This window comes from Mustela putorius, unplaced genomic scaffold, assembly GCF_011764305.1.
Source record: "Mustela putorius furo isolate JIRA1106 unplaced genomic scaffold, ASM1176430v1.1 tig00003845_pilon_pilon_pilon, whole genome shotgun sequence".
Lineage (NCBI taxonomy): Eukaryota > Metazoa > Chordata > Mammalia > Carnivora > Mustelidae > Mustela > Mustela putorius.
The window spans coordinates 68,084,039-68,156,127 of NW_025421998.1; positions in this window are offsets into that span (position 1 = coordinate 68,084,039).

Below are 72,089 nucleotides of genomic sequence, written 5' to 3' on the forward strand. Positions count from 1 at the left end.
ATTGCATAAACACCCAGTGCTACCTCAAGTGTCCTCCTTAATGCCCGTCACCCAGTTACCCCATCCCCACACACCTCCCCTACAGCAATTCTCAGTTTGTTCACTATAGTTAAGAGTCTCTTATGGTTTGTCTCTGTCTCTGATTTCCTCTTATTTTATTTTCCTTCCCTTCCCTAAATTCACCTGTTTTGCTTCTTAAATTCCACATATGTGTGAAATCATATGGTATTTGTCTTTCTATGACTGATTTATTTCACTTAGCATAATACCCTCTTGTTTCATCCATGTTGTTGGAAATTGCAAGAGCTCATTCTTTTTGAAGGCTGAATAATATCCCATTATATATTATATAATAAATATATAATATTATAATTATAATATTCCATTATATATAATATATAATATTTCATTATATATTCCATTATATATATCCATATATAGATTCCATTATATATATAATATGTCCATATATACATATATATGGATGGATATGTGTATATATATATATATATATACACACATTAACAGATGAATGGATAAAGATGATGTGGGATATATATCCTACATATATATATATGTATTTCTATTCATTAATAATGCAGCAGAAGGTGAGATCAAGGAATCGATCCATTTACAATTGGACCAAACCCCATAAGATACCTAGGAATAAACCTAAGCAAAGAGGTGAAGGATCTATACTCTGAAAACAATAGAACTATTATGAAATAAATTGAGGAAGACATAAATAAATAGAAAAACATTCCATGCTCATGGATTAAAGGAACAAATATTAAAATGTCTATGCTACCCAAAGCAATCTACACATTCAATGTAATCCCTCTTAAAATACCATCAACATTTTTCACAGAACAGAAACAAACTGTCCTAAAATTTGTATGGAACCGGGAAAGACCTGGAATAACCAAAGAAATGTCAAAAAAGAAAACCAAGGCTGGAGGCCTCACAATTCCAGACTTCAAGCTGTATTACAAAGCTGTAGCCATCAAGACAGTATGGTACTGGCACAAAAACAGACACAAATATCAAGGGAATGGAATAGAGAACCCAGAAATGGACCCTCAACTCTTTGAAAAAGCAGGAAAGAATATCCAATGGGGGAAAAAAGAGTGTCTTCAAGATATGGTGTTGGGAATAATGAATGGCCACATACAGAAGAATGAAACTGGGCCACTCTCTTAGAGCATACACAAAAAGAAACTAAAAAATGAGTGAAATACCTAAATGTGAGATGGGAATCCATCAAAATCTTGGAAGAGAAGATAGGCAGGAGCGTCTGTGACCTTGGCTGCAGCAAATTCTTGCTAGACATCTTCCTTCCTTCCTTCCTTTCTTTCTTCTTTCTTTCTTTTTTTTTTTTTAATTTATTTGACAGAGATCACAAGGAGGCAGAGAGGCAGGCAGAGAGAGAGAGTGTGAGCAGAGAGCCTGATGGGGGGGCCCGATCCCAAGACTCTGGGATCATGACCTGAGCCGAAGGCAGAGGCTTAACCCACGGAGCCACCCAGATGCCCCTTGCTAGACATGTTTCTAAAGGCAAGGGAAATAAAAGCAAAAATGAACTATTGGGACTTCATCAAGATAAAAAGCAACAAAGAAAACAGTCAACAAAATGAAAAGGCAACATACAGAATGGGAAGGGATATTTGCAAATGTTTTGCCAGATAAAGGGCCAGTATCCAAAATCTATAAAGAATTTATCAAACTCAACACTCAAAGTACAAAGAATTAAATCCAGAAATGGGCAGAAGACATGAACAGACATTTCTGCAAAGAAGACATCCAAATGGCCAACAGACACATGAAAAAGCACTCAACATTACGTGCCATCAGGGAAATACAAATCAAAACCGCAATGAGACACCACCTCACACCAATGAGAATGGCTAAAATTAACAAGTCAGGAAATGACAGATGTTGGCAAGGATGCAGAGAAAGGGGAACCCTCCTACACTGTTGGTGGGAATGCACTCTGGAAAATAGTGTAGAGGTTCCTAAAAAAGTTAAAAATAGAGCTACCCTATGACCCAGAAATTGCACTAGTAGATATTTATTCAAAAGTTACAAACATAGTGGTTTCATGGGGCACATGCACCTCAATGTTTATAGCAGCAATGTCCACAATTGCCTTTTTAAAAAAAAAATATTACCTTTAAAGGTTCAACATCCATTCTTGCCTTGGTAAAATGCAAAGTAGGTTATCATCCCTAATCTCCTCTAGAATAATATTAATACATTAGAATTCTTAAGTGTAACCTTTATCTAGCCACTTATTATATAGCATTTTAGGTTCATTAGCTTTAAAAATCAACTTCTGGGCTGTAATTTACATGAAATAAAATATACACAAGCATACCATTGGGTGAATTGAGTTTTGACAATGAATACACCTCCCTATTTGGTTTTTAACACCCTCAAAGTTAGTCACCATTGTTAGGTTGGATTATATGTAATCACCAATAGGATTCAATTTAAATTTTTTATAGCTGAATGTAGAATTATTTGTAATGCTTTCAATTCCTTTGTTCCTCATTGCTTCTTTCATTCTGTTCTCTGATTCTGTGTTCAATTTTATTTTTCCAGAACTACAATCTTCAGTCTACTGCATACAGAATGTTAGTTTTGAGTGACTTCTCTTGCAGGACATTAAAGGTACTTCTTATCTGCTCTCCTTTTCCATTGTTGTTAAGACAGCTGTCCATCTAATTGTTACTACTTTTAAGTAATTTATTCTCTTTAGCTGCCTTTAGATCTCCTGAGCTTTCACTTACAATTATTCTGTTGTGAATTTATTTTTATTTACTGTGTGGCATCTATTGAGCTTCCTGAGTTGGAGAAATTTTTCATCAATTTTTGATCAGATTCTTGTTAACTGTGGATTCAAGTGATGTCCTCCATGTTCTCTGTTCTTTCCCCTCTCTGTATTCTATTCAGCTAGCCATTAGGCTTTATTATCTTATCATTTGTGTCCTTTAGTCTTCAAATAACAATCTCTTCATTTCTCTGTGCTGCATTCTGAGTATCCTCAGTTATATATTTTTATTTATTTGTTTGTGTCTGACATGTTAACCTGCTCATGGAAATTTTAATTGGTAATACATGTATGTGTTCCTTTTAGAACATCTGTTTGTTTGTTTTTTCTCCATGATGTTTTATTACTATGCAGTCTTTACTTTCTTATATCTCTTTAGTTATTTTGAGCATTTTGATACCTCTGTATTAGTTTCCTAGGGCTTTTATACCGAAGTACCAGAAACTGGGTGGCTTAAACATGGAAATGTTTTGTCTGGCAGTTCTGTAGGCTAGAAATTCGAAATCAAGTTATTAGCAGTGTTGGTTCTTCCTTAGAGCTGTGACTGGAGGTTTTGCCACAGGCCTCTCCTTGCTGCTTATGGTTTGCTGACAATTTTTGGCATTTCTTGATCTTTGTGTTATTTTTACATGGGATTCTCCTTTGCACTTTGTCTCTGTCCAAAGTTCCCCTTTCATAAGGAAACGAGTCATAAAGGATTAAGAGTCCACTCTATTCCATAAGGACTATTAACTGGTTACTTTTGCAATAACTATTACCAAATAAGATCATATTCTCAGGTACTGGGAGTTAGGACTTTAATGTATGAATACTAAGGGCTTGGTGAAGGGGACACAATTCTAACCATAACAGTCGATAAAAATTATGGATCTAAAATTTGAGAACTTGTAGTGTTAATTGGTTTCATGTCTGCTCAGTAGATTACTTCCTTCCTTTGGGTTTCAAAAATTTTGAATGTGTATTGACTTTTCCTTATGGGGATAATAGAAGGTCTGGGTGGGTAGAAGAGTCTGTCACAGCAGTTTTGCTTACACTTCTGCTACAAGCATGGGAAAGCAGAACCCCAGGGATATTTTTGTTGTCACCATTATTAATTTCTGGCCTTGGGGTTTTCTGCACCACATGTCTAGTGTCCATCTGTACTCCAAACTCGTAAGAAAAACAAAACTAGATATGAAAATTCTAAATGCTATTTTCTATTAAAAACCAAGTTAGAGCACCACTTCCTTGACTTCTCCCTAGCTTTAGACCTGAGGTTATTTCAATCCTTCCTTAACTAAGATGCAGCCCTCAGAGGGACTAGGATTTAGATAAGATTTCCATGCCCACTGCCCTTCCTCGAGTGTCTGAGGTCTCAGAATGTGTCCCATGGAGAGTAATATTCAACCTACAGCCATTCCAAAGACTCCAGATGCTACTCCGGCTCTCAGCGCTCTTTTTTTCCTGCCATCTGGAGATTTTTTTTTCTCATTCTTTCATAAATCTCAGGCATAATTAGTGAGTTGCATTTTACCTTGCACTCATACATACTAGTAGGAGGAGAGTTTTGTCAGTGGCCTTTACTTATTTGCTAGAACCAGAACTTCTAATTCCCTTTTATCGAAGAGTTGAAAATAAATGTTCGAAGGGTTTAAAGTACCTTAGCTAAGATCACATCATTTTTCAGAATTCTAGTCTTTTGACTATCTGGTTGGTGACTTTTTACCTTCTCTCTCTGATTATTTTCTTTTTTATCTACCATTTTCACTTCACTTGATAAAATAACTCAGAGACCTTTTGATTTTATGTCCTTTTCCTCCAGATTCTAGGCTACCTCCGAAGTCTATTCATTGCAGACAATGAATAATTTTAATACCATTAGTGATTATTGTAGAGAAGAATTTTCCTTTCCTTTTCCTTTTCTCTGATCAAATGGTGATCAACACAATGATCTTGACATTGTCTAATTCTGCATGGGGTCCTAAACTTCCTCTTATGGTTGAGTTCTAGCTTCAGAGAATTGTGGTCTGAAAATATGCAGGGAATGATCCCAATCTTTTGATACCGGCTGAGTCCTGATTTAGGACTGAGGATGTGATCTATTCTGGAGAATGTTCCATGTGCACTAGAGAAGAATGTGTATTCTGTTGCTTTGGGATGAAATGTTCTGAATATATCTGTGATGTCCATCTGGTCCAGTGTGTCGTTTAAGGCCTTTATTTCCTTGTTGATCTTTTGCTTGGATGATCTGTCCATTTCTGTGAGGGGAGTGTTAAAGTCCCCTACTATTATGGTATTATTGTTGATGTGTTTCTTTGATTTTGTTATTAATTGGTTTATATAGTTGGCTGCTCCCATGTTGGGGGCATAGATATTTAAAATTGTTAGATCTTCTTATTGGACAGACCCTTTGAGTATGATATAGTGTCCTTCCTCATCTCTTATTATAGTCTTTGGCTTAAAATTTAATTGATCTGATATAAGGATTGCCACTCCTGCTTTCTTCTGATGTCCATTAGCGTGGTAAATTCTTTTCCACCCCCTCACTTTAAATCTGGAGGTGTCTTCGGGCTTAAAATGAGTTTCTTGGAGGCAACATATAGATGGGTTTTGTTTTTTTTATCCATTCTGATACTGTGTGTCTTTTGATTGGGGCATTTAGCCCATTAACATTCAGGGTAACTATTGAGAGATATGAATTTAGTGCCATTGTATTGCCTGTAAGGTGACTGTGACTGTATATGGTCTCTGTTCCTTTCTGATCTACCACCTGTAGGCTCTCTCTTTGCTTAGAGGACCCCTTTCAATATTTCCTGTAGAGCTTGTTTGGTGTTTGCAAATTCTTTCAGTTTTTGTTTGTCCTGGAAGCTTTTAATCTCTCCTTCTATTTTCAATGATCGCCTAGCTGGATATAGTATTCTTGGCTGCATGTTTTTCTCATTTAGTGCTCTGAAAATATCATGCCAGCTCTTTCTGGCCTGCCAGGTCTCTGTGGATAAGTCAGCTGCCAATCTAATATTTTTACCATTGTATGTTACAGACTTCTTTTTCTGGGCTGCTTTCTTCTAAAGAATGAATGGGTCAACCGGGAAATTAAAGAAGAATTGAAAAAAATCATGGAAACAAATGATAATGAAAATACAACGGTTTAAAATCTGTGGGACACAACAAAGGCAGTCCTGAGAGGAAAATATATAGCGGTACAAGCCTTTCTCAAGAAACCAGAAAGGTCTCAGGTACACAACCTAACCCTACACCTAAAGGAGCTGGAGAAAGAACAAGAAAGAAATCCTAAGCCCAGCAGGAGAAGAGAAATCATAAAGATCAGAGCAGAAATCAATGAAATAGAAACCAAAAAACCAATAGAACAAATCAACGAAACTAGGATCTGGTTCTTTGAAAGAATTAATAAAATTGATAAACCCCTGGCCAGACTTATCAAAAAGAAAAGAGAAAGGACCCAAATAAATAAAATCATGAATGAAAGAGGAGAGATCACAACTAACACCAAAGAAATACAAACTATTATAAGAACATACTATGAGCAACTCTACGCCAACAAATTTGACAATCTGGAAGAAATGGATGCATTCCTAGAAACATATAAACTACCACAACTGAACCAGGAAGAAATAGAAAGCCTGAACAGACCCATAACCAGTAAGGAGATTGAAACAGTCATTAAAAATCTCCAAACAAACAAAAGCCCAGGGCCAGATGGCTTCCCAGGGGAATTCTACCAAACATTTAAAGAAGAACTAATTCCTATTCTCCTGAATCTGTTCCAAAAAATAGAAATGGAAGGAAAACTTCCAAATTCTGCATGGGGTCCTTCTAGACCTTTAATGTTAAATAATCTCATTATTTTAAAATGTGAATTGGACATTTCTTCAACTTTGTGTGTTACTTGAGCGCAAGGCAGATTTAGGGAATTCCTTAAGTGGAGTCTCATTTAATTGTTCTTGAAGACATCCGCATAGATTCAGCCACAAGCTGACTTCTGTCATGAGACTAGCAGGAATGGGATTTTTGTACAGAAAACACTTTGGAGACAAGTATAGTTGAGAACCGGGTTTATTGGGGGTTTTGTCTTAAACTTCATTTAAAATAATCTATATTAGTTTAAATTCTATTTCCCATAAGGTCAGACTGACTCTTGTTATATATAAAGACTCCTGTCAATCTCTCAGATACACTTCACACTTGAGACTCTTGGTCAAAGTTCATGAGTCCCACATAGCAATCAATCAAGGATTTGAATTGGTGTGTGAAATTAATATCCAGACACTTTATTCTAGATTCATCCTCAAGATTTTAGTGGCCTTTAGGATAAGCCCAAACATAATTCTGCTCTGTAAACAAATAGGGATTTGAAGAAAGGAAGATACAAAAAGACAGGAGGCTGGACCTTTCCTTAGATGAACTAGGAGAGTACTAAAACATGAAATCTTGCCAAATTTTACAATGATGAGTTAGGAATCAAACAGTACCTGGAAGTTTCCCTTGGTTATTTTTTTTGACTGTCAAGATCTGGAGAGCAAGCGATGTGCACACAAATTCACTCTCCCATGCAAACATGTGCCACAAAACTACAATTTGTCTAATTGGCAATCACTTTACATTGCTTTTATTTATTTTTTTAAGATTTTTATAATTTATTTTTAAATTATTTTTTATAAACATATAATATATTTTTATCCCCAGGAATATAGGTCTGTGAATCGCCAGGTTTACACACTTCACAGCACTCACCATAGCACATACCCTTCCCAATGTCCATAACCCCACACCCCTTCTCCCAACCCCTCTCCTCCCAGCAACCCTCAGTTTGTTTGTGAGATTAAGAGTCACTTATGGTTTGTCTCCCTCCCAATCCCATCTTGTTTCATTTATTCTTCTCTTACCCCCTTAACCCTCCCATGTTGCATCTCCACTTCCTCATATCAGGGAGATCATATGATGGTTGTCTTTCTCTGATTGACTTATTTCGCTAAGCATGATACCCTCTAGTTCCATCCACGTGGTCACAAACAGCAAGCTTTCATTTCTTTTGATTGCTGCATAGTATTCCATTGTGTATATATACCACATCTTCTTGATCCATTCATCTGTTGATGGACATCTAGGTTCTTTTCATAGTTTGGCTATTGTAGACATTGCTGCTATAAACATTCGGGTGCATGTGCCCCTTCGAATCACTACGTTTGTATCTTTAGGGTAAATATCCCGTAGTGCAATTGCTGGGTCATAGAATAGTTCTATTTTCAACACTTTGAGAAACCTCCAAGCTGTTTTCCATAGTGGTTGCACCAGCTTGCATTCCCACCAACAGTGTAGGAGGGTTCCCCTTTTTCCACATCCTCGCCAGCATCTGTCATTTGCTTTTAGATGTAAAAATAATCTTGAAATGACATCTACCATACCAAAGAAGGCTAGCATTGATCCAGATGATCTGGATCATGTAAACCATGTCCCCCAAGTTTTATCCTTGTTTGAAAATGAATGTTTGCCTTGCAAAAGTAACACTAATCATTTTACTTCCTTGCTACATTTGCTATATTTTACAAACCTAGCAGAAAACTGGAAGTAACTTTCATTAGGATAAACTACTTTCCATTAAGCAGTGAGGCAATGGAAACCTTAGGGAAAAATTTGTTCTTACATCCCAGTCCAATGCATAAAACACCATTACTTTATTAATAAATACTGTAAGTATAAAGTTGTATCATTGCTTACATTTCTGTTTTCTACCACTTTGAAAAGAAAATAGACTGATAAAAGATCCTATGGAAAAACCATACCGTAGTTAACTAGAGCGATATCCTAAAAGCCCTCTTAGATCTTCAAGAAAGTTTCCTTCATGAAGGTTTCAAGAGAAGGCTAGTGATGAAAGAGAATCAACAAATTGATGTGTGCATGATTGTATGATTGCGAATGAGACTCTCAATAAATGTTCTTAGTAGAGACCTAATTGTTGTGAAGGTATTCATTCTACTTACAGTATTTTAAAACTTCAGGCACCTGAAAAGATCCCAAGAAATATTCTTACCACTAGGCTCTACATTACATTCAGAGTTCTGTATTTTAATGGATATTTTCCTATTATTCAGCTTTTTTTTTCATTATTGGATATTTGGCATTTTGCCTTTCCTAAATTAAGGAAATGCAAAGGAAATTAAAAAAAAAAAAGGCTTGATCATCAGAACAGGGAAAGAGAATCACTGTTAACTCATTTTTTATTATAGTTCCTATTTTTTCCATCATATTACCTTGTCTTTCCAAATAGGGTATCTAAAAGATACTTTGTAAGATGTATGTTTCTTTTATACCGGTATTGTTCTCCTGTATAAGCTAAGTGTGATGGGGATACTTTAAGTTATTAACAATATTTTAGTTCCTCCTTCGATATTTGACCCATGATATAGCCAAACTGATACTCTGGCAATAAACTGTATCACATCAGGAGACTATGGTCTTCCATAGTTCATTTAGGGAAGTGTGCAGAAAATATCCTGTCTTGGGAGTTGAGAAACTGATGGACCTCAGCTCATTCATACTGAAATGAATGTGATTTTTTTTTCCATATCCTTCTTTCCTTCTTTCGTGTGTAAACCAATTCAACCTAGATTTATCATACTCTTGGCTAGAAACAGAACAACAACAGCAGTACCCCTGACACCTGCTTTCAAAGGGCATGTAACTTAGGGATACAGAGGAGTAGACATGCAGATATCTGTAATAGGTGTAATGCATAGGGGGCTACTGATGCCCAAAGGGACAGCCAAGACATGCTAGTGGGATCAGCAAAATCTTGATGAAGGAGAAAGGCCCTGAAGTGACTTTTAAAAGCAAACAGAGTTAATGAGGAGTGATGAAAGAGCATTCTAGGTTGAGGGGAGGGAAGTATGAAGTCACAGAGGCATGAGACAGTGTGATGTGTTTGGACAAATCCGAGTAACTGTATAGTTTAAACAATGCAATTGGGTGGGGAAGAGAGCGCCAAGAGATTATATACCGTTAATCCTGTTTACTAGTGGAAGCTGACAAGCAAATTATGAAAGGGTTAGTGTGTACTTTAGAAAGATTTCTCTGGTAACAGCATGGAGAGGTTCTTAAGAGGAATTAGAAATGCAGAGGAGGCACACTGACAACATGAACTAATACCACAGCAATAAAACAAGGAAATAGATTATTTAAGGGATATTGAGGAGGTAGATTGGGCAGGTTCATGTGACTGGCAGGATTGATATTGGAGTGAGATAGTGGATTCAGATTTGGTGCCTTAAATTCCAGCTGGGCCAGTTGAGAGAATAATGGAGCCATTCACAAAAAGATTCCAGGTATAGGTGTGGGTTTTATGAAAGTATTACAGTGGAATTGGTCTTTAACTTGTAGAGTTTGTGCCTATAGCACAATGAGTAGATATGCTCTGCAACTAACTTTAGCATTCAGAGGTCTGGAGTTTAGCATTCTGGACTACACATACGGTTCAGCATATTTTATCTGCCCCATGTATCTGACAGATGTGTTTTGAGAAACCAGCAATGAGATTTTGGGAAAAATACACTGCTTCACACAGTTGTATAGAAGCTACAATTTATTATTATGTACTGGGCTAAATATTGTTCACAAAACCTTGCTACAGTCCTATGATCTGGGTATTTCCTAAGGCTTAAAGTCATTAAGCAACTTGTCTAATGTCATGCTGCTTATAAATGATGGAGAATTTGAACCTGGATCTGACTAAAAACCTGTGCTGTGACCACCATATCTTGTGACTTTTGATTTATCTCTCCAGTTAATAGAAGTTACTTCTGCTAGGCGTCTTGACATCTACATTTAATGGAATTGGTTCTTAGATTTTTAAAAGATGTTTAAGATAACATCTTGACATTTACATTTAATGGAATTGGTTCTTAGATTTTTTAAAAGATGTTTAAGATAACAGTAAATATTAGGCAAAGTTCTATGAAAGTATGTACTGATTTCTGTTCAGATGAAAAAAATAGGTAAATATCTCTGAAAATAGCAATTAAAAAACAAAAGCTAATGCCTTTAAGTCTAAATATAATGAGCTTCTAACTGTACAGAACAGTTGACAAAGAGAGTGGAATTAATATTTTTATAGAACTCTCTATATTACAAAATATTCTGATACCTCTTTCACCATGCTTGAAACAGATAAGTGAAACAGATATTTTCCTCATTTCAAGTTAGAGAGATTAAAACACTTAAGCACATCAAATAGTTGCTACCCCTTTTTTCATATTAATGAAATCCTGGCACTGAAAAATATATGCCCTTATATTGATATGTTGGAACAGCTTATCAAAGATATAATACCCAGTCAAATTGTGGCATAAGTTTTAATCTCTTAAAATCTCCCAAGTGATCAATATTTTTTCCTTTTAAGAACGATGATTTTCCCTTCACAGAGACTGAAACTTAATTAAAGTTTAGTTGCTGTTTAGCCAAACTACAACACAATTTCATTGATTAGAAATGATGAATCATATTCATAAATTCAACAGCATTAGGAAATGAAAATATATAATGTAATACTTTAGGAAAAGTCACTTTTATGAAAGGAAAGTCATCTTCCCAAGGATATTACAAAAGGAAAAATTGTAACATTCGTTTGACCATCTTTTTTTTTAACTTACTTACAAAGAAGTCAATATCATCCTAGCAACCCATTTACTAGCGGATGTTAGTAATAAGAATGCTTGGGCAAATGTGTCATCAGTCCTTACAAACAGCTGTAGCCTGAGAGAGTGCTAATGATTTGAACACCGTGTGAATTTACTGTATTAGGTTTGCGTAAAAATGGAATGGTATGTATGTTTGTTGCTTACACAAGAACCAGGTCACCTAAAGAGTATCCGTTAGAAGTGACCTTAAATTCCTCACTTCTATTCAAGGAAAGCACTGTTTTAGTAAAAGATGTGTGGCACTGTTTTTGAAAAACATTTTAATGTTATATAAGAGATAGAAAAAAGGGATATGTTAATATATTTCAGATACTTAATTCAGAATTATAGAAATTATAAATGATCTTAAATTGTAAAAAGCTATTGAATAGAACTCAGTGGGGACACTGGCTTACAACAGAACATACCTATTAAAAAATCATGGCATCCTTTTTCATCAGAGTGAGAACAACCTAAAAAATAAGCACTTTAAAAATGGTTTCCCTTTAAGTGGAGATGCAACATGGGGGGTTAATGGGGTAGGAGAAGAATAAATGAAACAAGATGGGATTGGGAGGGAGACAAACCATAAGTGACTCTTAATCTCACAAAACAAACTGAGGGTTGCTGGGGGGAGGGGGGTTGAGAGAAGGGGGGTGGGGTTATGGACATTGGGGAGGGTATGTGCTATGGTGAGTGCTGTGAAGTGTGTAAACCTGGCGATACACAGACCTGTACCCCTGGGGATAAAAATATATAGTCATAAAAAATAAAATTAAAAAAAAAAAGCTTTCCCTTTGATTTACTGATAGAATGGGAAATGAGCATGACATGCAATGGCAGAATGAGAGTTCATGTTATTATGGCTTTATGTAAAGAGACATCAGTACATTGGAATAAAAATGCTGGTCCTTTACTCTGTTGGAGTAACGGTAACTGTTTATTGAGGAAAGGTCTTCTTAGGATAAAACAAATGCTAAAAAATAGTAGAATCATAATTGAGATGTAAAGAGGTTAGAGAATTGTTTTAAGGACAAAGGTTAAAACAAAATCAAGAACCAGGTCCACTGCCCATTTGCTTCAAAATTCTCAAGTCCTTAGTTCACATTCAATTGAATAGAAATTTCATTGATTGTCTAGTGTATAGTTGTAGGAGGCTCTGATCCAAGTATTATGGGCAGCGCCCAGATGGGTCAGTGTCAGTCCATGATATCAAGAATTTTACACTTAAATGAAGGATAAGAGAAAGGCAGACATAAAACCATACAAAACACAAAATGAGAAATTTGTCAAGTGTTGCGAACCTAATATTGCACAGAGTCAGAGGACAGAGAGATTGAACTCAGAGAACCAGGAAGTGTTTTCTGCAGGAGGGGGCTTCTGAGATTGGCCTTAAAAGAAGGGTAGAATTGGGACGCCTGGGTGGCTCAGTTGGTTGGACGACTGCCTTCGGCTCAGGTCATGATCCCGGAGTCCCTGGATCGAGTCCCACATCAGGCTCCCAGCTCCATGGGGAGTCTGCTTCGCTCTCTGACCTTCTCCTCACTCATGCTCTCTCTCACTGTCTCTCTCTCAAATAAATAAATAAAATCTTAAAAAAAAAAAAAAAGGGTAGAATCTGGGGCACCTGGGTGGCTCGGTGTGTTAGGCCTCTGCCTTCGGCTCAGGTGGTGATCTCAGGGTCCTGGGATCGAGGCTCTCTGCTTCAGAGCCGGGCTCTCTGAGTCAGTCTCTCTGCTCAGCGGGGAGCCTGCTTCCCCTTCTCTCTCTGCCTGCTGCTCTGCCTACTTCTGATCTCTCTCTGTCAAATAAATAAGATCTTTAAAAAAAAAAAAAAGAAGGGTGGAATCTGAATAGGAGAGTTCTCTTGCAGAGAATATAAATAGAGCTTATAGGCTGTAATGACCTAGGAGTGCTAGACATGCTGAGTGTGGAATTTGATTGAATTAGAAGCTATTTGGAGGAGAATAGTAAGTAACAAGGCTGGGAAGGTGTGCTGAGGCTTCGCTGATGGGGGTCATGGAATGCCAGGTGATGAAAGTAGGCAAAGGAGTTCTTGATGGCAGGCAGATGATTCGAAGCATGGGTATGGGTACCTGCTAGACCCTGGAGTAAATCCATTGTTTGTTCTTTATGCTGTGCATATCCTTTACTAAGACTAAATTTCTTAGAAGAACATTGCTCTCCCTTTTCACAATGAAAATGAGGATTTTTTTTTTTTTTTAGTGCCTACTTTTAGAAGTTATGGGAATCTGATAAGATAATAGTGTTGCTTATGGTACAAAGTAGGTGATCATTAAATGTTTATGATTGACATTGTTATTGGTTCTGTGACAAAGGAAAATTTGTCCAATAGTGGTGTGCACAGTAGATTTGGATAGGGAGATGCTGATGGTAGAAAAACTCATAAGGAATCTAGGCAGAGAGAAACAATGAGAAAATAGAATTTATAGGACTTAGGAAATTTATACATAATGAAAAGAGAGTCAAAGGTGACTACCTCCAAAATTTGGACCTAGTTTAGTGAGAAAAAATAGAAAGCCATGTAGGTTTAAGTTTTTCTTACAGAGTAAATGTGTTGGATTTATAACATGTTGGTTTTGTGGTTTGGATAAGTCATTTAGGTATGTTCTAAAGACAGTTAGAAATGCAGACCTAATGCTTAGGATGGAGGATGAAGTTAGTGATGTGAGCATGGGAATCATTTGCTGAGATAATTACAGGACCTGGTAGGGAATGAAGTCAGCTAGGGTTACTATACAGACAAGAAGATAGAGGATGTAATCCTAAAGATCATTTACATTTTGGGTCCAGGAAAAGGATGGGCCATCCTTAAGGAAGAAGGAGATCAGAGCAGTATAATGCTGATAATGCAGTCTCAGGAGAACCAATAAATGAAATGGGAAGTTCTGAAAAGGAGATGGCCACAAAAGATGGGGAATTCAAAGAGAATGAGGATTCTAAAACATTTCCCCTATATTTGCTAAAAAGGAGGACTTGGAAACAATAGTGAGAAAAAAGTATTGTGAGTAGTAAAATTAAATCATAAAAGATTTAGGAGTAAATAGGAAAGCAAGTATAGACTATTAAGAAGGTGACTACCAAGGATTTAAAAAGCGGGGGAGGGGAGGCTCGAGTATGAGAAGTTGTGAGGGAAGTGGTGCTTGTGTAAGATCTGTGTGCATCTGTGGGCAGAGAGATGAAAGACAACATAGCTAAAGGAGAAAGAAGAGAAAACAAACTTCCTCGCAGGGGTTGTGGGATTGGAATGAAGACCCTAAGTAGAACTGTGAAGTCTCCTAGCTGGGCTTGAATGACCTCTTGGGTCTTTAACTGAGAACATTTGCTCAGTCTCATGCTACTTAAAAGACCCAGTGATAATCTGGCTGAGTAATTGAGTGACTCCATGGTTGTGTTAAGCATTTCAAGGATAGAGACCATGGAGCAAACAGCAGCATATGTTCAAATGGCAACAAGATGAGGATTGAGACAAGCACAAGTTGAAGTGCTGTCTCTACCACTTACAGCTATGTGATCTTAAGCAAGCTTCATGATCTTTGGAAGCTTCAGTTTCCTTAACCATTAAAAAAAAAAAGAAAGAAAAAAGCATTTATAGAGTCCCTTCTGTTTTCTGCCAATAGGCACATAGCAGTTGCTAAATTTAATAAGAGTTACTCATAAATAAGGTACTATTTATATTTTCATTAATGTTATAATTGTCCTGTTAATACACTTACTCTCTTTTTCCTGGTTATAAAGTTACTCCATCATCCACTGAAGTAATAATTTAATAAATGCTTTCCACGTGAACTGAGAAAAATCACTGCATGTTTCCCAAGGTAATTGTCTTCCTTACCTAATCAGGAATTAATCTAAAATATTGATTTAGCATTTTCTAATATGTATATTCAATAAAATGCAACATTAATTCAAAGTGAAAAAACTCTCTTCTCATTATAGAGGTCACATATATAGTTATTACCTTTTAATGTCTGTTCTGTCACCTTAATTTTACATATATGTGGTAGCAATAGCCTCATTTGAGCCCAAGCATCCCTCATAGGAGCATGGTGGAGAGCAGTTTCCTCCTCTCCTGAATCCGACTTGTTTTCAGGGTTCCAGGAAACTTTAGAGCTAGCCAGCCAGTTAGTGTTTATATGTAATATTCAGGGTTATATTTTTATATATTTTTATCTCAAATAAGAAAAGAACATTCAATAGCCTGTTATGAATATTCACATCATGCTGATTGTTAAATGCCTCTCCTTTCCACTCTTTCCAGTTGCACTGTCAAGCCGAGCCCCTGGATAGCAGAGTGGGTCATAATTTTATTAGAAGGATCTGAGGTAGGCACAGTCTACAAGCAATAGATTCCTAAGACCGAGGGCATCTGACATGCTCTAGACAGGGCCACTTGAAAGCTACAGTGGGATGATGAAAAGGGATTTTATTTTCTGATATCTCTAAGTTTCTATATTGCTCTTCTCTCTGACTCATTCACAGAGATGGCATTTTATCCTATGGTTGATACTAACAAGCTCTTTAATGTCCACTTTAGATAAAATGGATTTAGTGTAAATTAAGCAGGATTTTCATGAGACATAATGAAGATCTAATATAAAGCAGTCATTCTCTCTCTCTCTCTCTCTCTCTCTTTTAAGACTGTATTTATTTATTGGACATACAGAGACCACAAATAGGCAGAGAGGCAGGCAGAGGGGGGGGGGGAAGCAGGCTCCCTGCTGAGTGGAGAGCCCGATGTGGGGCTCGATTCCAGGACCCTGGGATGATGACCTGAGTCGAAGGCAGAGGCTTTAACCCACTGAGCCACCCAGGCACCCTATCTCTTTCTCTTTTTTAATGGGCAGAATCTGTACTCTACATGAAAGCCTAACCCAGAAATGAATCTCTAAATTTAATGGAGGTGGTAGTGCTGTGCTCAGGGTTAGGTTCCCTTGCCTGTTCTTTTCCTCTATTAAGGCTACTAATAGACCAAGTAATTTACAAACACCAGAAATTTATTTATCAAGTTCTGGAGGCTTAGGAGTCCAAGATAAGGGTACCAACAAGTTCGAGGAAGTGCCTCCCTCCAGGCTGCAGCACTTCTTGTGTTCTCACTTGGGAGAAAGGGGCAAGTGAGTTCTCTGCAGCTTCCTCTATAAGGGCACTCCAATGTGATTTTTTTCAACACTGCCCTCATTCTGACTCTACCCCATTCTGACATGACCTACCTGGAGATAGCTTCAGATACCACAGCCTAAGGGCTGGTGCCACAAGGCTATTTCTATTTCAATTGTCAATTACAAATCTAGGTTTTTACCTATGCTTCTGACTGACTGGCTATAAATTGAAGGTTCCCACAACCCCTTCTCATGTTCAGTTAATTTTCTAGCACAATTCCTAGAACTCAGACAAATACTTATGTTTTCTAGTTTATAATAAAGGATATTATCATGGACACAGATGACTAGCCAGATGAAGAGGTACATAGGGTTAGGTCCAGAATGGTTGTGAGTGCAAGGGCTTCTGCCCAGTGGGTGCCACCCTCTCATCACATGGATGAATTCTTAAGTTTTTATAGAGCTGAATATGTAGCTTGTCCTTATTACCAGAGGTTGATGGGCACGGCTAAAAAATTTCAGCCCTCTAATGACTTAGTCATTCGGTGACCAGCCACATTCTGAGGCTATCACTCTCAATCACCTCATTGGCATAAATGTAAGACCTAAAAGAGATTCCTTATGAGTTACAAAGGACAATGCTTATCAAGAAATTCCAAGAGTTTCAAGAGCTTTGTGTTAGGAACTGGACACAAAGATGAATAAATAGGTCTTATACCCCAAGTACTTATCCTACTCATGAAGGCTCTGGCCTCATGACATAATCAGGTTCCCTAGGCCTCACATCCTAATACTACCATCTTGGCAGTTAAGATTTCAACATGAAAATAAAAATGATTTCAACATGAATTTTGAGAGGGAGACTAAGACTCAGACCGTAGCACCTGCTTTCTGGACTTTAAACACTTTGAAACTAAGGACATTGTTTGGAAAGCCAGTAAAACCAAGTTTTTCTCTATAATCTTTTCACTACACAAAGATCCCACACCAGGATTTAGGAAAATAGAGTCTTTACAGTAGTGCAGAACAATAAGATGTAATTTTGAAGTCTGCAGATCTAGGAGACAAAGTGAAAAGGGAAGGTTTGAGCAGAAAATTTGAGTAAGTAGAGGGCAGTAGGAAGCTCTCTTGTCCTTGAGGGTTGCACTGAAGCAAGGAGTAGGGAAGAAGAAATCATAATAAAAAACATTGAATTCATATGGGGTGTCAAGTATACTAGTTATATTTAATCTTTGAAACATTGCTCTGAAATAGATATATGCATTTTACATATAGAGAAGTTAAGGCTCGGAGAGTTTAAATGACTGGCCCATTATTTGTAAGTGGCAGAGCTTGGATTTGAACCCAGTGTTCTTAGTTCTTAGTTTCAGATTGCTACTACGAGGTGCTAAACTGGAGTAGAACAAGAGTCATAGAGAAGGAGGGATTTGCTGACATTGACGGTCTCTGTTTACATTTCAGTTTGATTGGGGCCATCTCTAGAAGTTGCACCTCCTGGAGAGGAAATGCAGGTGTTACTCAGTAAATACCAGGATAACACTAAGAGGCTGTCTCCTTGCTCCAGCCTAACAGGCCTGGGCTAGAAATGCCTCCTCTCATTGCCTGACCCTGTTCAGGGAGAGGAATGAAGAGCTCCCTGTGCTTTTCTTACTACTCATTAAACTGCTAACACATCTTGTTCTTTTAATACCCTTGCCTTGACATAATACCACCTAGGACTATAAAAATAACTTTTTAACATAAAAAACATATGGGGCGCCTGGGTGGCTCAGTGGGTTAAGCCTCTGCCTTTGGCTCAGGTCATGATCTCAGGGTCCTAGGATCAAGTCCCACATCAGGCTCTCTGCTCAGCGGGGAGTCTACTTCTCCTTCTCTCTGCCTGCCACTTGTGATCTCTCTCTCTCTCAAATAAAAAAATCTTAAAAATACATATATATTTTATTAACATTTGGGGTCACAGGGTAGAATCTTAGATTTAGAAGTGCCTTCAGAGGTTATCTCATCTCACCTTGAATCATAGCTTGGATTGCTGGGTGATCTGCTGTGGATTAGACAGTCTTGGGATGGAGGACGTGGAGGAGGACTGTGATTTCATCCAACCTGTGATGTGGTACAGGCAGCAAATGCACTGTTCTATTTATAGTATCCAAAGACACTGTATTGGGATCAGCCAAGGCTGGAAAAATAGAGCAAATGTGGCGCAGTGCTGAAGGTTGGTTTTGTTTCCTGAGTTTTTGGCCATTGGTTTTCAACCACTAAGCAGGGCAAGTTGTTGGTGGGCTCAGTTTCCTGTTAGCTGAATCTGGCAGGACCTGACCTCTATTCTTAGGGGACAAATGAACAGGGACTTCATTCTAGGAAGCATGACATTCAGATCCAGCCTCTGTCATTTAAAATACACTTGGAGATTTAACATCACATTCCTCAGTTTCCTTTATGCATGGAAGAGGGATAGTAGCACATATTTCAGAGGGCTGTTGAGATTAAACTAGATAACGCATGTACAGTGCTTAGAACATAATTAATGTTAGATATTGTTACCTAGATCAGCAGATAGACTGAGATAACTAATAAGATTTGTGCATAAGATATGTTAGTAAAGGAAATCTGGTGAAGAAATGGTAAATAACATGTGCCCTACTCCCAGTCTTGGGCATACTTTGCTGCAAGATCATGCCATTCTTTCCTAACCTAGATGTAGTTTCACAGGTATTCCCTATAAAGAGGCCTAGGCATTCCCTACTAATCAATTTGGGCTGGAAAGGTATTTGATATCTTTTTCTGATGTGTGAATTTCCCTCATGGAGATGAAAATCCAGCTTTTTAATAAACTTTTAACTATCGATGAGCTTACTGCCTCTAAAAGTCATCCATTTCATGGTCAGATACCCTTAATTATTATAGTTGGGGCAGGGAATGTACTTATTAATTTATTAAATAAAGATGTTTTAAAAATATAGTTTATCTCAAAGAGATTGGCTCTTAACCACCGTATCATAAGCACAAATATATTATCTTCTATAAAATGTCCATCAACCTTTAGGTTCAAATTTGCTGATATTAAAAGAAATTATCAGATATTTCCTTGTAGTTGTCAATTTGCATTTGGCATCTTGCCTTCAATAAAAGGTACAATGTTCTTCTTGAAGAAGAACTGACACTTAGTCTTGGCAAGATAGAGTTCTAATGCTTTCTTTTACATCACACACATCAAAGTAGCGGTAATAGGGAAAGAAGTAATTGGAACTTCCCATAAAATATTTTGAATTGGTAGACTTCATTGATTCTAAAGATGAATTTCAATCTAATCATGAGATTCAATTCTTTTTTAAAAAAGGCTGAAAAGAAAAACTGAAAACCAAACACCAAAACTAACAATGCTAGATCTAAATAGTTTGTTGGGAAAATAAGGGCAAAAATCTTCCTTCTGGTTTATCTATTCCATTTAGATAAAATTGTTAGTATTTCAGAGGAATAAAAACAAAACAAAACAAAAAGCTAACAGGCTTTTTATTACTTTTTTGTTGTATTTGATAATATAGTCAGGAGTTCTGCTCTTAATAATAGTTTCAGTGGAAAATATGAGTGGAAATCCTTTTTTCCCCCTGTTTTTCTTTGTTTTTGTGACCTCCTTGTTCCCAGCATCAGTTTCCATATTCAGACCCCAGTCTAGTTCTGTTCCTACTTTGTTCCCTAGCACTGTCTGTGTCTACATGAAAATAAAAGAACCATCTGATTTGACCTCTGCAGAAGAAAATAAAATATTTTTTACTGACCTATAGATTGAAATGACTTGGGATATTGTACACAATGTTGTTTCCAAACTAATAGAAGGTAAAATGATAAGCATTGACTAAACATCTACTATATGTCAGCTGTTGAAATATTTGTCTCTAATTATTTTGATACCTGTAAAAGATGATTTATATAATCTTCCTTTTAAAGAAGAGGAAACTGAGGCTCAGAGAGTTTCTGCCCCTTGACCAAGGCTTCTCTAATCAGTAGTAGCACTGGGATTTGAATCCAAGTTTGCCTTAGTACTGTCAAACTCTGTCCCCTTCCACTGAACCATCCTGACTCCTACTCAGATTGAAAGACTATTTATTGAGAATATGGACCTGGAAGAGCAAAGGCATTTCTGATCCTCAAAGGCTATTTTTTTTTTCTAGATTTATTTATTTATTTATTTTAGAGAGCAGGAAAGAAGGGGCAGAGGGAGAGGGGATCTTTAGCAGACATTGCACTGAGTGCAGAGTCCAACTTGGGGCTTGACCTCACAACCCTGAGGTCATGACCTGAGTCAAAACCAAGAGTCAAACCTTAACTGACTGTGGCACCCAGGTGCCCCTCAAAGGCTACTTTATATGGGAATCACACATGTTGACCATCTGCTTGCATCTGTCATATAACATAGGAAAAAAAAAAAACTTAGAAGAAAATACTCTCAAATAGAAGGAATTTGTACAAAACCATGAAAGTCCTGAGATTCATTATTTTCTCAAAGTCTAAGATCTAAGGCAGAGCTATAAGCAACCTTCAGTTTCCAGACTCCTCAGGAGGATTGTTATTCTTCCTCTTTTTTATTTTACAGCTAGCTGTCTGTGGTTTTATTACAACTTTAATTGGCTAGAGTCTTTAATTATGGTTAGGTGAATCCATTTGTGTGAAATAACAAGCATAAACTTTCTTCCATTTTCAAAAGTGAACATTTGTGCAAATTTAGATTTTTTTTGTCACTAAATACTATATGTATTTATCTTTTACTGTAGTTTCCGATTTCTATGTAATTTGTGTCTTTCAGATTTTATATTGTTAGCTGTGGAATGTGACAGGTAGAAAAAAGGCACAAGGTCATTGCATTATTCTCTGAATCTGTTTCAGGCACATCACTTTCTTGGTTTAAAAATCTGTATGATAACTTGCAATTTAATCTTTTGTCTTAAATGTCTTCTTTCCTGATGACATTCCTTCAGCTGCTTGATTCAGTGTAAATGCTGGAGCAGATATCAAATTTCTCACTGAGTGTTCTACATCTTATTTAAGGAAGGCTAAAAAATCAAACCCTTCCTTAATTCTGGGAGAGAACAACAATGGCAGACTAATTTTAGGGTGTTTCTGAATCCTTACATAAAAATTGACTTGAAAGCAAAAGCAAAAGCAAAAAGTGATGCTCAACATTTGCCACTGCAAATACTAGATGTTACCACATACTAGCTGTTACCACAGAACCCCAAGGTACATACTGGTGGGGACCCATCACTAAGAGGCATCAAATGTGTGTGCAGTTTGGCTTTGTGCAACTTAAAGTGAAGAGGAGTAATGTGGCCAAACAGATAAGTCCCTCTGACTCCTCTTATATTCTCCTTGCTGGAGGAGTGGTGTTAGCTCTTAACTTTCTTCAGATATGCCTTCTTTTGAACTCACAACTTTTTTAAGTGGTGACCCTAGCCAATGACTGACCAGGATTATGATGAGTGGTCTAGCCATTTCTATCAGCAAGGAGAACCTCTAATATGAAATGTGGACCACAGATCTGCACCATGACTTGATGGTTTTCTTGTGCAATCTTGCTTTATATTCATTCCTTATACTTTTGCATTCCTAACTCAGTCTCAGTGTTTGCTTTTGGGATGTTGGTACTGACACAGCTGAGTCTGTATTGTTCTGAGAAAACAAGTGGTAAGATGAGGTGGTATGGAGGGTGATCCCTGACACAAGATGGTGGACCAATTGCCAAAGCCTTCCCTGCTGGTGATGTGGGAGAACATTGTGGTAGAGGAAACTTAAAGGTGTAATGATTTAGGCTTTAAACATGTATGGGGAGAACAAGGAGATTGACTTACTGGGTTTTATAGATTCTCTACAAAAGATTCCTAAAAATCCAGGGACAGTGAGCAGGCAATTAAAAACTAATTATGTAGTCCAGAAAGCTTCTTTGCTAGAACTTATAAAGAGGCCCATATCTCTTATAATAGAAAAGCAGAAAACCAACTGGAAACAAAATCTCTTACCATAGGGAAAAAAATCTGCCCCTTAAGGCTACACGAATCCCCCTTGGGATCTCCTACTTCTACTTCAGGCTACCAGATCAATAACTGGGGTTAAACTGCACTTTAACCCAGATAAGGACATGCTGGGCCTGATGAGGCCCCAAGGGGCTGTAATAATTAAATAGCATGTACTAGAAGAAGCTGGTAGAGTACCAGTACCACTCAATTTTGAGAGTACTAGACCAAAGGGACCTTGCTAATAAGATTAAAGAAGGGAGATTTAATTGACCTCAGGAAACTATTTTGAGATGTGAGATGCAACACGCTGACAGGGATCTCAGAAGATGGCACAAATTCATTTATTGAATGAATCTGTCTAGTTTCCAGATCTGAACCATTTTCCAGAAACCTGGGAAAAATGATTGCCTGGGCTGAGACATACTGAAATGCCTGAATTGTTTTAGCAGAGGTCAGAGCAAAGGGTTTAAAATGTTCATGAAAATGGGTATGTTGGAGTAGCTATAACATGAGTCCAGAAGACCTGCTGGAGAATTCTTAGAGGATCCACCATTCACCAAAAGCATTAGGAATGTGATACTGAGAAGGGAACGAGCTTCATCAGGAAATTCAATGGTGGCTCTCCTCTGGAAAGTAGGGCTGTTGGTGGGAGACAGGGTTGCAGAGGTTGCCTTGTTAATAGAAGTGGGGACTATGGGATCCTGAAGGAATAGAGGCCAAATAGTGACACTTAACCTCCAGATGACATTAAGTGACAACAAAGTGGGCTTGACCTGCAAAGAACTGTAAAGATGGTTAATAAACATGGTGTTTTCAGGGGCAGAATGGATGGACAGCCAATGAAGTTACTGCTGAATGTACATAATGGCAAGGAAATAAATAGGAATGAAGTGAGAATGGATGGGTACTGAAAACACTTTTACCAATAAAATATTGTGATCTCTGTCTAGTTTCCAGATCTGAACCATTTTTCAGACCTATAATTCATTGACTGAGGTGGTAACTGGGTTGCCAAAAGGAAGGACTCTCTAACACCCTGACAAGTATGTGCTGTAATGATTGTTCCATTCCTTCCCCCACAGGACCTATGGGCGACTGGTTTCAGTCCAAAAGTATGAATTTGTGGGGCGCCTGGGTGGCTCAGTGGGTTAAAGCCTCTGCTTTCAACTCAGGTCATGGTCCCGGGATCGAGCCCCGCATTGGGTTCTCTGCTCAGTAGGGAGCCTGCTTCCTTTTTTCTCTGCCTGCCTCTCTGCCTACTTGTGATCTCTGTCTGTCAAATAAATAAAATTTTTAAAAAAAGGTATGAATTTATGTTGGGGCAATTAAAAAGAAAATAACCTCCCTAACGTTTAAAAGAGCTGTTACCCACATAGGTCAAACCTAAACTTTATATATAACTTTTCATTTTGGTGTTGGAATGGTTGGTTTTGTGATCAGAATGGCAAGGTTCATCAATTTAATGGGCTGTCATAGGATTCAGGTCTCTACTTTTTTAAAAATGAAAAACTTACAGTATGTAACTTTTTAAACTTTGTTAAAGATTTTATCTTTTTGTCAGAGGGAGAGTGAGATCAAGCAGGCACCAATTCGAGCACAAGCTGGGAGAGAGGCAGACAGAGGGAGAAGCAGGCTCCATGCTAAGCAGGGAGCCCAATGGGGGACTCAAAATTCCAGGACCCTAGGATCGTCACCTTAACTGGAGACAGGTGCTTAACCAGTTGAGCCATGCAGGCATCCCATAATGTAACTTTTTATAAACCAGATATAATTCTTACTGATTAATGGCATTTTTGTCCCATTCTTCTTTTTTTTCCCCTCTGCATTTATTCTTCATATTGAATCTGCAGATGTTTCTAGGAGCAGATCCAAAGCCATTCAATTGTTAGAGCAGTTCAGGACAGAGCAAAAAGATGTTGGAAGCCTTAGTCTCAAGCCAGGATCATTTGGATCTCTTCTACTAATACAGTTCTTGATGGCCACTGTTCATCCTCCTATTACAGAAGTTGAGAGAATAAATGGTTTCTTGCACCCAACCCTATATGTTACTCAATGACCATATCTAGTGCTTTGCCAGGAACCTAGCTGCTCCTCTACCTTTCTGATAATCTGGATTTCTCCAGCCCTGCTAACCCTCTACCAAGTACCATTCAATTCTTGTTGCTTCGGTCCGATGCATTTTAGGATACCTTGCCTTGAACTTCCAATTGGAATTTCTGGGCTCCAACCCAGGAACTGGTGATTTTCTTTATATTTTGGCCTGACTTTAGTATGTCTCATGCAGTAGTCTGGTATTTTTTGTGATCTACCAATAGAAAATAAAAATTTGTTGTTTATATTTTTATTAGTTTTTGTATGGATAGCAAGAAATAACTTGTCTTTATTTTCATACTATGGTGAGAGAAAGTCTAGCTATTTTCTTACTGACTGAGAAATTTTCCTTATGTCAAGACTTGTGTATGTTCTGAGATTTTACCCTAATTGCAAGCTACCATATTTGCTTGCTACAGTTTCATGGGTACTAGCAGAAGACCTGAAACTCCAGGATCAGACATAGAGGACTCAGTTGCAGCAACAAATGGAATGAACATGGCAGGGTTATGCATCACAGATGAGGAATCCTGAGATAGGGAACCTAAATCTTTAATAATGGGCAGTAAGACTGCCTGTCTTTTGGTCCAGATGGAGACATTATATTTATTATATAGGACAATAAAGAAATTTGCCCTTTGCCCTGGAAGGAAATGGTATCACTATCTTTAAGTAAATATCTCTTTAAAGATAGTTTGAAGCAAAGGCAATCAGTACTTCTCATAACACCAGATATCCAAGGATTATTGTCACCCAACAGCCCATACTTTGGAATAAAACACAGTGTACCAATTCAGAATCTATTAACCTTTGCCCCAAAACATTGTTTTGAAAATGCTGCCTTTTTTTTTTTTTGTTGAGAGAGAGAGTGCTACTCTTTAATTGGCCAGTTAATCCTTTTATTATTGATTCTTCTATGACTTCTCTGACTTAATCTTGGCATTTTTCTTTTAGGATGACAAAGAACAGAACAGGTAAGAGGAAATCCTACAAATACCCCTTCTTAAACTTGTGGAACAAGTTATGACCATCTCCTTTACTCTTAACAACATGGCTGCCTTTCTTCTTTCTTCTATCAAGTACCCAAATTTGTTGGGATCAGAACAACATTGCAGTAGATCTGAATTCATTGCTTTTGATTCTTTCAGATTGACTAGTGGGTGTATGAGAAATACAGAGCTGAATGGCAAGAATATTTCACTTCTGTGGGTTGTCTCTTTTATCTCAACACTCTGCTTATTTTCTCTGAAGCTGGATTGTTGACTGGGATGTCTGCATTGAGTGTCCTGTTCTTATTATATGGGGTATGGGATTTACCTAACTCTGTCACTACACTGCTGTACTATACACTTTAAAGTAAGCCCCATCATATATTCGGACTTCTGTTTCCAGATCTGAAAAATGAGAGTCTTAGACAAGATCAGAGGGCAAGAGCTCAAATACCTACAGTCAGGGCCACTGGGTAAGCACAGTTCCAGGGGGTGATACTCATATTGTAGTCTGTATAAATGGAAAATCCTTAGTTACTGTTGCCCTCTAAAGATATGTCTTTTCAGGGCTCTGTCTATGGGAAAGCCAGGGGATTAGGGCCAGTGTGCTAATTAATAGGGTCAGTGTATAATAATATAAGACGCAGTTTGTGGCCAAACCAGAACGGTCATGTACTTCCAACCTTGACTCATACTGTGGTGTAGAAGGTCTTTGGAACTTCTTTCCAGGTTTTTATATTATGATTTTCTTGGTATGTTGTGTTTATAGGAACTCTTATTTCACTTCTGTTTCTCCTTTGAGATATAGGCCTTTCTCTGATGGGTACAGTTACTTAAAAGTAAAAATGCCGGAAGAAATGAATGGATAAAAGCAAGTACTTTACCAATCGAAACATGATTCTGGCTCAGAGAGCTATTATTCTGCCTTCCAAGACTCCTTCCTGGACTAGTTGCATAAGAATCACCCAGAGAGCTCAACTAAAAATAATCAAAAAGCTTTCTGGGTTCACACCTACTGAATCTGCATCTCTGGGGTAGAGGCCAGAAAGTTTGTATGTTGTTAAGGCTTCCCTAAGTGATTCTGAGAGGCAGCCAGGGTTGGAATTAAGTGACTGCAGAAGTATTTGGAAAGAGCAGAGTTGGTTGGGTTTTTTTTGTTTGTTTGTTTGTTTGTTTGTTTTTGTTGTTGTTGTTTTTAGGTCGACTCTCCCAACTCCACTGTAAAGCTACTCGCTCTGAGTAAAGATTGGGTGCTATGGCAGGAAGCATTTCAAGTTCAAGACAGTACTTCTTTCTCTAGATAGGTGATTTAAGAGCTCAAGTACTTATGTGAGCACAAGTCTAAATATGCTTATCAAACTATTTTGAAGTGTTTAGCTTTAATGGGTGATGAGGATTTTTGAAACCAAAGATTGACTGAGGATTGGCACAAGTGTTTTAAATGCCCAAGTAATTGTATTTGCCTTAATTGAATTCAATTAATTTTCCTTTTGCTCTCCATTTTCTTGTTTGTTTTTTGTTTTCAGGTTTTTTGTTTTTTTCTTTTTTAAGTTTGTAGTTGGTTTAGTCGGGATTTGATTTTTAATAGGGTATATACAGAATTGGACTGAAAAGAAAATGTTTTTATTCAGCAGATTAAAAATCAACAGAATCCGTTCTTTAGTTTTCTTACGTCTGTGTCCATAAAGTACAACTGAATTGAGTGCAGGACCATAAATTAGCTCCAGAAAGTTCTCCAGAAGATATCCTGGTGGCAGATAAATAGCAACCTGTTTCTTCTCCTAACCTCATAGCTTGATGGCATGTGGTAAAATTTGATGGACCCAATTTTGCCAGCTAGCCTGAGGATAGAATTCACATGGTATTAATGTCTACACCACCTTTCTTGGAGCCTATGGTAGACTTGGAGTATCAGTCATCATGTCTTTGCCCTGGTCCTTGACGTAACGTCAAAATCCCTCTGAAGGGTGATTCAAGGCAGCACTACCAATTGCCTAGAATAATCTGTAGTATGGTGGAGTGAAAAAAGTGGAGGGATAAAAGGGAAAAGACTCATCTCTGACCTGGAACAAGCCACTTCCTCTGTCAGGGTTTCCTGTTCCTCATTTATGAATTGAAATGGCTGGATCCCTTTCACCATTTGTTCTTTTTATTGAGTTCTTGCTAGTGTATTGCTTTGTTTTCCCAGTAGTTAAGGACATTAGCTAGTGGCTACTGCTTAGTAGTTTTTAAAAATGTTCAATTCATACCTGTTTTTACTTCTTCAGTTTAACACTAGATGATTCATTTCATACCTGTTTTTATTTAACTGTTTTAAACATGCTGTTTTAACACTAGACTCCTTTCATACCTCTTTTTACTTCTTCAGTTTAACACTAGATGATCTCTTAGATTTGTTTCCACTTTAAGAGAGGAACACCTAGAACCTTATATATTAACTGTTCTGATATTGTAGTTTGGCTTCTTTAGGGTAAGATAAATTTTGAAATGGGTAGAAATAAAGTTATGTGAAACTCATAATTGGATACTTAGAATAGATTCTCCCTGAGATAAAGAATTCTTTTGTTCCTAACCTCCCTTTCTCTTTACCTCTTCAGTTTTCTAAAATCTGGAATATCTAATGTCCTACACTCTTACTAGGTTGTCATCTTTTTTTGTAGTCTTTAGCTCCTAGATTGTTCACCAACTTTCAGACAAAAACTTCCAAAGCTGGAAGTTGACAAAGTACACAAATACATGAAAAGCCAAAGTTGGCCCAACAATTTATCCAGGAATTCTTCCTGCTTTAATTAACCCTTGACTCAGGGCACTCCTCTTTACAGAGTGGCACTTAGCATTCAGGTAGCTAGCTCCTGTAGGGGAGTGGCATAGTTTCACTATCTACAGATCTGTTGTGGCAATGGAGTAGACATAAAGCACTAACTGGGAAAGCAGTGGGGTTTTTTTGTTTGTTTGGTTTTGTTTTATTTTGTTCTTTCTTTCTTTCTTCTTGTTTTTTTTTTTTTTTCCTCCTAGAAACCATCAGTTTAAAGGCAAAAACAAACCATCAGTATACTAAACCTCACCCATCAGTTTCTACTACAGGTGATGATCCTGATCTGAAACTGCTAAAATCTTAAAGTTCTCCCTTTAAATCTAAAGGAGCCATGAATAATCCTTCTTTTTAAAGATGTAGTGCATGAATAAAGTGATGTGCACTTTGAGGGTGTTATTCAAAATACAAAAGGTGTTATTCATAATACCTCTTTTACTGTAGAAAATGCATGCTTGCTAACTTGAGCTTCAGCTGTTGTTAAAAGAAAATCTGCAGATAGAGCAAAAGGGCAAAAGGGTGACATCTGGCATAACAGACTTTCTAAGATGGTTTTGGCATAAAGCCTGCATTAAAGAGCAGAAGCAGAAAAAAATCTATTGAAATAAAAAGAAAAAATGAGGACAATACAACACTGACTTCTAATTTTTAGCAAACCAGTTTAAAATGACTGTAACAGTTTTGTTGTTGTTATGACCTAAAATGGACTAATATTGGCTCTGAAAGACAGGAGAATATGACTACGTGATATTTTTTCAAGTGGAGGAGGCTGAATCTTTTCATAAATTCCAGCCATTGTACACTTGACTTCACCTTTTCACCTGAGTGAGTAATGCACAAAAATGTCTGCATTATTACAAGATCTCCTCCACTTGACTTGTTTGGATACTTGGTAAACGTAATGCATCAAGTGCTCTTTGAAGTAGTAATAAATATATTTCATATCAAAACAACAGTGGCATGGAAATTATGATCTCTGTACCTTGAAAATAAAATAATAGGCTACTTTATACAAACAAGGCAGAAATTAGGATAAAGTTTCTAAATCATGTAATTACTCAAGACACCGAAAGATAAGAATCATTTTAGAGAATTACCTTTGCAGGAAGCAGGTTGAAGACTAACAATTTTGTGAGCTCTCATTTTTCTTTGTCTTTTTTCTTTCTTTTTAAAATTTAATCTAATTTTATTTTTTTCCATGTTCCAAAATTCATTGTTTATGCACCATGCCCAGTGCTTCATGCAATATGTGCCCTCCATAATACCCACCACCAGACTCACCCCACCCCCACCCTCCCAAAACCCTCAGTTTGTTTCTCAGAGTCCACAGTCTATCATGGTTTGTCTCCCCCTTCGATTTTCCCCCAACTCACTTCTCCTTTCCATCTCCCTATCATCTCCGCTTGAAGCTTAGTAGGTAAGTGAGAGGGAGGCAGGAGTGTAACTATAGATTCTGGATGATCAGTAGCCTGTTGTTTGATAGCTCCAAGGCAGTGACTCTGCTGAATTTTGAGTGACTGTGTCCTTTGGTTGGTTCTGATCTGAGCAGTTTCAGTTTTTGCCTGTTGCTTTGATATGCATGCACATCTGTGAGGTGACCAAGCCATGGCAACAATTCTGTAAAAAAAAAAAAAAATCAGCCTTTGTGTTTGACCTTGGACACCATTAACTTACACTGGAGCTTGAACTTTAATGATGTAAAGGACTTTTGCTTTCACCCTAGTGTCTCACATAAAGATGAAAGTGAGAATATTAACCATGGTATGACCTTGATCTGCACATGACTAGATATCAGTAGGAGTTTGGCATGTGAATTGGGGACAAGATATGGCCTTTGAGAATTGCTTATAAATAAAACCTCTGTTGCCTTACATGATTTATAAAGCCATGATTTCAGAGATTGAGCAATATTTGTTGGTTGAAAGAGAGTAAACTGTAATGACAAGTAACAGAACGTTACTTTATACAGCAGCTGGATAAAACATTTCTAGAATACAGTTCCTTGACCCAGACATTGAATTACATGAATTTTTGTTCCTAATTTCTCACTAATTCTAATACTAAAAGTACAAGCTCCACCATTTTTTTTTTAATGTTAAGAAGAATTCTAAATAAAAAGATTGGGAAGAAAGTAGTAAATGAAGGAGAATGAAATGCTAAGAGCATTTAGAGGAGATATATCTTGAGCATTAATGAGAAATGTAATCCTCCTGGATGTTCAGGTTGACCTGAAGATAAAGGACCATGGATTTAATTTTTTTTTCTCTCTCCTTTATCTGTTAGAGTGGTGACTCCTTTTATGAGTTCTCTAGTGTTACAGGTATGAATATTTAGAATTAAGGAGGAAGTGGAGAAGAGTGACTAAGAGCATAGGCTCTGAAATCAGATTGTGTTTTTCATCCTATATCTGCCACTTGCTGTCTTCTTGAGTTACTGTGCCCAAGTATTCTTCTTTTATCATGGGGATAATATGGTTGGATATGGTGGATTAATAGTCAAATCATTTTACCTTCTTTGTAGTCTGCCTTCTCTGTAGTATAGAAAACTAAAAACTGTATTTCTGAACTTATTTGCTTCTTCCCATGAAGGATGAACTTACATAGGAATTGTTCTTCTGCCGTAAGAACCTTGGGTGGCAAAATATTATTTTAAAAAGTGTTTTTCAAAAATTGGACAACAAGCACTACAATACTGTGGTTTCTGAGAGAAGAGAAACAAATGAGGTGAGCCCAGCAATTAGCTCAGTTTACTGACTAAGAACACTTCCTGGGTTACATCATGGGGAAGGGAAGCCAAAGAATGCCTAGTGGCTTTGCTGAATCAAGGGCATAGAGATGAGAGACCATGGAACACAAGGTGGCTATAATTTGCAAGACCAAATGTTACAAAGGAGAAAACTGTAAAGAGCAAAAGTCCAGAGTTTTGCAGAGGGGTCCTATTTAGTCTTTGAGTACTGATTTCTGTCAGCATGAGGTGCAATTTCATGAAGCTTGGGAAAGAGAAAACACTGGAAGTCAGTAGGTCAAATAATTCCAGGAGAAAAGGCTAGGAATACATCACATTTCTTCCAGCCAAAGTGGCTAACCTCCATTACACATAAGCCACTGGGTATGAGTCTTCAGAGAGGTCATGCTTTAGCAGTGAAGATAAATTATCCCAGAAAGAAGACCATTTTGTGTATGCCACAAAAGAATCAAACTGAACTGAAAGTCTTTATTGCAGGTCAGAATAAAGTTGGATTTGTAAAAAGAATACAATAAAAACTAGTACTTTGCTACATTTAAATTCACAATGTTTGGCATTCGTGAAAATTTCCTCCAAGAGAATATCATCCAAGAGAAAAATTAATAAAGGATAAAAAACTGATAGAGATTATGAAATTGACAGGAAAGTCCCCTTAAATAGCTGTTAAATATTTTGTAAATTTGTTGAACGTGAAAGAGTGAACAATAAGAGATAAATGAAAAATATGAAAAAAGACCTAAGTAGAAGTCAATGCAATGAAAATACAATATCTGAGATAAACAAAACAAAAAACAACAAAACAAAACAAAACACAAGAAAGTATAAATAACAAATTAAAGCAGAAGAAAATAATTCGTGAACTTAAAGACATAGCACTAGAGATGATTAAAAACAAAGCATGGAGAGAAAAAAGATTGAACAAAACTTAAAAAAGTACAAGTAACCTCTGGGATGATATTAGTATGTCAAACATGTATTTGAGTCCTAGAAGAAAAGGAAAATGGTGGGGTAGGGAGACAGCAGAGTATAGAAACATTTAAAGAAAACGGCTCAGATTTTTCCAAATTGACAAAAACTTATATCCATGGATCTCAGAAGCTCAAGGAATCCCATACCAAATAAAAATACAAGGACCTACACCAAAGTACATTATCAAGTTATTTAAAAAATGTAATACTGAGAATATCTTTTTTTTTATTAATTTTTTATTTTTTATAAACATATATTTTTATCCCCAGGGGTACAGGTCTGTGAATCACCAGGTTTACACACTTCACAGCACTCACCCAAGCACATACCCTCCCCAATGTCCATAATCCCACCCCCTTCTCCCAAAACCCCTCCCCCCCAGCAGCCCTCAGTTTGTTTTGTGAGAATAAGAGACACTTATGGTTTGTCTCCCTCCCAATCCCATCTTGTTTCATTGATTCTTCTCCTACCCACTTAAGCCCCCATGTTGCATCACCACTTCCTCATATCAGGGAGATCATATGATAGTTGTCTTTCTCTGCTTGACTTATTTCGCTAAGCATGATACGCTCTAGTTCCATCCATGTTGTCGCAAATGGCAAGATTTCATTTCTTTTGATGGCTGCATAGTATTCCATTGTGTATATATACCACATCTTCTTGATCCATTCATCTGTTGATGGACATCTAGGTTCTTTCCATAGTTTGGCTATTGTGGACATTGCTGCTATAAACATTCGGGTGCATGTGCCCCTTTGGATCACTACATTTGTATCTTTTGGGTAAATACCCAATAGTGCAATTGCTGGGTCATAGGACCAGAAAAGACCTCGAATAGCCAAAGGGATATTGAAAAAGAAAGCCAATGTTGGTGGCATCACAATTCCGGACTTCAAGCTCTATTACAAAGCTGTCATCATCAAGACAGCATGGTACTGGCACAAAAACAGACACATAGATCAATGGAACAGAATAGAGAGCCCAGAAATAGACCCTCAACTCTATGGTCAACTAATCTTTGACAAAGCAGGAAAGAATGTCCAATGGAAAAAAGACAGCCTCTTCAATAAATGGTGCTGGGAAAATTGGACAGCCACATGCAGAAAAAATGAAATTGGACCATTTCCTTACACCACACACAAAAATAGACTCAAAATGGATGAAGGACCTCAATGTGCGAAAGGAATCCATCAAAATCCTTGAGGAGAACACAGGCAGCAACCTCTTCGACCTCTGCTGCAGCAACATCTTCCTAGGAACAACGCAAAAGGCAAGGGAAGCAAGGGAAAAAAATGAACTATTGGGATTTCATCAAGATCAAAAGCTTTTGCACAGCAAAGGAAACAGTTAACAAAATCAAAAGACAACTGACAGAATGGGAGAAGATACTGAGAATATCTTAAAAGCTGCCAAAGAAAAGACAAAAACTGTCATTCAAAAATGAAAATATATTTTTCAAGCAATTAGAAGCTAAGAGAATTGTTTGCCAGTAAGACTGCACCATAATAAATGTTAAAGGAATTTCTTCATACAGGAAAAAATTGGCATCAGAAAAAAACTGGTGGGAATTCAAGTTGGTGCAACCACTTCGGGAAACAGTGTGGAAACTCCTCAAAAAATTAAAAATAGAACTACCCTATGACCCAGCAATTGTACTACTAGGTATTTACTCCAAAGACAAAGATGTAGTGAAAAGAAGGGCCATATGCACCCCAATGTATAGCAGCAATGTCCACAATAGCTAAACTGTGGAAAGAGCTGCGATGCCCTTCAATAGATGAATGGATAAAGAAGATGTAGTCCATATACACAATGGTAAATTACTCAGCCATCAGAAAGGATGAACTTTTGCATCAACATGGATGGAACTGGAGGAAATTATGCTAAGTGCTAAGTGAAATAAGTCAAGCAGAAAAAAGTCAATTATCATATGGTTTAACTTCTTTGTGGAACATAAGGAATAGCATGGAGGATGTTAGGAGAAGGAAGGGAAAAGTGAAGGGGGAGAAATTGGAATGAGAGACGAACTGTGAGAGATTATCACTCTGGGAAACAAACAGACTTTTAGAAGGGAGGGAATGGCAGGGGTGAGCCTGGTGATGGGTATTAAGGAGGGCACAGATGGCATGAAGCACTGGGTGTTATAAGCAAACAATGAATCTTAACATCAAAAATTAATGATGTACTGTATAGTGACTAACATAACATAATAAAAAAATTGAAGATTGACATAAATAGTAAATATGTTGGTAAAACAAAATATGTTTTGATCTTATTTAGAAAATCTCTTAAAAGATAAAAAGATAATTGCTAAAAACAAAATAGCATATTGTGGGGTTCATAGCACATGTAAAAGTAAAAACATGAAAGTACAGGAAATGAGAGAAGAAATACAAGTACACTACTGTAGTGGTATGAACTATATTGGAAGTATTTTTTTTGAAACTTGATTATGATAATATAAGGATATATTATAAACTATAGAGCCATCCCTAAAAAACAAGCAAATATATGTAGAAAGTCAGCTATTAGTAGAGACAAAGGGAATCATAAACAAATATTCAATCCGAAAGAGGCAAGAAAAGAGAAGAAAAAGGAATGACAAACAAATGGGACAATTAATTAGAACAACAAACAGCAAAATGGAATGTTTAAAACGTTCATATTTATAATCACAATAAAAGTAAATGCTCTAAGCACTCAAATGTAGACAAAGGATTGTCCTACTGGGTAAAAAAGCAAGATACCATATTAAGAGATTAAAAAGAAAATGATAGGGGAAGAAATATTACGCAAACCATAAACGAAAGCTGGAGTGGCTATACTAATATCAGAATAGACTTAAAAACAAGGGATTTTTACCTGAGATAAGAAGCATTTTATAATTAAAATGAACTTTTGATAAATAAAACAGTCCTAAATAGATACTCTTAACAGAGCTTCAAGATACATGACTCCAAATCTGATAAAACTGAAAGATAAGGGAGATCTACACCTGTAGTTAAAAACTTAAATAACTCTCAGAAATTTATACAGATTAACAAAAATAAGGGTAGTGCTATAATATCAATTTGGGTTTCCCCCAAATTGATATGTTGAACTCCTCACCTCCAAGGTCACAGTGTTTGGAGGGTGGGGCTTTTGGAAGGTGGGTGAGGTTATATTAGGTCCTGAGGGAGGGGAGTTCTCATGGTGGAAACAGTACTCTTACATTAAAAACAAAACAAAACAAAACAAAACAAAACAAAACACAAGTACTATTTCTCTCCATTTGCACCTACCAAGGAAAAGCTATATGAGAAAATAGCAAAACAGTAGCCATCTATAAGCCAGAAGGAGGGCCTACACCAAGAACTGAATCTGTTAACACATTGATCTTGGGTTTTCTAGTCTCCCAAACTATGAGGAGTAAGTGTTTTTTAAGCCACACAACCTGTGAAAATAATAATCTAAATAATCCCTATACTGGGATACGTGGTGGTTTATAATTTTTTCATTGAAGCATTTACTCTTCTGTATTTGTAAGACTTTGTATAGAATTGGTATTAGTTCTTCCTTAAATGTAGAAATCACCAGTGAAGGAATTGGAGGCTAGAATTTTCTTTGCTTGAACATTCTTAACTAACTCTTATCTGAAAGCCAGCAAGGAAAAGTGGTCCTAAAACCAAAGGAATTGAATTACTTTAAGCACCTGCCAACAGGAAATTATTTCCCTCTTAGAACTTCCATAGGAGGGGCGCCTGGGTGGCTCAGTGGGTTAAAGCCTCTGCCTTCGGCTCAGGTCATGATCCCAGTGTCCTGAGATCGAGCCCCGCATCGGGCTCTCTGCTCAGCAGGGAGCCTGCTTCCTCCTCTCTCTCTGCCTGCTTCTCTGCCTACTTGTGATCTCTGTCTGTTAAATAAATAAAATCTTTAAAAAAAAAAAAAAAAAAAAGAACTTCCATAGGAAAGCAGCCATTGTTGGCACACTGATTTTAGCCCAGAGAGACCTATGTCAGGCTTATGATATATAGAACTATAAGATAGTAAATTTGTTTCGTTTTAAGCCACTTGTTACAGGAAAAACTAATATACCAGTATTCTAAAAGAACACATTTGTGAGACTCATAGTATTTGATTTCAAGTCTTACTATGAAACTAGAGTAATCAATGTAGTATGGCATTGTCATAGGGTTAATACTCAAACGTTTTGGTGTCAGGACCAATTTACATGCATCCAGAAGTATTCCTTGCTTATATGAGTTATATGGGTTTTCTCAGTTGATAGATACTATAAATTTTAATTCTATTTAACATAAAAAAAACTTAAATTGAATCTAAAAAATATATATTAGAATTATTTTAAATATTAACTTAGTTGAGCAAATTTGAACTTAATATGAACAAATTTGAAAAATAGCTAAGTTCACAATCTCCTTTAGATTAATTAGATTAATTCTAATTAAGTTAGAAGAGCGGCACTTTCATTTTTGAAAAAATTTTAATGTCTGGTTTATTAAAAGACAGGTTTATTTTTTATGGCTGAATAATATTCCATTGTTTCTGTATACCATTTCTTTATCCATTCATCAGTTGATGGACATTTGGGCTGTTTCCATAATTTAACTATTGTAGATAATGCTGCTATTAACATCAGGGTGTAATAATCCCTTCAAATTAACATTTTGGGTTTTTTTTTTTCAATAACTACCTAATAGTGCAACTGCTGGCTCATAGGGTAGTTCTAGTTTTAACTTTTTGAGGAACCTCCATACTGTTTTCCAAAGTAGCTGCACCAGCCTGCGTTACCACCAGCAGTGTAAAAGGGTGCCCCTCTGTCCACATCCTCACCAACATTTGTGTTTCTTACGTTGTTGATTTGGATGGAACTGGAGACTATTGTGCTAAGCGAAATAAGTCAGAGAAAGACAAATACCATATGCTTTCACTCATATGTGGAATTTAAGAAACAAAACAATCACATACAGGAGAAAAAAAAAAGAGAAAGGCAAACTAAGAACAGACTCTTAACCATGGAGAACAACTGATATTTACCAGAGGGGAGGTGGGTGGGGGATGGGTTAAATAGGTGAGGGGGATTAAGAGTGCACGTGGGATGGATGAGCATCTGGTGTTGTATGGAAGTATTGAATTACTGCATTACACACCTGACTCTAATATTAAATTGTATGTTAACTAACTGGAATTTAAATAAAAGCAAAAAATTTTGTACTAAATCTCTAAGTAGAAGCAAAAAAGGGGGGTAGCTTCTCATTTCTGTTCTGCATTTAATTTGCTGCAATATCACATTTAATGTAGCCTCTAGAAAACTCTGTTGAAAAACTATGAAAGAATGAAAGTGGAAAGGTAAAATGACTTATTATTATGAAACTAATTTTGACCTCCGGGATCTCTGAAAGGATGTCTGAGATCTACATTACATTTTGAGAGTCACTTATATAGATCAATGGGAAAGAATAAAGTTTAGAAATAGACCAGTAATATACATTAGGTGGCTTTTGAGCAGAAGTATAATGATAATTCAATGGGAAAAGGATTGTCTTTTCAACAAATGCTGTGTAACAGTTGAACAGGCATATTTGGAAAAGTGAACTTTAATCCTTCCCTTACACCACACAGAAAAAGAACACAAAATGGATCATAGACTTAACCACAGGAGCTAAAACCATAAACCTGCTACATAAAAACATAGGTAAAATCCTGTGCTTTAGGCTCAGATATTTAGATAGGCCTCAGAAGGTAGCATAAACCATTAAAGAACCACCACAACAAAAAAAATCAGACATCATCAAAAATTTTGTTCTTTCAAAGAAATGAAAACACAAGCAACAGACTGGAGAAAAATACTTGTCAATCATTTCTGTAACAAAAGACTTCCATAATATATAATCAACTCTTACAGTCTAATACTAAGAAGACAAAAAATATGATTTAAAAAATGAGCATAATATTTGAACAAATATTTCACACGAAAAGATATGTGAAAGATGGGGAAAATACCATGTAAACTGTTCATCATCATTAGTTATTAAGGCAATGCTACATTTCCCACAGCACACCTACTAGAATGGATAGGAAAAGAATCACATATCAAGTGTTGTCATTAGGAAATACTAATTTTCCCACAATACACTCACTAGGATAGATAAGAAAATGATAGCAATATCACATATTGGTGAGAATATAGAATATCTGCTTCTCTTATACACAGCATGTGGGAATCCAGAAGTATGATCACTTCTGGAAATGGCTTGAAATTTTGTTGTAAAGTTGAGCATGTCCCATATGAGTCAAAAATTCTATTTTGGGGATTTGTTCATGAGAAATGGAAACATAATCAGGAACAGACTTGTGAGTGAATTGTCTTAGCACTTTATTCATAGCAGCTTTGAACTAGAAACAACTTAAATGTCCAGTTAGGCTCTTGGATGAAGAAATTATGGTCTATCCATTATTGGAATATTTATCAGCAATAGAAAGAAGCAAACCAGTACTGATACCTGCAACAACATATAAACTCAACAGCCCTTCTACTAAGTGAAAAAGCCAGACACAAAAGAAAATATAATGTATGATTCCATTTATATGAAATTCTTAAAAAAGTGAAATTGTAATAATAGAAAGTAGATCCATGGTTGCTTGGGGATTGTGGTAGCAGGACAATTTATGAGGAAGCAATACCTGTGGACGTTTTTGGGTAGTGAGGATGTTCCAGATCTTGACTGTAATGGTAGTTAACATAACTGTATAACTTCTCAAAACTCATCTCTGCCCTTAACACAGGAGAATTTTTATATAATTTGTATGTCAGTAAAATCAACTAAAAAGTAAACTACAGCTTCCATCCTCAAGGGGCCTGGGTATAAATTAACCAATAAGATAAGTTTCTTGAGGGGTGCCTATGTGGCTCAGTCAGTTAAGTGTCTGCTTTCGGCTCAGGTCATGATCCCAGGGTCCTGGGATCAGGCTCTGCATCGGGCTCCCTGCTCCGGCGGACCCTGTTTCTCTCTCTCCAGCTTCCCCTGCTTGTGCTCTCTCTGTCAAATAAATAAGTAAAACCTTAAAAAAAAAAAAAAGATACTGTCCTTGACATTTGAAAGGCTGAAGTCAGGTAGATGATGGGTTCCTGCAACTTCTGCCTTTTCTGCTGGCAAAGAGGTAGTAGAGGCATTTAATTTGTTGTGTGTCAGCGTTAAGCAGAGTTCACCATGTCCAGTTATTCGCTTTGTAGATGCCAAGAGGCAGGCATGGGACATCTATTGTGCTAGTGCAGATTGTAGCTAGCAGGGAATGATTCCTAAGCTGACAGCTATGGCAGCTTCTGATTTATGGCCGTTCTCTGTGGCCGCCACCTGGCTGTTGTGGCTTCCTAACCAGTGTTTTTGGGCCAGTGGTTTTCTAATCTAAAAGAGGCAGTGCTGATTTTGTGGTGTGGCTTTTGGAAATTTTCTTCTTAAACTTAACCCAGAATCTGCTTCTTCAACCTTTTCAGTGATTCTATAAGCTACTTAATATCCTATAATAAAAATTCTTTCATTAACATATCTACAGTAGAGTTTATTCTTTAAATGTCAAAATTTTGACTTAAAGGCCTATTCTAAGAAATAAATGAAATTTTGTAAGTAAAAAGCATATCGTTTGTAGTAGTTCTTTTAAGTAGTAAAGAACTCTAGTATCTGTTATTACTGCTGTATGTTGTTAGATAATCATACTGTGAGAAATTAGCATTGAAGTATAAAACAGAGGGTTGACTTTTTACTTATTGTCTTAGTTCGGATTGCCATAACAAATTATCATGGACTGGGTAGCTTGAATAACAAAAATGTCCAGAGTTCTGAAAGCTGGAAGTCCAAGGGCAAAAGGCCGGCAGATGCAGTGTCTGTTGAGGGCATCTTTCCTGGTTTATGATTGCTGTCTTTGCATGGTTATCCTCACATGGAGGAGAGCAAAGAGCGGCAAGTTCTCTGATGATGCTTATCAGGGCACTAATGCCATTCATTAGTGTCCTTTCCTTACAACGGCATCTAAACCTAATTATCTCCAGAAGTCACCCACACTTCAATCACACTGGGGGAAAGGTTTCAACAAACGAAATTTTGGAGAATATAAACATTCAGTTCTTAACACTCATCTATTGAGAGAGAACTGAAATCATGTGAAATTAGATTTGGAAAACTGTAGAGTGTGACAGTCCTAATGTAAATATCTAGCAAAAACATCTGATTGATGTTTTAAATGGGTTTTGAGATGTTGGGAAAAAAGACAGTATTAACAAGAGGCAGCTTCAGTTTACAGAGAACAAGTGCAGCCAAATGAAATGTGCTGCTGCCTTTTAACTGGCAGATGAAGGGGGTGGCTATAGACATAATGCAGCAAGGAATTTGACCAAGTTGTAATATCTTTGGTAATAAGATAGAGAAATGTAAGCTGTCTCATAACACAATACAGTGACCTATCTGACTTGGTACATCTAATGTGGGACCAATTAGTGAGTGCCTACCGGCAGGCTCAACCCCACCTGAGGCTCTGAGACCATTTCCGACCCAGGTCAAGATTTAGGTCAGGAACTCCGTGTCCAAGCATGCAAGTCAGCATCATAACTTGTTCTCCCAGACATACTGCCAGAAATCTTGATTTGGGATCTTAGAATCATTTTTGACGTCCTTCTCATTTCTTATGTTCATTGTCTATTAAATATTGATTACATTTGTCTTATCTCAATCATTCCTACTTGTCTCAGTGCCTGTCTTAACTTCTTTCAACTATTACAACAGCCTTCTAACTAGTCTTTCCATCGCAGCTGCTATGCTACTCCCAACTGGTCCTTCCCATTGTTTCCAGTCATCTCCTAAAAGTCAAACATGATCATGTCACCCGCCTGACTAAGTATCCCAAACAAAATCTAAATCTCCTTCATGATCTGACCCAGATCTGTATTTCTAGATTCATTTTCCCAGTCTGTCTGCTTGTATACAATGTTCATGTTAAAACACTTGAAGTTTTTGAGTTTGTGTTTGGGGCCTGGCTATTTCCATGCCAATTCTCTTCTACATGCTCCCTCTCAGATGGTTCTTCCTCTTTAAAAGGCCACTGAAATTAGATAGATGTATATATTACACTGCTAATCATAGCCAAGTTGCACAGCACTCCAGAGGCTTCGCTCATATTACAGTTTATGTGAAAGATACGCTGCACAGTCCCTTGGGCAAGCCCTTCACTTATCTTTCAATGTGAATGGCCATCCCTGGAATTTTGAAACTGGGTGACCATGAACATGCAAAGTCATATGCTGAAAAAAATCCAAATTGTGTGTAACTATAGAGAGCACACTCGTCTCAGTTTATTGCCCTACACTCTCCTCCCCTTTCCAAAAGTTACAGCTAGTACCTAATGGGGTTATGTTATTTATATTCTATTCTGTGTATTTAACTGTGTATGTATGTACATACATTCTTCTGTGAGTAGGATCATAATATTTTGTGCTGTAATTTTTTTATGCTTTTCAATATACAGATCTACCTCATTTCCCTCCACCCCATTCCTTTTTAATAAGTTAAACTAATTTGTTAGAATTCCGTTTACATTATGTCTGCTTTTGCCAAACTCCTCTTGAAAGGTCAGTTACCATTTGTGTGCAGTCTCTTAACACTAAACATTCCAATATACTAGCTTTTATTACAGTAAGTTATAATTAGGTCTCTAAAGTTTATTTTCTCCCTAAATGTGATTTGATATCCTCAGGTGTAGTTTGGGTTTTTGGAACATTTTAGTGGCTCAGTAATAATTTCTGTAAATAACTTGTTATGTTGGAGTTTTCCTAATAAGCCCAGTACTAGATAGTTAAGGAGGTAAAAGCAAATGCCATATTCCTTAGGCATCTCTTTGAATTGGAATGATAAATTTATAAAAGTCTCAATTCTTAAAGGAAACGCATTGGTCCGCTTATTTTCTGGGCATTTTTAAGGCTTTCCTTGGTAACATTTTTGGAGTATTCTTTTGACTTATGGTGAAATATGAAACTTCATGATGAGCTGCAAAATTGAGGGAGCGATTTCTTTTCTTCCAGGTTATGAGTGCCTCCAGGCCCAAATTCATTTTAAACTGGGACTCAATTGAACCAGGGTGTTGCCCTAGCTTATCTTTTCCTGTTACAGATATAAAAAGCCTGCTCTTTATTAGCTTTTTTTATTACCTTTTTTTTAAGTTGAGGTATAATTAGCATATAAAATTGTATTGGTTTCAGGTATACAACATAATAATTCAAATTTGTGTATATTGCCAAATGATCACCACAATAAGTATAGTTAATATCCATCACAGTATATAGTTAAATTTGTGTGTGTGTGTGAGATGAGAACTTTGATTTACTCTTGACAACTTTCAAATCTGCCGTGTTGTTAGTAGTAATTTTTTTTACACATACATACCAATGTATAACTGCAGGGTGAGATTTCTTTTGCTTTCACTATATAATTAGTACATTTACTTCATGAATATAAACAAATCAAGTTTATAAGATCAATTTTATAGACTTTTGCTTTTATATATTTTATTATATTGATTTTTAAAGGTATTTACCTTGAGAACTAGGGGAAAGGGTAAATGGAGCTATCTGAAAATGCAGTATTAACTATTGTCACCATATTATACACTATATGTCCATGACTTATTTATTTCATAAGTAGAAATTTTTACCTTTTGACCCCCTTCAACCATTTCGACTACCCTCAACCCCATTTATGTTCTCTGTACCTATGAACTTATTTCTTTATTTAGACTCTATATATAAGTTAAATCATACAGTACTTGTCTTTCTCTGACTTATTTCACTAACATAATGCCCTCAAGATTCATCTCTATTGTTGCAAATGGCAAAATTTCCTTCTTTTTTATGGCAGGATAATATTCCACTGTGTATATGCCACATTTTAATCCAATCATCCCATCAGTGAGTACTAAGGTTGTTTCTATATGTTAGCAAATGTAGATAATGCTGTAATGAACATGGGAGGGTGCATATATCTTTTCAAGTTAGGGTTTAATTTTCTTTGCATAACCCAGAAGGGGAATTTCTCGATAATAGTTCTAGTTTTAATTTTCAGAGGCATCTTCATACTGCTTTCCACAGAGGCTGCTCTAATTTATGTTCTCACCAACAGTGCACAAGGAGTCTCTTTTCTTGACATCCTTGTCAATACTTATTATTTCTTGTCTTCTTGATGGTAGCCATTTTAAGTGGTATGAGATAAAACAGAATTATAGCTTTGATTCGCATTTCCCTGGTGATTTGTGATGTTGAGCACCTTTTTTTCATGTACCTGTTGGCCATCCGTATCCCTTCTTTGGAAATGAGAGATGATGGAAGTGTATTGGAGCAAACATTTTGTGTGCTATTAAATTTAAGTTGTTATCAATCTAAAGTAAATTAGCATGCTAATTGTAATAAGTAGTGAAGTAAGTAACAAAATAACTAAAAATGTAATAAAAGAAATGAGAACTAAAATGGTGTACCCCTTTAAAACAAAAGAAAGCAGTAATAGAGGAAGAGAAACAAAAAAGACAAAAGAAGTATAGAAGACCACTACACAAAACTAATAGCAAAATGGTAGACATAAATCAGACTTTATTTACAATATTTTATTTACTTTATTTACAATATTTATATTATTTACATAATATTTACATTAAATGTAAATAGGCTAAATGCTTCAATGAAAAGGAAAAAATTGACAAAATGGATTTAAAAAGGTAACTGAACTATATGGTATATATGAGACCTACTGAGAACTAAAGACAAAAATAGATTGAAAATAAAATGATGGACAAAAGATATGCCATGCACACAGTAACCAAAAGTAGCAATGCAGATATCAGACAAAATATCAGAAAAAATTTTACTATAGGCAAAAAATGATATTTTATAATATTTCATGCATCTTATATTAGATATATATTATATATATCTATATATTAGATATAGATATAGCTTAGATATATAATGTATCTAATAGGAGTCACAAAATACATGAAGAAAAAATTGCTATGAAGCAAAACTTGACAGCAATATATGAAGCAAAATCTGACAGATGTATGATTCAACAATTAGTAGTTGGAGGGTTTATTTACCTTGCTTTCAATAATGAATAAAAAAACTAGATGATGAACAAAATAAAAGACTTGAACAATATTATATTAAACCTAATAGATGTATAAGACACTCAGTCCCCGAATAATAGAACACATGTTCCTCTCTAGTACCCATGGAATATTGTATGGGCTAGACCGTATACCATAAATGGCTTTCCATAAATTTAAAAGGATTGAAACTATATAAAATGTTTTATTCAGCTATAATGGAATGAAATTAAAAATATGTAACTGTAGATTTGTGATCTCTAACCTTGGATGAACTTTGGCTTTATTTGTATGTTCTGTATATGGCATAGGTTACCTCTTTTAATTTCACACAACTTAAAACCTTCACCACTCTTTGAATTGTACCTCTAACTTTATTGAGAACGTGGAGGTCATCAAGCAGGAACACTCGAGCCTCTTCCATTTTGTTATTTTTACAGGCTTTGCTGAATCTACCCTCTTCTTCCTCACCTTTTCCTTCTGTTTTCAGAAGAGTATTCTTTTCTACTGATCAGGGCCAAACACTACACTTGCTTTCTGAACCCCACCCCTTCCAGTCTCCATAAGAACCATTTACAATGACTGTTTCCTCTTTTCCTGTATCACCGGTCTCTCCCCACTGTGGGCTCTTTATCCTGAAATATAAATACATTTAGTTCTCTTCCCACATTAAAAATAATGAACTATCCTCAGTCCATACTATTGACCAATTCCTTGCCTTTCTTTCACTGTCTAAAATTCTTAAAAGTGCTGTTGGGATATCCTAGCTAAGACACTAAGCCATAGGAGCTTCAAGAACCTAAAGAATGAAAAACTGGAAATTGAATGATCTCAAAACTTGAGGAATATTTTTTTTTCTGTAAGGGCAGAATAAAATGTTCCTTTGCTCTGGAGAAAATATTTAATTGGACCCTTTTATTAGATAAATATAAAGCAATTATCTGCCTATTGTTCTTGTGGAGAATAGAACACTATTAACCCAAATCTGACAGATTTTTTGGAAAGAGAAGTTAAATGTTCTCTTTCTGTAATATAAATTTTTTGTCTTCTCCAGGAACACAGAGCATCTCTGAGAGGTTCTTTGTATTTATTTATATGGTGGGAGGATGTGAGAACTATTTTTTGGTCTTGAATAAATTGAGAATGCCCAATACTGCAAAATGTTACTTGTTCTTGTAGGGGGGAGTTTTGGGCACTCTAATTCAAGAGGTTAAGGAAGGGATAAGTCATTAAGACAGATGTCTGTAGAAAAAATATGGAATCGATACCAGGTGTATTACCTGCATCTGGCATTGAAGTGCAGGAGAGAGAAGGAACCAGACTGGCTCCAATACCTAGGGTCACATAAGTCCGAATGATGCTGAAAGTACTGATGTTGAATAAATTTTTGAAAAGGCTATGTTCCTTTGAATGGGGGAGGATATTTTCTCTGAAGTTGTTGAATATTCCTCCATTAATCATTCAAGAATAAGGTATAATCTGGCAATGGAGGCGATGGGGGCTTAGGGCCTTGGCAGCAATATTTCAATACAAGAGGTGTCGTGATCTGGTTTCAACCTACCATTCTCTAAGGAGAACCAAGATTCCTTGAGAAAAAGTCTGTCTCCAGGAGTGAACAGACAAAGTACAGGATGAGCCCGGGAATTTTGTTTTGTTACGAAGTCAGGCTTTGCTAAAAGAAGGGCGCAGACACAACAAAGGGAATAGAACCTATATACTTCTACCAGTGGTTTCCAGGGTCAAGTATGGCATAATTTGAGCATAGAAATAATAATAGCATAAATCATAACATTAAATGAAATAGTTACTCATGAGTTCTTATTAGTATAAATGAGTAAATCAAATATCTGATCATGAATGGGATAGTTATATAGTCTCAAAATATCTCCCCACAAAATACTAACTGATTACAAAGAGATAAAGAATAACTGCAGTTGCTATCCAGGCAGACACTACCTTAATGAAGAGATCACATTTGCCACTGTCAGTTATGGAAACAATTGTAGTAATGTGCCACCTGATAGATGCAGAGAGAACACAGTATCACTTCTGTCCTATTCCCACCCAAGATGTATAATCCAGATCTAATCATGAGTAGATACCACATAAATTCAAATTGAGGGTTATTTTACAAAATATGGGCCTGTAATCTTTAAAAATTATTGAATCCTTGAAAACCAAGGAAAGGCAAATGGTTTCAGATTGAAGGAAACTAAAGAGAAATGACAACTAAGTGTGTGTCATCCTGGACTAGAGGTCTTTTGCTCTAAACAACATTGGGACATTTATTAAAGTTTGAATGAGATCTAATCACTAGATGGGAGTGCCTTATCAGTGCAGGTTTCTGGATTTTGATGGTCATTCTGTGGTTATATAGGAATCAACAAATAAAAGAGGTTAATATCATCTCATTTTACCTCAGTGGCTAGTAAGACCTAGGTATTTATGTTAGGAAACAGTAAACTATACCCATTACTTTGCATTCCTTATTTTTTATTCATGCTTCAACATATTGTAATGTTTTCCTTTTTTCTTCTGCTCCATTTTAACTGCTCGCCAAGGATTCCAGCAAAATCTTGACCAAACGTGTCCCATTTTGTGTCTCTGACCTTAGAAACTTAACTTGGGCCTCAGTTTATTGTAATCGATTAGATGGGAAAATAACACAATCGTGGTCAAGCTATAGATTATACAAAATGTGCAGTCATTCCTGACCCATATTAAGTGCTCCAAAATGTGAGTCATTCATTAATATAATAATTTCCATCCCAGAATTCTTGCCTGTGATTCAGATCTACATATTCAAGGGCCTGGATATTTCCCACGGATACGTAGAACACAAAATGCCAAAAACTGAGGTCTGCTCTGCAGTCCAGGACTTGTTCCCATTCCTTTGACCCTTAATCTGATGATTGCCTAATCTTGACCTTTTCCTTTAAAATTATCCTAATGTCAATTTCCTTAATGTCTTTTTATTCATTCTGCTTCTCTTTTTCCTCCCCATTGTCACTCCTTCAGTTCATCACAGGTCTTTCCTGTTAATGAGTGCAGTCTACCTAGTTTTCCCACTTTATTTTTGACTCTCACCATTCATCTTTCTTTCTTTTTTTTTTTTTGGAAGATGTTATTTATTTATTTGACAGAGAGCGAGAAAACAAGTAGGCAGAGAAGCAGGCAGAGATAGAGGAGGAAGCAGGCTCCCTGCGGAGCAGAGAGCCCGATGCGGGGCTCCATCCGGACCCTGGGACCATGATCTGAGCCGAAGGCAGAGGCTTTAACTCACTGAGCCACCCAGGCGCCCTCATCTTTCTATCTTACATCAAAGGTGATCTTAGTAAATAAATCCTCTTTCTATCCTACCTCAAAACTGATTTAACTAAACTATAAATGGGAACAAGTATATCCCCCTTTAATGAATTTACCTTGTCTTTAAGATAAAATTCATTTCTTTAATATGTCTTACAAAGACTAGCTTTACCCCTTGCTCTTTGTCCTTCACCTTCTCTGCTTAATTATATGGTTCCTAACTAACTATGTGCCTACAAGTGCCAATGACTCTCTTTCCTAGATCTTTTCACAAATGCTGTTCTCTCTGCCTGGGATCCTATTGCCTATAATCTTTGCTTAGCTAAATCCTCACTTTTAAGACTTGTCTCACACACGATCAGCTCGAGGAAGCTTCGCCTGATCCCTACAATGGGGCAGATGCTCTCTCCTTTTGTGCTTCTTTCAGAATCATCACATGATTTCAGATTTGCTTATTTATTCTTTACTCTTAATTCCTACATTACACTGAAAACAACCAGAAGGCAGGGACTCTGGATGTGTGTAGATAGATGAGTCTATTCATTTCTTACACTATATTCTTAGTACCAAGTACATTGTCTGAAATATAGAAAATATTTGTGTACCTAAAAATATTTATTAAAAAATAACGCTGGCTGTATTAATTCTGTATCATTTCAGACTGCCATCTATTTATATTATATTGACAAATAGTTATGTAATTACAGTATATTGACAAGTTAGTCAATATTCCTATTCTCAGTGTCTGGCTTTCAGTAAGTTGTCAGTAAATATTTTTAAATGAATATGCAGTTTTTAATTAATAAAATATTGACTTAGATGTTAAATCTAAATTCTTTATACTTTTCCCCTTTAAATGCATCATTTTAAACATACACTTTTAAATATATACTTTTTAAAATACATACTTTTCTGTCAGGCAGATTTATTTACCTCTGAGATCTGAAATTTCTTGAGTCTTTAAGATCCTAGACACTTTTTTAATATCTACCAACTCATTAAAGATGAAAATGGTTATTTTATTGTAGTTTTTTAAGGGGTCTATTTCTACTGTATAGGGCAATGGTTTGGAATAGTTCCTCCACTCCAGCTAAGACCAATGTGTTATTTCCTATAAATTTAGAATCAGCTGAACGTCATGTGGTACCAAAAAGCAATGAGGGCACTTTATACCATGAGAATTAAGGGTTCATATAACAACAAAAATAAAAACGATCAATAAATCCTGAAAATGAGTCTCATAAAAGTCTTTCACAAAAGCTCTGAGCAAGACCTCCAGGAAAATGCAGACATAGTTTTTATAAAGTTCTAGATTTCTAGAACTCCCTTGGTTGTGAATGAAACTTCAGTGGCTTTAGTTCATATGATTGAATCAGATATTACTAATGAGATTTGTGGTTTCTTTTACGTATCTTCATGGCCCTGGGTTTGTTTTTTAAGTAGCTAACTTAAAGGGGGAGTAAAATAAACTACTAAATGAGGAAGTACCAAGGGCTTCAACAAGGGGTCATTTGTCTGGCCATTCTTCCCAGTGGCATACAAATAGTAGACATAAAGTACCTTTATGGGGGTGCCTGGGTGGCTCATTAGGCTAAAGCCTCTGCCTTCGGCTCAGGTCACGATCCCAGGGTCCTGAGATTGAGCCCCACATTGGGCTTTCTGCTCCGTGGAAAGCCTGCTTTCTCCTCTCTCTCTCTCTGCCTGCCTCTCTGCCTACTTATGATCTCTGTCAAATAAATAAATAAAATCTTAAAAAAAAAAAAAAGTACCTTTATGCTCAGGATTTTTTCAGCATGCTTAAAAATGTTTGATGCCATTAGCTGACTCTATGCTGCCACTGTAATACAAGCAGTCAGTCTACATCCCTGGAAGAATGAATTTTACTAAAAAATGATGGGGACATTGTAGGATAAAACTTCAGTGAACTACACACTATGATTCCAGTTTACTTAGAAATTATGCCTCTATTATCTCTTATACATATTGAAGATTAATGTTTAGCTTGGGCCCTGGTTATCTGGGAAACTAGAGGCTACTGAAATAATCAGTAGGTCATTATGAAAACAGAGCTTATAGAGCAAAACAAAAAAAAAAAAAAAAAAAAAAAAAAAGAAAGAAAGAAAGAAAGAAAAGAAAAAGGTGGTTGCCATTAAATCTAATGATCTTTGTCAGCACAGTGAAATCCCCTGAAATTGGAAAGTTCACCATGCTCCACAAAACAATGACATGGCCCAAGGAAGCCAGAAGCCCACTGACTTTGGAGGATTCTACAGTCAGAGGTCCCCACATTGGACCTTGTTGATTTGTTCACTAGCTTTCAGCAGGGCCTAAAATTCCTGGTATTACCTCCAGAGAGAGATGTTTAAGCCACTAGAGCCACGAGGAGGTGAAAGAGCTCTTGATTCTGTCCTGGGAGACAAGAAATGGGAACTATAAATTGCAGTCAGTGGATAGGTTAGCTCATCTCTCAAGTTTTCCTAACTTAATGCGTTAGGACAGCCTACAGTGCCCATGAAACCTTCCAAAGAATTTCCACATTTATGTACAGAGCATTAGATAGATGGAACACTTGGATGTTGGTTAGACAGAAGTGAGTTCAGGTCACTTACTCAGAGACTTAAAAGCAAAGTGGGATTTATTATCAAGTAGAGCCCTCACTATGTATCTCATAGAGTCTGATTATATAATAAGCACCCAGTGAAAAATAGCCTTCATTATTACTATACATATACAAATGCATGTATAGCCTTCATTATTACTATACATTGTACTATATTCCTTGGAATCCTTGGGTAATATTTAAAACCCCTTGAGCATGTTTAATAAGTAAGATTGTTGAGTAATTATTTCCACTGAATCTCATGTAAAGCTTTGCCATTTATTACAAATAAAACCTAATAGAATAAATAAATAGTCAAAGTAATTGCAGAAGTAACACCAAATTCCACCTCTACCTAGAGTAAAACGGACATGAACATGTAAAAAGATGCAAAATAAAAATCCATTTACTCATTCTAATACTATTTATTGATACCTGTCTGTATGCAAAACATCATTGTTAATGTCTATAGAGCAGAGAAGGTGCTCCCTCTGTGAGTTTGCAATCTAGTAAGAAAGATTAGACATTACCGAGATATGCAGAGTAATACAAGAACTAAGAACACTGTTTTTTCTTGTTTGTGAATGTCACAAGCCCCCTTCTGCAATATGACCAAAGTCAAACATAGAACAAGTTAAAGTTTGTTCTATGTATGTTGCTGTTTAAAAAAAAAAAAAAACTAGCAAAAATGGTGACTATGACTTTTAAAGAGTAATTAGAAATTTGGTAAACAGTAACCACAGAATACAGTTTGGTTTAAGTATTACAATGGGACGAAATACATGGTTTTTTGGTTGAAGGCCCTTAGACCACTCATTTATTAGCTTCCAGTTTTCTCATTTGCAAAACAGAAAAGACAGCAAGAACAGGGTCACTATTTGTCATTTTCACAGGGACCTGTGGAATTAAAGAGATATATAAGGTAAAGAAGGACAATACCTTTGTAACATAGATCCTATTATCATATCAGGAGATGAGGATTTAGGAAGATTAAGTACCTTGTAAAAGGTTATACGAGGGAGTGACTGAATTGTGCCAAGGCTCATAAACTGTTATTACCGTTTTCATCTTGGAGATATACAGGAAAGGTAATTCTTGTATTTGTTACTTGGCTCTCTTCACAGTTTTATACAGCAGCTACCATTTAATACCTGGGTACCATATCTGTACAAAGCTTCTGATTTTATTGTGCATAAGAATCATCTGGTAAGTTGCTTTATAATGCAGATTGTGTGGTGCCCTTAGCCTGTCAAACTGATTCACTGTATCTGGTATGGACCCAGAAATGTGCATTTTAAACAACCATTCCCAGGTGATTTCAGCCCAAGTGATCCACAGATCACATTTTGAGAAACCTCTGTCTAAATGAGATTGGGAATTTTTAGTGGAAAAGTTAAGACATCATTAAATGTTACAACCTAACACAGTGAGATCATCTAGGCCCTATCAACATACATAGTCACATTAATCTGAAATGACATAAAAGTTTAGGATGATTCAGTTTTCCTTTGTTTGAATGTATGTGAACCAAGTCCAAAAGAAAGATTTAATACATATAATTATATGTTTATATGCAAGGCAGATGCTTGCTTTCTGTGATAGAAGAATATAGGAAACCATCATTGATCAGAGAGTGTTATAATTCATGAATTTTCAACTGGGTTTGATATTAAAATCCTTAAGAGAAATTTGTCGTATCAATTTAGTAGATCAAAAAGAAACTGATATTTCTAGATGAGGGGGAAAAAGTCTAAAATTAATTGAATAAAAAACAAAACAAAGAATTTTAAAACCATGAGATAATCTTTCCACAAATTTACATAATCCATTCTTTAGAAATTATAGAATAAGGCATTCTATTGCTGTTTTTGTAAATCTTCTATTCTGTCTTCTTATTAAATTGACTTCAGCTTTAAATTGATCTGCTTAGCATACAGCCATTGACTTTATACCTGAAGGCGTCTGGTCTAAACACCCTCTGTCTAATCCAGAGCTAGTACTAAATCAATGGACAGGAGTGATTCATGGCTTCCTTAAGGTTACTAAAACCTTGCAGTCCTTTCCAGTATAAACATCACAGGGCTAGTATTTTTGTTGTTGTTGTTAACTTGCTTTTAATGCTACAAAATTTTAATAACAAAATATTTATGATATCCTGATAATGTGTAAGAAGAATATTAAGTTCAAAGGCAAGTAAGAGGCGGTGCCAAAAGCTTTCTACCTGTAACAGAGTTTTTGAGATAAAATCTCTGTTTTTGTGATAAAAAACGGAAGATGTGGTCCATATACACTATGGAGTATTATGCCTCCATCAGAAAGGATGAATACCCAACTTTTGTAGCAACATGGACGGGACTGGAAGAGATTATGCTGAGTGAAATAAGTCAAGCAGAGAGAGTCAACTATCATATGGTTCCACTTATTTGTGGAGCATAACAAATAGCATGGAGGACAAGGGGTTTTAGAGAGGAGAAGGGAGTTGGGGTAAATTAGAAGGGGAGGTGAATCATGAGAGACTATGGACTCTGAAAAACAATCTGAGGGGTTTGAAGTGGCGGGGGTGGGAGGTTGGGGTACCAGGTAGTGGGTATTATAGAGGGCCCGGATTGCATGGAGCACTGGGTGTGGTGAAAAAATAATGAATACTGTTTTTCTGAAAATAAATTAATTAATTAAAAAAAAAAGACATTTTTCCAAAAATGTATTTAGTCTTATTTATACTTTGTGGTTTGCTGTATGGTTGATGTATGTTGTGACCATCAGGATGCCACCCTCCAAAATGCATTCCAGTAACAAGTATAAACTGCTTTTCTGGAGGAAACAAACATATCCTATCAATATGTGCCAATGTAGTTTGACATCTAATAAACTCGCAGCTAGCAAGGAACTTAAAAACTGCCTAGATTAATCTTTCACCTAGTGATGGGCCTATACTATATAGCCTGCTGGGCTGCTGTTATTAAAAATTTGACCATGCTGGTGACTTTTGCTTATAGTTATAAAAACAGATGGCTGGGCCCCCAAAATACTTTAAGAAAGTTTTATAGTTAAGGAAAAAAATCTAGAAAAGGTAATTTTTTTTCCCTCTGTACCAGTATGTCCATTAATTTCTACTTTAATGCTGCTTAATGGAAAGAAGCTTTCTATAAATGTAAAGAATTAAGAACCGTAGGAATACTGGAGCACCTGGGTGGTTCAGTCATTTAAGCTACTGACTCTTGATTTTTGACTCTGGTCATGATCTCAGAGTTGTGAGATTGAGCCCCACATTGGGCTCTGCTTAAGATTCTCTCTCTTCCTCTCGCTCCCACTCCCTCTTTCTCTCTCTCTTAAAAAAAAAAAAAAAAAAAAAAAAAAAAAAAAAAAAAAAAGGCAATATTGATTTAATTACAATTAACAAAAAAAAATAGAAATAGTTCACAATTACTAAACAATTAGTAGTACTAGACATTGTAATAAATGCTTTACATTTATTCATTTCAAAGATGTTATAAGAGATACGGTGTTATCACCATATATTACAAATGAGGAGACAGTGTTGAGGAAATGTTGAGCATCTTGCCCAATTTAACAAAACCAGTAACTGGCAGAACAAAACTCCAACTTTGTTTGCTTGATTTGGAAGCCTGTGGCTTTTCTCTTGAAACCATTTGCTTCTCCTATTTAACCTATTTTCAGTTAACTGAAAAAATTCCTAGCAACCATAGGCCTCATCTCTTCTCCACCCACCCCTGACATCAGTTCCAGCGTTAGGGAGAGTCCTACTTTTGAAATGGAAAGAACATGCCCTTGTGCATAAGATCATATCTCCTACTTAATCTTTGTGTAACTTTGGAAAAGATTCCTTATCTTCTGTGATTCAATTTCCTCATCTGTAAAAACGTAAAAGGTAATCTAACTCCATAGCAGAAGCTAAGTGTTGTCTTCCTCTTCCTTCAATCTAGAATTAAGGAATGCTGAGGGTAGGGTGGACAGACAAAAGTAAGAGAAAATTTATCTTCACTCCATCACTATAAAACATGAACCACCCCCAACCCTAAACAGCTGCCTTAGAACTATCTGGCTGAAACAATCGAGGCTGCTACATTATAGTCTATTACAAAGACAGATTAATGAGAGTAATGAAGGAAAAAAAAAGAAAGAGAGATGCTGTTAGTTCTGGTTATACAGCTATTAATTTATGTCACTTCTAATATTCCTGGATATTAATTCTGTAGAAACACATTCTCCCAATTCAACCAGTGCCCTATATTGCTAATTTTCAAGGGAATATTCTAGACTTGAATATTGAGCATATTTAATGAGAGAACTCTTGGCTTAAGAACAACTTGATTGAATATTAACAATGCATTTTTATTGCATATTTAATTCCAAGGACAAAAGCATATTTTTAGTGTAATCAAAGCATTAATCACCATATTTATTCAATTATTTTGAATAGTTTAGTGAGGTTGTTCCTACCCCTCTATTGCATGGTCTAATAGCTAATTAACACACAATATATGTTTCCAACCCTGTTTTATTCTTTTTCTTTTAGTTGTAGGGTATTTTACCTTTGGAAACTTTTTTCCACAAAATCTGCTCAATCCTTTGTTTCTACTTGATTGATTGTTACACTGAGTTTTCCCTCATTTCGTTTTAAGATAGAAATACTCAAAAAATACTCTTCTTCTTGTGCTATTAATTTTATTTTTAACTATCTTTTAAAGATTAACATAATTGTTACATATATAGTTGAATACCAAGAACAATCGTGAGTTAAAGAGATAGTAGATAGTGTAGCATAGATGACATGGCTACTCAGTTTCCATTCCAGGGAGTGAACCTCATTTGAGGGCAGTGGGGGATATTGGGAAAAGCTCTAGGCTTGAAGTGTTCGGTGTCCCAATTGTGGTTCTGACTTTGGGTCCATTCCTTTACTTTGTAAGGGCACAATTTCCTTATGAATTCATGAAGTTGAATTGGCTCTTAGTTTCTTCCTACCTGGAAAAATCATGGGATTGTAGGGTTTGTTGTGTGTGTGTGTGTCTATGCAACTCTTCAATATAATCTAATTATAAATAAATCTTGGACACTATAAATTTATCTTATATACTATTGTGTATATTACATACTACAAGTGTATCTTATATACTACATGTATATCTAAAACTAGGTATAGATGAATCCATCATAATTTTAAAAAATTCTGCCTTACCACATCCCATTGCTTTGGGATAAGGCTGGTCCCCAAAGATAAGAGGCAGAATCTTTTATAGGTAGTTCAGGATGATTTGTAGAATTCTCACTAACCACTTTCAGAATGCAAAACCAGTTGCTTTCTGTTACTTATTCCTTTTTCTGCCCCCTAAGAGATGTGATTACCCTGAACTAGGCACTGCGCGTGCAATGATTTTATTGATGGACAACTGCGGGGAATAAATCAAAGTGCTTCTATTCCACAAGTAGGGAACACTGGACTGAGAATAACCTACTAAATAAATCTCTTGGAGGAAGGCCAACCATTATTTACACACTTAGAGTCATATTATTCCTAGGTCTCTGTCTCAGATTATTTATGATTGCTTTTAAATTTTTAATATGCATCACTATACATCGAAAGGCACAAACAAATACCAGAATAATGGTCCTTTTTTACATTAATGTTCACACTCCTCCTTAGCCAGTTGTAATCACCTTTCTTTACTGATATTTTTTAACACTTCCTACTTGAATATTAACAATACATTTAATTAGCACATCTCAAATTACTGGACTCAAACTACGCTTATAGCATCCAATCATAACATATCCCTCAAAGAGAATTATCATTTATTATTGTCTTTGACTTTTAGTCTTTGAACTATTAAAAAAAGAAGAAAGACCACATAGCTGTGTTTTTCTTTTTCTTTTTTTTTTCTCTAGTTCTTCTTCCTTCTTCTTCTCCTGAGCACACAGTGTTACCTTAGTTTCAGGTGTACAACATAGTGATTCAGTATCTATATATGATGCTTTTTTTGGCCACAGGTATAGCTAACATCTGTCACTATACACCGCTATTGGAGGGACTGTTTCCCCTATGCTGTGCCTTTTATTCCTGTAACTTACTCATTCCATAACTAGTTGCCTGTGTCTCTTATTCCCCTCACCCATTTTGCCCATCTCCCTTACCTCTGGCAACCATCTGTTTTTTTCTCTATAGGTTCAAGTCTGTTTTTTGTTTGCTTAAGTAATTGTTTTGTTTTTTTTAGGTTACACATGTGAGTAAAATTATGTGGTATTTGAATAGCTGTTTTCTTTACATTTCTTGAGTAAATTTTTGAAATAAAACATTTTATGGGACTAATGTTTTGTATCCTGATGCAATGATATAAAAATGAACTGGTATGATATGCTAAGAGTAAACTCAGCCTGCTTATTCTCCATTTATTTATGATATTCTAAGTTCGTACATTCATTTTAACTTTTAATTTTTTTCCCGCAGCTACTTTGCTCAGATTCAGGCAAAATACCTAGAAAGAGATTTGCTAGGTTATAGAAGTGGGTATATGTCTAACTTTATGAAAAACTGCCAGGTAGATTTCCAAAAAGAGTGGAACTATTTTGCACTCTAACTAGCAAAGCACAAGAGTTCCAGTTCCTCCAAAGCCTTACCAATATTTAGTATTTATTAGTCTTTGTACTTTTAATCCTAATGGGAATGTACAATGGCACAGCCACTTTGTAAGAAGATTTTGGTGGTTCATCAAAATGTTAAACATGTGACTCAACAGTTCTGACCCAAGAAAAATGAGAACCTCTATCCCTACAAAAATTCATACATGTACATTCACAACAGCATTATCCATAATTAAAAAGTAAAAAAACTAATATTCATCAACTAATGAATGGTTAAATAAATGTAGTGTATTTACATAATAGTGTGTTAGCCATAAAATGATGATGTATTGGGGCACCTGGGTGGCTCAATTGGTTAAGGGTCTGCCTTTAGCTCCGGTCATGATCTCATGGTCCTGGGATCAAGCCCAGCCTTGTCAGCTTCCGTGTTCAGGGGGGAGTCTGCTTCTCCCTCTTCCACTCCCCCTCCCCTAGCTCGTTCTCACTCTCTCTCAAATAAATTTTTTAAAATAATGTATTCATACCTATTACAATATGGATAAACTTTGAAAATTACGCTAAGTGAGAGAAGGCGGTAACAAACACCATACATTGTATGATTCCATCTTATATGAAATGTCCAGAACAGGAAAAAAACTATGGAGGCAGAAAGATTTATGGTTGTATAGGGCTTGAGAGGGTAAAAGAGAATGAAGAGTAGTGTGAGTAATTGTGGGATGTCTTGGTGGGGACAAAATGTTCTAAAATCGATAGAGGTGATGGTTATACAAGCTGGCAAATACACACACAAAAAACCACTGAATTATACACTTTATATGGGTGAATTGTACAGTATGCAAACTATATATCCATAAAGCTTTTAAAAAGGACGTATACAGAGGGTGTAACAAGTGCAGAGACCCTGAGGTAGGAACATGTTGGACGTGACTGAGAAGCAAAACTCTGGATAGCTGGAGTGGAGTAAAGACAGAGAAGGTTGTGGGTCATGAGGCTGGACAGGTAGGGAAGGGTCAGGATATACAGGGTAGGATAGCCCATGAAAGAGTGTTTATATTTTCTTATGAATGTTTTAGGAAGCCACTGGAGGGTTCTGGACAGAGAAGGAGCATAATCTGATAGGTATTATTTGAAAACAAACAAACAAACAAACAAACAACCTCCCTACTGCCGGTGTGGGCTGGAAGCTACAGAATGGACACAGGGAGGACAATTAGAGGCTCTGGCAGGAGGGTGAGAAATGGTTGTAAGACAAGGATTTAACCTGTGAAGTCTGTGAAATTGTTGAACATGAAGTTAGAACTTACTGGATGACTGGATTTTGTGAGAGAGAGGAGAGCATTAGTGAACCATGTGCACATGTGTATCTGTATATTTGGGTGTACATTCCACTTCATGATAAAGAAAAAGCTGATTTCATTATCTTGTTGTAAAGGCTCAGAACATTTATTTGGAGGAGGAAAGAATGCAGTCACGTTTTTGTTTCTCTAAACTCTTATATAGTTTATTGATTGTGCATATTCAAATAAACTCAGAGGATATTCTTAATGTCACTGATGGAAGAAATGAACTATCCATAGAGTTCAAACAAAGTGTATTATGTACATAGTAGTGACCTGAGAGGCAGTCATAGTAATGTCTTTGTGGACTCACATATTTCTCTGTCACAGTTTCATGTTGTGGTGCTGTATTGAAGGTTTGTAATTGATTGCATCTCATTATTTTTTTTTTACTTAGTTTTAGATAACTGTCTGGGCTTTAGGGGAATTTACTGTTGCATATTTTTAGTAACTCGATTTACCTTAGCACATGGCTGCTTCTTACATCTCTGGCTATTTGTGTACTAAAGCTCATTCTACAAATCAAAGTCTTACTTAAAGTAAGCCCTTTTTCTCTTTATGTAATCATAGTTGGCCTTTTTGTAGCAGTGAGTTTATTATTATTTTTTAAGGACAATTTACATCTGGAAAGAGTTCAGGATTGTTTAGATTTTCTACTTGGTGATCATTTATATGCACATTGCACCTCGTATATACAGTTGTGAAATCAGAACATAGCTAGCCACAAAATGGATCAAGTACAAAGTTAACTGCAAGAAATCATAGTGAGATATAAGCCAGTTCATTTGTGTTTTCATTAGAAAACACTGAATTGTTGAATTATGCTATTGTTGTTGAGTGGTGACTTATAATAAAGAGGCCTATAACTATTGCCTAAGGCTGTTATCAAGGTAAATAAATGACTTGAATATTTAAAATAAATCCCCACCCCCCCCCAAATAAAATAAATCCCCTAGGGGTGCCTGGCTGCCTCAGTCCATAGATCACAGATCAAGACTCGTGATCTTGGGGTCAGGAGTTCAAGCCCCACCTTAAGCTTAGAGCCTACTTAAGGAAAAAAAATAAATAAAATAAAAGTAAAAGAAATCTGTCCTTCTGCAACCCTTTTTAGTATTGTAGGTTGGCATTCATTTCAGAAAATTCCTTTATGTTTGACACAGAACTCAGCTTCATATTTCTAGTTTCCTATATCCCTTGTGGGTGGACCAGGGGTTCCTCCAGTAGGTGCTCTTTCTGGTTTTAATGACAGCAAAGAGTTTTCTAAGTCCCAGAAGTGTGTGATATTTTTTACAGCAATTGTCATCCACAAGAGACTGTGGAAACCCAATAATCTATCTCTTATTCATTCTTCGAGGGTAGGGTATAACCTTGGCAATCAATCTCACAGGATGGCCGACATTAATGCTGCTTGCCAACAAGTCTCCTGGGGCTTCTTTCTCCTGTTCTGTTTTTATTTTCACATTGGGAACACCCTCCAAGGATGAGAGTATAGTGGGCGCTTGTGACTCCCATGGTATTGAAGCAAGAGCTGTAAGTGCTCCTCCTCTTCTTCCAGGGATAAACAAAGTCGGGGCCAGTTTCTATTGCCCACAAAGAATTTTAACTGGACCGAGATGTCTGTAGGCTGAATCAATCAGACAAAGCAGATGTTGGGATTTTGAGGTGAATACTAAATAAAGGGAAGAAAAACCCCTGGGAAAGCAGACTGCATAAGGGCAAAGAGGCAGCTCCTTCTGATACCAAGGAAACACTGTGCCATTCTTCTGTACATTGCTTGGGGTTGCAAACCAGCCATCAAAAAAGTGTGTGAAATGTTGGCAAGCTGCTTGACTCTAGCAATACCCCATAACTGTTCAATAACATGCATAGCATTTATTGTTTTTATTACTGTAGTCAATCTGATCTTCCCTCAAAGTAGAGATAGCTTGAATTTTTCTTAATTCTGTAATGTAATGACCAGTGGTCTACAGTTGGAATCAGCAATCCAGGGTACGTACTGGTCAGCTGATCTCAGTGGAAACTCCTCCTAAATAATCCACGTAGGCATATAGTTCTGCCCCAACTTGCTCTTAGAATTTGGAATCATTAAGTTAATATGCTTATATTTCATAAACATAGTGAAATTAAATCCATAAATAGGTAGCCTAAATATCTATTAGTTGAATGAGAATGTAGAGAACAGTTGTATATTTTCTCAGTAGCTCTAGTAATAATAAACTAAGAGCGAGAGAGATGGTCTTGCTAATATTTAATTTTTTAACCCTATGTAACATGTATGAATCAATATAGCCACATGTACTTTTGTAGATGTAGTAGTAGTGATGGTAATGGACCCCGAATTACATTTTTATTCCTGTGACTATTGTTTTTCAGCCATCACATACATTGAGGGATCAGGGAACTGGGCTACAGAACTTTTAAACAGAGATGGTAGGTGATATAGTTGAGAGTTTATTATCTTCTTGGCCAGTAATTCTAGATAGCTTGCCTCATAGTTTTTAATAGAAAATCTCCATTATCTGCCTGTGATCCCTCAAGAGAAGGGAAAATGGGATAATAATGTTTTAGCTTAACAAGTAGAGTAAGCAGATCATAAAACTGTTACATCCTGCTCTGTGGTACTGAAGGAGAAACATTGAAACAATAAACCTATTCTGGTTGGCTAGTCACCTTTCATCCATGGAATAGTTTAAGTGAAACAAAAATAATTTAACAGTGAAAAGTCTGTACTCTGGAGTCAAACATTCTGTAATATATCCACATAAGTTACTGATCTTAAGTAGAAATTTCCTTATCTGAAAAATGAGGTATTAATTGTACCTGATGTATATGGTTCTAATGAGGAAGCTATATATGACATTTAGTACTAATTTAATACTTATCTTCATTATTGAATCACAATGTTTCAATTGTCCAAGGGGAGGAAACAACAGTATTGGTTATAAGAAAGTTCTCATACATAAATGAACATCTCTTTCATTGCAATTCCCAATGTAGAAACAAAAAAATTTTTAAAGAAATAATCTGGTTATTAAGGTCATTATCTTATCACAGCCAGAGATCACAAATCTGAAACAGGTGGATTTGGGAAGACAGGGGTACTCATGGATTTATTTTTGCTGGTACATAATTCACATAACCTAAAATTCACCATTTTAAGTGCGCAGGTCAGTGGTTTTTTTTTTTTTTTTTTTTTTTTTTTAGTATATTCACTATGTTGTGTACCATCACCACTATCCAGTTTTGGAATACGTCCATCACCCCAATAGAAAAACCCCAAATCCTATATCTGTCGGTAGTCAGTCTGTATTCTCCTTACTCCTCTTGCAATCACTAATTTACTTTCTATCTCTGTGGATTTGCCTATCCGGATATTCCATATAAAGGGACTCTTAATATGTGTGGCCTCGTATGTCTGCCTTTTTTCACACAGCATAATTTTTTCACAGTTCTTCCACATTGTAATAATACTTCTTTTTGTGGTTGAATAATATTCAGTAGTGTGGATGTGCCACATGGAGGTTATTCATTCATCAACTGATGGATATTTAAATTCTTTCCATTTGGGGGCAATTATGTTTCTATGAATACTCATGTACAAAATTCTGTGAAAATGTTTTCACGTCTCTTAGATACATACCGAGGGTTGGAATTGCTGTTTCAATTTTAAGGTAAATGTTTTACTTTTGAGAAATTCTCAAACTGTTTGCCACAGTGACTGTACAAATTTACATTCCTGCCAGCAATATATGAGAATTCCTATTTCTTCTGATACTTGCCAAATCTCTTTTCCTTTATTTTTGCTAATAGTGATCCCAATAGGCATGGGATGCTAGCTCATTTTAGTTTTGATTTGCGTTTCTCTGATAATTAATGATGTTGAGAATCTTTGCAAGTGCCAAGTGGTGATTTTTATAACTTTATTGGGAAAAAAAAAAAAGGTCTCTATTTTAGTCTATGAACCCTTTAAAATTGGATTATTTATCTTTTTTTATTGTTGAGTTAGAAGAGTCCTTTATGTACTTGGGATACCAGACCCTTATCAGATAAATAATTTGCAAATATAGTTGACTCTTGAACAATTTGGTTTTGGGTGCTGATGCCCCACACAGTTGAAAATCCCCATATAACTTTCGACCCACCCCAAAACTTAACTATTAATAGCATAATGTTGACTGGAAGACTTACCAATAACTGTCCGTTAACACATATTTTGTTTATTGTGTTTATTGTATAATGTATTCTTACAGTAAAGTAAGCTAGAAAAAAGAAGATGATAGTAAGAAAATCATTAGAAAGAGGAAATATACTAAGAGTAGTATGAGAAATCTGCATATGTATGGACTCGTGTGGTTCAAATCCATGTTGTTCAAAGGTCACTGTATTTTCTCTCATTAGGTGAGCTCTCTTTTCATTTTCTTAACTGTGTCCTTTGACACACATAAGTTTTTAGTTTTGATGAAATTTATTTTTTCTTTGGTTGCTTATGTTTTGAAGTTATTCTGAGAAACTATTACCTAATCCAAGTTTGTGGAAATTTACACCATTGTTTCCTTCTAAGAGTTTTATAGTTTTAGCTTTTAGGTCTTTTAACATTTAAATCTTTGTTCCATTTTGAGTTAATTTTTATGTTGTGTGAAATAGAAGTCCAATGTGGATCTCTAGTTATCTTGGGCATGGGTTTTTTTGATAGTGCAAATCCTTAAATTTGAATAGCTAGTGACACCTAGATTGATTCTGTGTCTTACCAGTCATGCTTAATAGTTGAAACCCTTGAAAGATACAAGCAACCATCATTTAAAAAATTTTTCAATTAAACAGAAGGTTGGAAGGATAGGAGCTATATAAAGAAAAAATAAAAAATCACTTCTATACCTAAAACTTAAGGTGATCCAATTTCAATATTTCATAACATATTTTTCTATCCTTTTATTCATGTTTATGTCACAATTATTCATACTATTGTATAAATTTCTTTTCAATTAATATAAACATATTACTGTGGCAATATTTTTAAAATTTTAAATATCTGCAGTACTAAACCATGTGACTGCAATCAATTTCATTCCATATTGTTACTATTTTCATATAATGCTGTTACTATGAATATTCTTATACTTTAATGTATATATATGACCCTGATTACTTCCCTAGGTAAAATCTTAGATTTGAATTCCATTATCAGAGGCTTTTGATTGATGTTGCCAACTTCCTAGAAATATTCTGAATGGTGACTGACTTTGTCCTTAGCATTACTTTTTGATTCTAACTTATGATTTCCATATCTCTGCCTACATTGCTCTTCTGTTCTTCGATGCTATCTATTTTACCCATTAGAGCCCTTAGCATATTATTATAGTTGTTTTTAGTTTCCAGTCTGATAATTCCAACATCCCTGCTATGTCTGCTTCTGATGCTTGCTCTGTCTCTTTAATTTGCATGGTTTGTTCTTTTTTTTTTTTTTTTTTTTTGGAATGCCATGTAATTTTTTCTCAATAGTCAGACACGAGATAGCGGAAACAGGTCTTTAGTAATGTTTTGGTGAAGGGTGGGGGAAGAGAGGCATTCTATAGTCCTGTGATTAGGTGTTAGTCTTTCAGTGATCCTTGGCCTCTGGACTGTGAGCTTTTTGTTTTTCTCAGGTTGCCTACAAGGAGCTGAGCTGGATACTTTCCTACCCACAGGTCAGCTATGCTCTGATAATACCCTTGCAGGTTAGGCTCTGATTAACTACATTGCCCAAAAGGTAGGCCTTTGTTAAGAACAAAGTGTATTTCTAAATTTTCCTTTTCCCCTCCTCCTGCTGGAAACACAAAGTAATTTTTCTCTGATACTCACTGTGAGAACTTGTGAAGCTCTTAGAAGTAAATCTCAAAATATTGTGGGGTCTCTCCTATGACTGCCCCCCACCTCGTGTTTTTAACTCTTGGACTTATCACACCAAGCCTTCAGGAGTTTATTGATGACAGTGCAAGTTTTCCTACATTTGCACTGGTTTCAAGTTTGTTTTTGTTTATGTGTTTATGAGCCATGACTCCTTCTATAGCCTGTCTGTCTTTCCAATTTTGAGGCCAACAGTTTGTCCTATTTCCTCCCATCTCTTAAGGCTCCAGAAAGAGTTGGTAGTTCATTGAGTTTTTTACTTGTTATTAGGACAGAGTGGCAACTTATAAGATCCTTACATGTAGAACCAAAACCTAATGATCAACTTTGAATTCTTTTAATAGAAATGTAGCATTTAGAAAACATAGGGAAGCCTAACCACTGCTTGCTTGAATGGAAAGAAGTTCAGAGAAGATGTGAATCAGTTACATTTTTACTTTCAAAGATAAGAAAATAAGGATTAGCGGCACCTTGGTGGCTTAGTTGGTTGACTGCCTTTGATTCCAATCATGATCCCACAGTTCTGGGATCAAGCCCTGCATTGGGACCCCTGTTCAATGGGGAGTCTGCTTCTCCCTCTGCATCTCCCCCTGCTTATGCTTTTGCTCTTTTGCTCACTCCTTCTCAAATAAATAAAATCTTAAAAAAAAAAAAAAAAAGAAAAGAAGAATAGGTATTGACGAAAGTATGCCATAAAATCCTCTAAACCAGAGAGCTCAATGAGTCAGCATTGTAAATTTTCTGAGAGCAGGACCTAGATACCATTTTTTTTCTAAAGTCTTTTAACATAGAGCACTCAGTTAATAAGTGGTGATTGGCAGTCTGGAAGAAATGTCATTTCTAACAACCATGGGTTAGTTACTTCAAAGTATCTAAAAGGCATAGAGCATGCTCCAGCCAAAGCTTGTGGGGATGGGAGCTATGTTTTCTACAGTATGACTCTTCACCTATCTCTTGCCATGGCTAAGTAAAGCAGTGGTGAGCAGTTAATAGGCTGCTCAAAAACCCACAATGTGGCCTCCTACAAATAGACAAATGGGACATTTATATTCTAACTCTTAGAAATTTGACCTGGAGAATTTTGTAAAGCTAATGTGATGAAGAGGAAGGAGATTCAGCGAATGAGTTTGTCATCAAGGACATAAAGTAGAAAAGAACATAGGAATAACAGACCACAGGCAAGAGAGACAAGATGAAGCAGAAACTGTAAGATAAAAAAATAGAGTACAGAGTGCAGGTGTTCATAAATAGGAAGAAGAGATTGGAATAAGATGTCAAAAGAAGTGAAGATCATCTGTATATTCTTATTATGTTGCTTGATTTGCTTTCGATCCAGAATACCACTCTACACAAGGCCCAATTCAACTCCTGATACATGAAATTCCATCTCACTATTCCACATGCATCCTTTGATACCCCACCCAGCCCGCATTTACTTAGCTACCTTACTACAACAGGGTCTAAATAAAGCAACATATATTAATTCTGTTTTATTTATGTAGATAAAACTTAATTTAATATCCAATAAGACACACACACACACACACACACACATTGGATGATTTCCCACAAACTCCATAAAGTAAAAATTGCTTTTAATTCACAATAGTTGAATGAAATGTGACCCTTATTTGATCTGATTTTATTACCTAGTTATCTGCTTAATTCATATTGCTTATATTTAAGTTAAAACTTATGTGATTTAAAGGAGTGTATCTTATAATTAAAGAACAAAATAGTCTCTACTTACATACTTCAGACTATAGGCAGCTTACCAGTTGAGATTTAAGAGTGTTTCCCAAAGGCATTTTTTAAAAAATTAGTAAGTTGGCTTATGAATTCCTTAGGCTTTTTTCAGATGCACCAATATAGGTCTTTTTAGAAGTGAAATAGTGATTTGAAATTGATATTTTTAGCACAACACCAAAATTACTGAATTCTTATAGAAACTAGTATAAATTATACAGAGTAAATTTGCTTTATTTTTGCTTTTGCTCTTAAATATAAAAATGCACAAAAAATTCTTTTACCAGAAACTTTTCTTTGTAATTAAAATCCTATATAGGGGCATCTGGGTGACTCAGTTGGTTAAGTGTCTGCCTATGGCTCAGGTCATGATATCAGGGTCTTGGCATGGAGACCCACACTGTGCTCCCTGCTTATCCCTCTCCCTCTGCCCCTCCCCCCCCCACTTGTGCTCTCTCACTTTCTCTCTCCAATAAATACAATCTTTAAAAAAAAAATTAAAATCTCATATAGTACCTTAATATTTCAATATGGTCACTTGGAAAACAAGATCCATTTAGCAGTGGACATTGATTTTTGACTAGAAGTCTTAACTATATTATACAAAGTCAATATTACAAGAACAAATAAAATTCTCAGAAATTCTGATGCAGTTTATATGCTGGTTGGCTCACTGCCGCAAACACCTGCACTACTGATGCTTAGTACATGCTTATAAGGTTGGTGACTTGACAGAAGAGATAGAAAAAAAGGAGTCTTACTTGTTTATAACACAGAAGATTTAGATGAAAGCAGAGTATGGGAAAAGAATGTAAGGGGAAGCTGAAAGATTTGGAAATAATTGGAGAAACTGGAGAGAATCTTAGAATCAGTACACTTGAGGAAAATTATATGCTATGTCCACAAATCTACCCCACAAACAAACAAGGGAAGAGTATGATTCATAAAGCAGTATTAAATCTCTTATCCTGGGGCACCTGAGTGGCTCAGTGGGTTGGGCCTTTGCCTTCAGCTCGGGTCCTGATCTCAGGGTCCTGGGATTGAGTCCCACATCAGGCTCTCTGCTCAACAGGGGTCTGTTTCCCCTCCCACCGCCTGCCTCTCTGCCTACTTGTGATCTCTCTTTCTGTCAAATAAATGGATAAAATCTTTTGAAAAAAATCTCTTATCCTATAATTTTCTAAGTACTTATGAATGCAAATTAAAGTAGAAGTGGGCATGTCCAACTAGCTCTAAAAGAGACTACAAACATCTGTTTATGTACAATTAAACACTGAGAAAATTTGGTTGGAATACTATAGTAGTTCTTTTGTTACCATTGTATAAAGGAAAAGGTGACTTTTTTATAATATCATTGCAAAATATATATTCTAAGAACTGTTTCACCTATAAAGCATCATGTTTGTGAAAATCAGTCATATACTTCAAAATATGGCAGATTAGAATACTCCAGAGTACCTTTCATAAACAAAAAAAAAAAAAAAAGCAAATTACTCTCATGAAATGTAGCCTATACCATGTACTTCAAGATAACTATTTAATTAATCAATTAAATGATTTTAATAAAAAATAGAGGAAAAATTACCATGAGAGAAAATTAGAAAAAATTTTTAATTATATAATTAGAACCCAATATTAGATACTGAAATAATCAGGAAAATATATTTTTAAAGTATAAATAAACACTTAAGGTATAAAAAGCAAAATTGAAAATGTAAACAAGAGAAAAGAGATTATTATAAGTAACCAGGGAATTTTGAAAAATCAATACCTATAACATTTAAGATAAATACATAAATATTGATATTTAATGTTAAATATTAAATTAAATTTAATTAAATTTAAATATTAAATTAAATTTAATGTTAAACATTAAATTGTAGAACAGACATAGTTAAAGGGAAAATTAATGAACAGAAAAATCTGAGGAAATTCTGCAGACTTGAATTTAGAGAGATGAAGAGATCAAAGTTATAAAAAAAATTTAATAATCAAGGAAAACAGAATAAAAAGTTCTTGGATTTGTCTCAGTGTATATCTAGGTACAGTATAAAGAAGCAACAGTCAACATTCAGGGTGCTAATAGTTGAGACCTTTCCAGAATAGATAAAAGAAATGAATATTAATGGCAAATTCCAAATAGTATGATTAAAAAGAAAGTCCTATCTGACTTTACTAAAAATGCAGAATCCAAAAACATACTAAAAGGGGTAACTTAAAAGTTATTAGAAGAAGTGAGTAATGAAGTAAGAATGAAACAAAAGATTCCTACCAGGTAAGAGCAATGACTGCCTGGGGAACTTCTCAATAATAATAGAAGCAAGGAAATAATGAAATATTTCCTTTAGAATACTGAGAGAAATAACATAATATGTACCTATAAACAATTATTCAAGAAGAGAACCAGATTAAACGAGTTTTAGAAAAATAAAAATGAGAGAATATACTAGCAATAGGATCTGTGAATATACTTCAGAAAAAGAAAAATCCCAGAAAGATGTGAAGTTCAAGAAGGAATAAAAATTAATGATGTGGAATGAAATTAATAAAACAGTGAAGTCACTGTTAACAATAAAATTTGTGTTAAAAATATGAAAATAAAACAAACATTGTTTCATATAACAATTTTGGAGTCTATGACATTGTCCAAAAAATGATATGTTAACATGAGAGGGGTTAATTGGAGTAAGAGTGTTTGGTTTCTTCCAAACCTAGTATTGTTGAGAAGAAGATGAAGGTGTTGATTAAGTTTTGATTTCACATTAAGCATGCAAATTAAAGTTTTAAAGATACAAATATATAATAGAATAGGGGACAGCCTGCTTTTTCTGTAAAACAATAAATAATCCAAATATTGCAGTCTTCAGTCTTTGTAATAATTCTTAATTCTGTCAGGGTATCGTGAAGGCAGTCATAGAGAATATGTAGAGAAATGAGCGTTGCTTTTTTCCAATAAAACTTTATTTAGAAAAACAGAAGGCCAAATATGACATAGGGGCTGCAGTTTGCTTACCCTCAGGTTAGAGTGGATAGCCATCAAACACACAGAAGAATAAAACATTCAAAAGTGACAGCTTAATAAACTCTATCAGACTAAATATAGGAAATAAAATAAACAAGATTGAAAAAATCAAATGTATTCATAATTGTATAGATGTAAGTAGAACCAACTGCAACTATCAACTATATTCATACTCCTTGTAAGAAGGAAAACTAAAATCTTAGGCCACCAAATGTTGGAAGTAAGTAAGTATATCGATAACAATCACCAGGAAAATGCAAATAAATAGAAAGCTATTCTAACTGCATAAATTTTATAGGAAACAGACTTTAAGACAATGAAAAAGAACATTGTTACTTATAAAGAAGATGCTATAGAGTGATAAATGATAAATTCAGTAAGATATAACACGACTAATATATAATGTGAACAATGACAGGATTATGAAGAGAAATAAGGACAAATGTCACTATAATGGGAACTTACATCTCAGGAATTGGTGAGGAAAAATCAGGAAAATATGAGCAAGGATATAGAAAATTTAAAAAAAAAATTTTTTTTTTTTTTGCCTGGGAGATTTCCTTTTTTTTAAATTGTGATTTTACTATAATTAACATACAGTGTTATATCAGTTTCAGGTGTACAATATAGTGATTCAACAATTCTACACATTACTTAGTGCTTATCATGATCAATGTACTCTTGATCCCCTTCACTTGTTTTACCCAACACCCTCACCCACCTCCCCTCTCATAACCATAAGTTTGTTCTCTAAAAGTCTGGGTTTTTGTTTTTGTTCATTTGGTTATTTTTCTGTCTTTTTCCCTTTGTTCCTAAATAAATTTTAGAGACTATCATTTTAGGCCACATTCACCTAGTTTAAGACAGCTATGTTAGGAATCAACTTAATTGGGTAGCTTTGATAACAAACCAGGGAATAATTAAGTCTCCCACAACAATTTGTATATTCAAGTCATTGCCAATAAAAGTTCTGCTAATGGTTTGCTTGAAACATACAAAATCTAAATATAAAACGTATGTGGAAGAATACGACCAATAATGGCAATTCTGAGAGAGAAAAAAACCAAAACCCCAGGAGCTTACTGTAGCAGAATTTAAAACTTAAAAATCTATGGTAAGCAAGACAAATTAACCATGTAAAACTGAGCAAAAAAACCCAGAGATAAACCTTACATACATGGAAATTCAATATATGATTTGGTATCATTGCAGGTGATTAGAGAGAAATGTACTGTTTAAGAAATGATGCTGAGAAAATAGCTTAACATATGAAAAAATAATATTGCCTTCCTACTTCACAACACATGGGTGCACACACAAACATATACATATAATAATTCCAAATGAATAAATGACCTAAATGTGAAGGTTATATCTTGAGACTTAGAAAAAGCATATAGGAAAAGAACTTTGTGTTCTAAAGTCATTGATGTCTTTTTTGAACTGCTATTTCTGTCCTCTGAACATTCAACTGATCTTACTATTTGCTAGAACTAAGCAACTAAAGTTGCTTTACGACTACATGTGGTAAATGCCTGAAGCAGAATCCTATGATTATGTGTATATGAATGCTTCAGAGTACAACACTCCACAGTACAACAACTGGGGTACTCCATGGTATGACCTAAAAGCACATTGAAAACAATTTTTTTTTTCATAAGCAAATGTAAGATTGCACTCTGACAGTTCTGAGTGATAGTAATGACATTTGAAAACTAGACACCACACTCTTGGGCTGGATATAATGAATGAGTCAGAATAACTCAGAACTGTTATTATTAAAAATATTTGCCCTACAAATTATTTTACAACGCTGATGACAATTTTTGTGGGTGGCAGCATAGATCTTAGGTAGTGTAAGTAAATTGGAAATTAGAGTTTGGGTGCTTAATTTTTCCCTTTGCTAAGTTTTCATGAGACTATAACATAATGTCAGGGTAGGGAAAAACTTCCTACTGGGACTTTAGTTGTGTCATATTTTGTTTGAATATCAACATTCAAACAAAATAGGGAAGAAAGAAACAACACAAGTAGTAGAACAGCTTTTATTTGTAAAGAGCTCAAAGGTTTCTACATATCTGATAGATACACTAGTTTCAATCTTAAAATAATAGAAGCTAAGCAGTAGAATTGGATGTTGAATTGGACTTTTTCTGGACACTGTGTCTAAACAACTGAGTGCATATATCCCTTCAAAGCTTGTAATGGAGCCAAATATTTTTTATTAGCCTAAAATATTACTCCTGCTCCTAGCTTCTATAAATTAAAAAAAAAAAAAAAACTAGGAGGCACATCAGTAGTGTGATAAATGGTTGATTGAGGAGGTTTTCTCTTCCCTTCCCCATAGTTGTGGTCCACTCAGTAACTCCTTCCCATCAATCTAAGTGACGGAGGCTCTGAGATTAGAAATGCCTATGAGAAGAAGAGCCTGGCCTCTCATTTTTTTGATTGGATGTCTGCTTTTCCAGCAGGCTTTGTTTTGCAATGGAAGTGGGGAATGGGATTGGGAAAGAAAATTCGAGAGAGTAGGTCCAGATTAGGGTCAGCTACTGAGCAGGCTGCTTTCATACTGCTTGATGTGGTAGGAATATAAGAATTCTCCATGAATCAAGTAGATACTGCAGAAGGAAGCTCAGTTTGATTTATCTTGGAGGTATGTCACTTATGAGAGCTGACTGCTAGGCTGGATGAAGATAATCCCATAAGAAAGATGGGGTGAGGTATACAACCAACTACAGGAGAAATCAAACTGTAGCATATCTCCCCCTTTGTGGAAGAGGGCAATGGAAAGGACCTTTCAACAAGGTCACACAAAATGCTCCTTTAAATGTCTGAAAGCCAATTTCCAGTGAGTGTCATATTTTTTCAGCTTTCCCATCCCTTCATTCCTATCCTAATCCATTGAGGAGGGAAGAGACTGAAAGGTATGATGAAGATGTGTTTTATAAGCAAACTATTTCCAAGAAAATGTCAGGTAAAATTTAAGAAAGAAGGAAGTCATATCCATGTGACCAATACCAGATTCAAAAAGCCTGATGTTGGGTATTAAGGAGGGCATGTACTGCATGGAACACTGGGTGTTATACATCAAAAATGGATCTTGGAACACTACATCAAAGACTAATGATGTACTGTATGGTGACTAACATAACATAATAAAAAGATAATAAAAAGGAAAAGGAAGAAAGGGTAATAACTACCCAAATAATTAAAGAAAAAATGTATCTGCTA